Source organism: Daucus carota, chromosome 5 (assembly GCF_001625215.2).
Source record: "Daucus carota subsp. sativus chromosome 5, DH1 v3.0, whole genome shotgun sequence".
NCBI lineage: Eukaryota > Viridiplantae > Streptophyta > Magnoliopsida > Apiales > Apiaceae > Daucus > Daucus carota.
In genome coordinates, this window is record NC_030385.2 from 6,715,623 (window position 1) to 6,787,545 (window position 71,923).

General features: G+C 33.2%; 7 protein-coding genes, 2 long non-coding RNA genes and 1 other non-coding gene across 13 annotated transcripts in view; 3 read left to right on the forward strand and 7 right to left on the reverse strand.

Annotated features, from left to right (window-relative positions):
• Positions 1 to 726: 726 nt before the first annotated feature.
• Positions 727 to 1,382, reverse strand: LOC108222256 (protein translation factor SUI1 homolog). The gene is made up of 2 exons (XM_017396183.2): positions 1,261 to 1,382; positions 727 to 1,157 (listed from the first exon to the last, which is right to left on the reverse strand). Exon 2 carries the CDS (start codon positions 1,129 to 1,131, stop codon positions 799 to 801), a length of 333 nt encoding a protein of 110 aa, XP_017251672.1. The 5' UTR covers positions 1,132 to 1,157; positions 1,261 to 1,382; the 3' UTR covers positions 727 to 798.
• A 4,853-nt stretch (positions 1,383 to 6,235) lies between these two features.
• LOC108220157 (AUGMIN subunit 4) lies at positions 6,236 to 12,020 on the reverse strand. Of its 2 annotated transcripts, XM_017393839.2 has the most exons (13): positions 11,780 to 12,020; positions 11,534 to 11,581; positions 11,334 to 11,459; positions 10,650 to 11,003; positions 10,351 to 10,447; positions 9,949 to 9,988; positions 9,475 to 9,568; positions 9,307 to 9,378; positions 9,084 to 9,142; positions 7,180 to 7,248; positions 7,052 to 7,103; positions 6,698 to 6,775; positions 6,236 to 6,609 (listed from the first exon to the last, which is right to left on the reverse strand). In XM_017393839.2, exons 1-13 carry the CDS (start codon positions 11,897 to 11,899, stop codon positions 6,541 to 6,543), a joined length of 1,278 nt encoding a protein of 425 aa, XP_017249328.2. In that variant the 5' UTR covers positions 11,900 to 12,020; the 3' UTR covers positions 6,236 to 6,540. The 2 variants fall into 2 exon arrangements, 1 of the variants encoding a protein (XP_017249328.2); XR_001806692.2 differs by lacking the exon at positions 6,236 to 6,609 and having other exon boundaries at positions 7,180 to 7,252; positions 11,780 to 12,006.
• Positions 12,021 to 16,602: 4,582 nt separating this feature from the next.
• On the reverse strand, positions 16,603 to 19,526 carry LOC108222520 (uncharacterized). 2 transcript variants are annotated; one of them, XR_010292484.1, is made up of 4 exons: positions 19,203 to 19,526; positions 17,744 to 18,072; positions 17,262 to 17,499; positions 16,603 to 16,889 (listed from the first exon to the last, which is right to left on the reverse strand). It is a non-coding gene; the product is annotated as an uncharacterized LOC108222520 (long non-coding RNA). The 2 variants fall into 2 exon arrangements; XR_001806984.2 differs by lacking the exon at positions 17,744 to 18,072.
• Positions 19,527 to 20,498: 972 nt separating this feature from the next.
• On the forward strand, positions 20,499 to 21,671 carry LOC108220564 (heterodimeric geranylgeranyl pyrophosphate synthase small subunit, chloroplastic). Its single transcript, XM_017394366.2, has one exon. It carries the CDS (start codon positions 20,600 to 20,602, stop codon positions 21,500 to 21,502), a length of 903 nt encoding a protein of 300 aa, XP_017249855.1. The 5' UTR covers positions 20,499 to 20,599; the 3' UTR covers positions 21,503 to 21,671.
• A 3,170-nt stretch (positions 21,672 to 24,841) lies between these two features.
• On the forward strand, positions 24,842 to 24,920 carry LOC135146886 (small nucleolar RNA snoR117). The gene has a single exon (XR_010283980.1). It is a non-coding gene; the product is annotated as a small nucleolar RNA snoR117 (small nucleolar RNA).
• Positions 24,921 to 25,955: 1,035 nt separating this feature from the next.
• LOC135152984 (uncharacterized) lies at positions 25,956 to 28,008 on the reverse strand. The gene is made up of 6 exons (XM_064094482.1): positions 27,841 to 28,008; positions 27,444 to 27,700; positions 27,125 to 27,328; positions 26,974 to 27,066; positions 26,732 to 26,869; positions 25,956 to 26,577 (listed from the first exon to the last, which is right to left on the reverse strand). The coding sequence occupies exons 1-6, from the start codon at positions 27,962 to 27,964 to the stop codon at positions 26,212 to 26,214; spliced, it is 1,182 nt and encodes a 393-aa protein (XP_063950552.1). The 5' UTR covers positions 27,965 to 28,008; the 3' UTR covers positions 25,956 to 26,211.
• Positions 28,009 to 28,089: 81 nt separating this feature from the next.
• Positions 28,090 to 30,331, reverse strand: LOC135152714 (uncharacterized). The gene is made up of 2 exons (XM_064093789.1): positions 30,106 to 30,331; positions 28,090 to 29,058 (listed from the first exon to the last, which is right to left on the reverse strand). Exon 2 carries the CDS (start codon positions 29,047 to 29,049, stop codon positions 28,090 to 28,092), a length of 960 nt encoding a protein of 319 aa, XP_063949859.1. The 5' UTR covers positions 29,050 to 29,058; positions 30,106 to 30,331.
• Positions 30,332 to 30,802: 471 nt separating this feature from the next.
• LOC135153032 (uncharacterized) lies at positions 30,803 to 33,429 on the forward strand. Its single transcript, XR_010292526.1, has 2 exons — positions 30,803 to 31,159; positions 32,800 to 33,429. It is a non-coding gene; the product is annotated as an uncharacterized LOC135153032 (long non-coding RNA).
• A 3,487-nt stretch (positions 33,430 to 36,916) lies between these two features.
• On the reverse strand, positions 36,917 to 43,600 carry LOC108223217 (uncharacterized). 2 transcript variants are annotated; one of them, XM_017397353.2, is made up of 9 exons: positions 42,990 to 43,600; positions 42,501 to 42,549; positions 42,340 to 42,418; positions 42,213 to 42,258; positions 42,015 to 42,113; positions 39,445 to 39,513; positions 39,023 to 39,356; positions 38,656 to 38,801; positions 36,917 to 38,577 (listed from the first exon to the last, which is right to left on the reverse strand). In XM_017397353.2, the coding sequence occupies exons 1-9, from the start codon at positions 43,392 to 43,394 to the stop codon at positions 37,132 to 37,134; spliced, it is 2,673 nt and encodes an 890-aa protein (XP_017252842.1). In that variant the 5' UTR covers positions 43,395 to 43,600; the 3' UTR covers positions 36,917 to 37,131. The 2 variants fall into 2 exon arrangements, with proteins under 2 accessions (XP_017252842.1, XP_063949136.1); XM_064093066.1 differs by having other exon boundaries at positions 38,656 to 38,804; positions 42,990 to 43,514.
• A 27,786-nt stretch (positions 43,601 to 71,386) lies between these two features.
• LOC108220793 (GDSL esterase/lipase At5g55050) overlaps positions 71,387 to 71,923 on the reverse strand; it is a 3,086-nt gene continuing 2,549 nt past the window's right edge. Inside the window, exon 5 of the mRNA XM_017394654.2 lies at positions 71,387 to 71,735. Coding sequence (XP_017250143.1) covers positions 71,518 to 71,735 — 218 coding nt within the window. The 3' untranslated portion in view covers positions 71,387 to 71,517. The remainder of the gene's footprint in view (positions 71,736 to 71,923) is intronic.

A 71,923-nucleotide genomic window follows, 5' to 3' on the forward strand; every position in this document is an offset into this window, starting at 1 on the left:
ATTTTTGGTTTGACATGACTTTTGGCTTTTTGGTTATCCATTCATAATGGATGTGACCTTTGACTTTTCAGTTGTCTTGTAACTTATTCTATGATGGGCTATATAAAGCCACTTGTACAATCTTACAAATGGCTTACATGAAAAATAGAATGGTCTCTCCTTCTTCCTCTCTTGTTTAGCTCTCTCAACTATCTTTCAATATATATTATTATATAACACAATTCAAGTTTTGAATATAAAATTATGAAATTTTAAAAATCATTTGAGTCAGATTCCTCTTAATATGTTCTTGATCCCGGTATTACCACCCTTGTCTAATGATTAATGGGAATTTACAAAGAATAGTACATTTTTTAAGCTTTCTTTGTGATTTTATTATCTTTTGAACAAAATTATAAAAATTTTAACTTTTTCGAAAAAATTTGCAAAATACGATCGGCAACTAGATGCAATTTCAGTTAATTGGCCCCGCAGGAGTTGCAAATATAATTGCATCTGGTTGCAAGTATGGTTGCTTGTAATAGGTCGCATACAATATTTTTATAAATATTTTCAAAAATTTGATATTTTTATAAAATATTTAAAAAATGACGAAGTATTTTTACAAACACAATTTTGGACTTAAGAGAAAAACCCGTTATTGTTCAGTCGAGTTGTGGAGGCGAGCGTGATTACTCAGATGGTTTAGGATAGTGAAGGTAAAGGTAAGGAATGAAAAGAAAGAAATAAAAGAGAAAGAAAGTAGTTTATTATAATTATAAAGAGTAATAAAAGGCAACATGAGGAAAGTAATGGTCCTCAAAAACCATGAACCTTGATCCGATCTTTCTTGACAATCCCGGCCTGGACAAGAAACGTAGAGACGTTCTTGCGCTGATCGCCTTGGAGCTGAATGACCTTTCCAAGCTCTTTGTCATTCACAACAGTACCATTACAACAAAAAGCCTTCTTGAAATCCTTGAGAATCTTGTCGTAGCTAAGTTCTTTCTTCAGCCCTTGAACGGTCGTCAAGCTCTTCCTTCCATTCCTCTGCTGGATGCGAATATGAACATATTCTTCTGTTGCATCTGTTAATTCCGCCTCAGCAAATGGATCGAAAGATGCTGGGATCTGGACTTGTATATCAACCATGTACCCTTCTTCTTTCCCCGATCAACCTGTCAATCATTTGCGAAAGTCAAAAGGTCATTCATTTTGGGACGGAAGGAGTATACATATATCAAACACACAAACATCATATTTACTCGTAACATCATTTACCTCACCCAGGCAACAGATTCAGAATTTTCTTTTTATGATTTTTTTTCTTTGCGGACTGGGGCTAATTTATATACGAGGATTGGAGGTTCCTCATCCACTACTAAATTTATTCAATTTGTTTTATTCCAATGGCTTGTATTCATTTCTCAATATGCACCTTGTCTATTTATATTAAATCTTTCTTATTCGCCTGCATTTTATAATGGACGGCCGAGATGAGGCCACCTTATGTTTTTAAAAATGGATTTTCTTGATTTGTTTTTACTACTTATTATAATGTAGGGTGAATTCATAAATAGATAATGCATAGATAGAACGCACTGGTTTAGTCCGGATTGTTCCGGCGACATGTACTATAATAGTATAATCGGCCCATAGTAGTATACTATAGTACTGCAAGTACCATCTTATCTTAGAATAATATCTGATAAATTATCTATAATACTTTTCCTTTTGAATATAATGAAGTAATATAATTTTCAAAAAAAATTTATACATGTAATAGTTCAAGAAGTCACATGTTATTATTAATAAAAATATTCTTTGACCTTCTATTTCATTAATATATGTAATTAATTGTTCATAATTAATATACATAATAATATCTAAACTAGTAATTACTTCATAACAAATTTGTAATTATTATGTTGACCTCCTTTTGTTAATACATGTAATTAACTATTTGTAATTAATATGTTTGATTAATGTAAAATATTAATTATTTCATAATTGAATTTTAATTAATATTTTATTATTAATGGCATTTAATTAATAATATCATCAATGTATTTATAATAAAATAATTTATTTACGGCCGATATACTTATATGTGAGCATATGTGTGTGGGCGGGGGAGATTAAAATTAAGGCTCAGAATATCCATTATACAATAATATTTAACAAAATTACGTTAATTAAATCTACCCATTAAATTATCTAATTTCAAACAACATTTGACCAATATTGAATAAGAAAGTACCTAAATACTTAGAAGATACTCCACTGTTGAATGAGTATCGGGATGTTGAATATCAAGTTCATACTCTCTAACAGACAAATATCAGTTTTATATTTTTCTCATACTACTTTAAGGACAACTATTTTTAATTCACATTAACGGTTAGTGTAAAATTAACAGTTAATGTAACGCTCAAACATAAAAGACAGGTATATATCGCACTACAATAACAAGGACCCAAATTTAACACAATAATAAACTCTCAATCATATAAATTGTCGAAAAATGATAGAGATAGAAGCATCCACCCGTATGAAAATATGTATGTGCATCAACAACATTTAACTAAAATACGAATATTCAATAAAGAGAGTCTTAAATACTCATAAAAATTTGATTGTAAGCGGATTGTCATGTTAATATGTTACAACCAATTGAGTATCAAGGTTTATACTTCACTGGTTGAAGAGTATTTGTGTGTTATTTCACTGGGATATACTGAAACAACACACATACACACACACAAACAAACACACACACATATAAAAAAGTTTACTAAAATTCTTAAGTGAATAACCGGTCACAATATCTAATTTTATAAAAATATTTGATCAAAATATAAATATTTAGTAAGAAAAGACTCTAAATACCCAACATGCCCGTGTCTAAAAAAAAACTATTTAACCAAAATACAAATATTCAGTTAGGAGGACCTTAAATACCCACAAAAATTGATTGTACTATGTCACAACCGGTTCAGGGTGAATATCTAGTCGAAATATCATATTTTTAACAACATTTATCCCAAAATTTGAATATTAAATAAGAAGGGGTCGTAAATATCCAGAAGTTACTCCACTGTCAGAGGAGTATCAGGATGATACGTTACAGCCAGTTGAAGATAAAGGGGATACTCTACTGATAGAGTAAAATCACTGTAATACTTTGATTACATTATTTTAATGATCCAGGAGATATTCTACCATCAGAGTAGTATTAGGATGATACGCCGCAATGAGTTGAAGATAAAGCTGATACTCCACTTGTAGAAAAAATATCATAATGATACTTTATTTGTATTTTTTAATGACAATGATTTCCAACTCACATTAATGACTTGTGCAACGCTCAAACAAATAAAGATATATTTGGATCACACTACAACAAGGATCCAAATCTAGCACAACAATAAATTTTTATCATTTGCACTGCAAAACTTGCAATATTCGTACAAGTACATGCTTGTGCTTCACATGCACTATAGTGCTAATTACATATAATAGGAAAAACTTGACACGCATACAAAGAAGTTTACAAATGTTTTTACTTATTATAGTGATCAAAATAATTATATATGGTGTAGATTTTTGGGACTAGCGTGGGCAGGTCATTTTTTTATCATCTCCCCGAAAACTGACATGTCATACCTAAAAGGAACTCTTCTTTGGCATCACATTGGCATGGATAAAAAATAACTATCACTCGCAAAAATTAAATTTTATACTACAATAAAAAATCATGTTAATATAAAAATATTTTTAATTTCTACGTCGAACACCTTTTTCCACCGAAATTATTTCTCATAATCAAGGTATAAATGACCTCTCAACCTAGTTATTTTTGAATAGATCTACTTTCAAAAGAACAAACCACCAACCATCTATTAAGATTTAAAGTAAAGTACATTTGTCATACTTTATTTAAGACACCATTTGTCATATTATAGTTCAAAATCGAGCACTTGCAATATCAATCTTTGTATTTCATAACACTTTGTTGTATTCCGTTAATTCGAGTTAACTCCATTAATAATTTAAGGAGTAAAGTGCATTTTGTGTACTCGCACTTTACTCAAAAACATCACTTGCAATGCTTTAATTGAAATTTTACAATAAAGGGTGAAGTACGCATAATGAACTTTAAGTAAAGTGCGAGCACACAAAGTGGACTTTACTGTCTAAATTATTAACGAAGTTAACCCAAATTAACGGAATGCAATAAAATATAATGAAATACAAAAATTGATATTACAAGTGCTCGATTTTAAATTACAATATTGCAAGTGATGTCTTAAGTAAAATGCGAGTACAGAAAGTGTACTTTACTATATACTCCTCTGTCCCATTTAATTCTATACGTTTCTTTTTCACTGCTCGACACGCATTTCAATGCTCTTATAAAATATAGTTCCGGAACTTATTTTTGAGATTTTCTTTTTCTGTATAAAAATATAACATCCAAACTTTAATTCAGAAAAGAAAAATTTTAAAAATAGATTGCACAACTACATTTTATAAGAGTATTAAAGTCCGTGCCGCGTCCCCGTCCCCCAATGTATACTACTCAGGGGGTCGGAGGGAGTAACTTATTAAGGGACAACCACCTGCAACTCCGCCTTTCTCTAATCTGCAAGTTCTGCACCTACATGTTTGGACTATCAGTCCTGCAATAATAAGACACTCAATGATAGAAACTGTTGAAACTGCAGTACATTAATCTTTCTAGTATTGGTCCTTTAAATATAAGAATGTAATCATAGAAGACAAGCTTGACATTATCTATTGGAGTAAAAATGTTACTCCCTCCGTCCCCTGAATTGTATACATTGGGGGACGGGGACGCGGCACGGACTTTAATGCTCCTGTAAAGTGTAGTTGTGTAATTTATTTTTAAAATTTTTTTTTTCTGAATTAAAGTTTGGATGTTATATTTTTATTTAGAAAAAGAAAATCTCAAAAATAAGTTACGAAACTATATTTTATAAGAGCATTGAAATGCGTGTCGAACAGTTGAAAAGAAACGTATACAATTAAATGGGACAGAGGGAGTATATCATATTGTATCTTTCTTAGTATTCTAAATATATTTGTTCTCAAAATTACAAGTGTAGTGCACATGTAACCTAAACTATTTTATTTTCAAGATTATTAAAATGAACATTTTAAGATAGAGGTACTGGAAAAACATAAAACCACAAACTCAATACAAAATGAATAAAATATATGTTTACCATCTTTTCATGATATAATTTAATTGATAAAAAATAATCACAGATTATAATTTTAAATAGATAATTTACAAAATTTTCTTTTTAATTTAAACTTGTTTACTACAGAAAGAAGGTCCCATACATCTCACAAAATACACATATAATGTCCAAAATAACGTAGTGGGAAATCATGGCCCAAATACCTAATAATACCGGTAATCTAGCTTTTTTAATTTTGGAGTGAAATGTATAGCGTTTTGTTTGTTTAACTCCTTTATTATAAATATTAGTTTTAAACCCTTGCGAAACATGGGCTACTATATGATTCGAAAAATTTATTATATGTAACTGAAATTTTAAAATCATTTGGTCAGTTAGTACTAATGAATCAAAATATGACTAAAATATATTAATCGACTGATATTTTTTTTAAAATTTAATTTTTAAATTATTTTATATTGTAGATCGGTAGTATAATCAATAAACATTTTTATTACAACTTGTAAATATTAATATGTGATGATGTGTTTTTCGATTAATTTGAAACCATATTTTTTATAAGTAAAAGAATATTATTGTCTGTATTAAAGTAAACAATGTTAAAGTTAAAAAATGTGACATGATAATTAGTATTTTCCGGAAGTAGAACAAGTTAGAGTTAAAAAAAATTATATAATGATTCGTATTTTTTTCGAGTAGAACACATTACAATTCTATTTTTAGCTTCATTATATTCTTTTTTATATGAAAAATTATAAAATATTATATTGCAATTCATTAAAATATTATTGATTTTTTTAAAGATTTAATTTTTATAATATTATTTATATATTATAAATGTTCGATAAAAAGATATTCATCCAATTATAGATTATTTTTAAAAGAATAATGATGAAGTTTTTATTTTACAATATATCACAAGTATTCTTAGTCTTTAAAATTATTTAATGATATAAAAATAAGAGACTTCTACTTCTTGTTTTACTATTAATTTTTTTTCATTTTGTTAAGTAATAATAATTCAGAGATGACCAAAGAATCATGGGAAAAAATAAGCATAACCAAATAATACTCATGCGTATTATCACAGTATACAAGTATAGATTATTTTAAACTTGCCCAGTGAGGCCCTTCATCTCATAAGCAGCTTTTACTTTTAACTCGTATTATCACAGTATACAAGTATTATCACTCGTACATACCAAAAATTTCTCAAACCGTCATGCACAACACAAAACACAATTGCCCCCAGCCCCCCATTGCCTATTACTATAAAATAATTCAGTTATGGTACAATAAAAATGAAGGGTCCATTGAACTACTGCTCTTCTTCTCAGTTGCTTGGTAAGCGCTTCAGATCCATTTCAACTTGGTGAATCGTCCATTGCATATTTTCCAGTTTCTGTGGCAACAAACAAAATTGTCAGTTCACACTTCACTGAAAAATAAAATTGGAACAAATTTGACTAATCTCAAACATCAATACTCACCTGCACTATGTCATGGTACTGCCTTGCAATGGTGTCAAAGTGAGGGTCCACACCTAAATATTCCCGAAGTCGTGTAACCTAAGAATAGAACATGGGACACCAAAGGTTTGGTAAAACCGTTTCAAACTATTCAATTTACTTATCTCATTAAACAACAGCATAAATAATTAAATAATTAAGTTGGTTCCAGATATTTTGCCTATTACCAGGATTACAATTGTAAGTTTGCCAGAAGTAGTACCTAATTGCAAAAAGTGTTTTGCTTTGGGATTCATATATTATATAATTAATTTTTAAAGTCCACATGAGATCTGTATCAAGGAGAGAGTATTCTAAAAAGTGATGAAAAAGTACCGCTTTGTTATAGGAGAGAGAAGCCTCTTCTGTAGCTTCAACTAGATACTTCCTGAAACAAAAGATAAAACTAAGATTCTTCCATATGAACCAGGGACCGAAAGATTTTAAACATAAACATTGTTTACCTAATTTTGTGCAGAGCTGGAATTGATTCATTGGTGTAAGTATCCAGCAGGAGAATATGCTCCAAAACTCTGTCTTACAAACAGAAAGTTTATATAAATTAGTAATCTACAAACTGATTGTGTTAGGAAGATTTCTTTCTTTTAAAATAAGATGGATAAATGATTTTCCAGATTAAAATATTAACATACAAGTCACAGTGAGGTGTTTTTCATAGATATAAACTTAATAGTCTCAGGAAATAAAAAGAATGGACCCGATATCGTATATACTTTCACTGAGGAAGTACATACTAATTCTTTACATTTTAAAAGAATTATCAAGCTAACATTAATATGTGACAGTACTGGGTTTAAACAGCTTCTATTAATAGTCTGCTTCGTTCACAAATGTATAGCTAAATCTTACGAGCATTAAAGAATTCTTTCCTATAAGCAGAAAGAAATTTTTGTTGGAAGCACGTGATTTAAAAAAAACTGTAATGTAATCTACAAACTGATTGAGATTAAAAATACTTTTCTCTTGACAAGAAAATAATATCTTCTTTTAATAGATGGACAGATAATTTGTCAGATCAAAGAAGTAACACAAGTCAAAGTTGAGCTGTTTTTTCATGAAGGTATATACAGCGGGGTGCTTGAGCATGTTCGGAGTGTGCAACCATATAGGGCCCTTTGTTCAAGGAGGACTTAATTTTCATATATGATATTTATATACATATGATAAATTAATAACAAAATATATTAACATAAATTAGTTAAAAATGTATGCATGTGAAATTGTTATTGGCGTCTTTAGATCCATTATGATGATTTAAATCACGAGGAAAAGTATGAGATTGAATTAATAAAAGTTGACGTTGTATGGTTGCACATATATTACATAATGAAATTAATATGAAACGATTTTAGAGTAGATATATTTTAGTTAAAGACCTTAACTATAAATTACACAGGTATCATCGAAGGTAATAATTATTGTTGTAATCATCATACATATATATTATATATAAAATTCTATTTTTTATTAGTTAAAAGTTCCGCATAGAGATAGATTGATAAATAAAGTATTTAGAATTTGAGTATATACTCATGTCACTCTATTATTGCCAACATTAATATTAAGATATTAAGTCGTGTGATAAACTGATTGTGTTTTGAATATTTCAGATGTTATTGACCTTGTCAATTACCCCATATTTTTTTTTTTTGCAATTTATATTACTTAAAACATATTTGATTTGCTGCTAACTAGTCCAATCATAATTAAGGTAAACAATGTTATCAAAGCGAGTGAAAGATGAAATAAAATAAAAAAATTATATTTAGACAAATAATAATTAGAAGTATATTATAATGATTTTACTTATTCTTTTTAAAAAAATTATGATTATCTAGGACACTTTTAGTTGATTTTGCACGGGCATCCAAATTCTCAAGAACGACTCTGAGTAAAAACATAATAGTACTAGCAAAACAAAATCAGCAATGAGCCCAATACTGTATATACTTTATTCATGAAGTACGTACTACTTACTCTTCACATTTTAGAACAATTATCAAGCTACACATGAGCATAGCATGAGCAAGTGACAAATAAAATAAGACTGTACACTACAACGTCAAAGCGAACAATAGTAAACCAACACACACAATCGCAAATATGAAGATGAGAACAATAATATGGAAAAGAATGAAATGGAAAGAAACTCCCAACTACATAATGCATGTTGTACAATATACATACAAATATCAGGTATGAAGTATAAAGCTAAAAGGAACAAGGACTTCTGATATATCGATTTAGAAAATTCAGGTACTTGTAACTTTCCTTTCCAGCCATTTTTTCAAGTACAAACATACATAATGTCCAACAAAATGATGATAAAAAGGCTAGAGAGACAAACCTCAACTTTGCGCTCATCGTTTCACATCTTTTGCATAGCCAAGTTTTTTGCAGTTTATCCTGTTTAATATGACTAAATTCAGTGGATCCATTGATGATAAAGGGAGAAAAATCTAATGAAAACCTGGATCTATGTTCTACATTTGACACACACGTGTAACATAGACATAATCAAGTCTCATGTATAGCCTTAACCACAATGGACTTTGAAGAAGCAAGCTTACATATTTATGTTGATGTTGCAACTTCAAATCTTTGACAAGCTTGATAAGCACACCAAGAATCTGCTCCAAGACCTTTTCAAGAGAAAAAAACAAATAGGGTAAAGTAGCAATAATAACAAACAAGGATAAACCTACATATATTATGCGCATGTAAACTTCTTCACATACATTATAATACTCAGCAAACTTCCTATCTGCAGAATATAGATCCTCACGCAAAGCTGCTTCCTCCCTTTCAATCTCCTCAATAATTAACTTTACTCTTTTCGTATCACAAAAAGATAAGAAATTGTTGATCAGGACATAATATAAGGACGGATAATGCTCAATAGATCATGACCCACAAGAGGCACAAAGTATTCAATTAATTATGACTATTCTAGAAATGGACAAACTAATAGTAGATTTGAATAAGATTTTGCAGGGATTAAAATCATTGAAGATAAAAATAAGTAAAACACAAAGATAAACTGTAATTGGAGAAATAAGACTGGTCGGGAATTCAAAGGAACTCTGTATATTAGCTAATCATTTCCACTGATGAGCCATGAAAAGAGCCCAGAAGTTAATCAAGAGTCAATTTATTGGCTAGGACTTGATGAGAAAGAATATAAGCACTGTGGATATGGGAAAACCACAAACCTTTCTGGAAGCCTGACACTTGAATTCCCAGATGAAGAATCTGAACAAATAAGTAAAGTTTCAAATAAATTTATTACGTGTAACCCAGTCTTGCACTAACATATACATAAGGGATTACATAAACAGCTAGGTAAGAATCATATCTCAAGCCCATACAAGTGACACAGGTTAGCCAGCTCATTCTTGAGACTCATGCAATGAAACAAAAATATAAAGAAAAGCGAAAATCGCCAGAGGGCCTATTTGGCAACAACCATCCACTTCTCAGTCTAATTGCAAACAAAAATCCATTTCTCATCTTGAATAAATTTGGCATGTATGTCGTGCACATGGATGACTGGTATAACTGAGTAGGAATACAAGTGGCTATGTACAAGGGTAAATTCAGTTATCAAGTCTCACCAATGTCATCAATGAAGGCATCGGCTAACTTATCACATTTAGCTTTTAAACGACTCTCAATCTCGCGGAGCAATGGCATCTGATATTCTGTCATATCCTATAAATTCAACGATATTGTCAATAATATTGTTGAGTTGAACTACAACAAATTCACGATTTCACATAGAAAGGGGTAAAACCCATCAAAAAAAGCTCAAAAAGGCAAAAGAAATGTACATTTTTTACTCGTAAATGCAGGTCAAATAGTGTAAACAATGCCAAAAAAAAGAAGTATTTAAAGAAACTGTTTATCATCTCACATTTGACAGAGGTTCCTGTTGAAGTTGAGTTCTCCACAAATAACTAGGAGTTATTCCAAGAAATCGATCAGGTACACCCCCAACTTCAGGTTGTCCTGTGTCTGTAGCATTGCTAGAGAAGACACTACCTGAAGGGCCGCCAGGGCCAATTGCAGACAGATTTGTGTAATTCGTGGAGTTTGAGCTTGAGGTTATAGTAACACTGGTATTTGAACTGTCAAGTGAGCTTCTTGACATCGCGCTCCATTTTTCAATTTCTTCTTCATTAACCTCCCCATCTTTTGATATCATTGGCAATCTCAATCTTTGTGCTGCTTCAGCAACCGTCAAACGATGCTCAAGGGTCTCATAAACCTGAACTATACATGTTTACTTTGTTACTTCATAATCAAAACAAACTACACCCTGAGGATAATAAGTACTACGCAAATCTCTCATAACATGTCGAGCATCTTTCTAGACTTCTACTGAAAAAAATATAACTTTCGTCTAATGAGGTACTTGGCTATTGACTGTATTCAAAGAGTGGTCTAGCAACCTAAGATAACACAAAATGCCTTCAACTCACTAAAGTAGATAAACTAGAAACACAAATAATAGATCATCAAAGGAAACAAAACCACCAAAAATAAAAAGGAATTAAGAAAAGAATTGAGCTCAGACAGACAGTCAAGAGGCAGAAACCTGAGGAGAGCTTTTCAAGCCAAGCTGAGGATATAGAGACTGAACATCACGAGTGCTGCCAAGACTAGCGACGGAAAGTGCCTGCTGGTAATCCTCTACCATTGCATTTGTTTCACAATATACAGCCTACAAAAATATAATCATCTACAAAATATATCCAGCAAATTAAAATAAAACCCTAATTGATCACAAAAAGATACCATTGCTTCCAAATAGCGCAATCTCTCCCTGGCCATTTCTTCTCTTGCCTGCAGCGTCCACAATTAAAGTTAATTAACAGTTTAGCACACTAACACTTCAAATGTGCCTAAAATGAATGAATGGATGTAAGGAACAGCCTAGATATAGTTGATATACAGATACTCACTACAAACATACATATGAGAGAGAGAGAGAGAGAGAGAGAGAGAGAGAGAGACAGGGGGAGAGAGAGAGAGAGAGTTTACGAGTTGGAGATCATAATGAGCGGATTTGGAGACGAGAGATCCATCAGGAGCCAAGCAATGGCGTTCCAATTGATCGATAAGTTGAGTTACATCGGCCGGTAGGTTTTGCCCCTTCACCATTTTCGTTCACCCTGCTGATTTTGAATTCTAATTTGCGTCGCTGGCCCGCTACCTGCAGCTTTTAGATCCAGCCACCCAGCCCACTCCCTCCTCCGCGCGTGTGTATATACTCCCTCCGTCCCTCCCATTTCATAGGATTGGGCACGGAGGTTAATAAATATGAATAAAACAGGGGTAAAGAGAAAAAAAAAGTGGGTGAAGTGGTGTGACTCATTGATTTTTAATGTATAAAAAAAAGATAGTGGAGTAAAAGTAGTGTGAAAAGGAAAGAAAAGTGGAGAATTGGTGGGACTCATCGACTATTTTCAATAAGTTTTGAAATGTAAAGAATTGGACAGGACACCCAAAAAAGAAAGTGTAAAGTAATGTTAGGGACGGAGGGAGTATATTTTTTAATTTTAAAGCGGCGCTATGTATGCCAGGGCCGAGTCCGCATCCTCTGTCCCCTTTTCGTGTCTCCTTTTATACTCCTTCTTTTTTATTGGTCAGTTCTATATTTCCATTCTTTCGATTGGTCGATTTTTTTATCTGCACGTGATCTATAGTTTCTTTTTATTCTTTCTCAGATAGTTTTTCACGGTCACACTTTTTCAAATTTTTGTATAAGGTTCCTCTTTATTATTGAAATATTATTTTATATGGTACATAATCAACTAAATTTTTGTATGCGATATAAATATAATACTAGCGTAAAAGCCCGTGCGAGGCGCGGGCCCGTCATTTATAAATTATTTTTCATATAATATATTTTGATTAATAGTTCAAATTTTGAATTTTTTTATAAAATATTAATTTTATTGAATTTTTAGACATATATTTTACAATAAACTAATAATATCCATGATAACTGATTCAACATAACTGACAAATTTCCATATAGCTCGAATTGACACTGTAAAATTGCATATGAAAGAGGTTTATATTGCAATTTTTCAGCGTGTTTTCAATCAAACATAATAAAATGTGTTTATGAACGATAAAAATTACAAGCGCGTTTGAGTGAATCATATAGGCAAACCCATGAAATAGTAGGATAATTATAATTTATTTAATATGTTCATGTGCAACGATTATTAAAAAGAGATAAGTTCGAACACTGATGGACATACTATATAAAACATGCTTATAAGAGGATTATATATTTAAAAAAAACAGGTTAAAAAAAAAGAGAAAAGATCCCAGATAACCTGTAAAGTTTTTTAATGAAATTTATCATATAATACACATCTTTTTTAATAGTTTAATCTCTAAAATTAGTTTATAAATGCATGCAAACTGTTTAAGTAAGTACTTGTCGATTATTTTGAGTATTTATTATTGATAAGATTATCGAGTCAAATTAAAATTCACTTTTTAGAACATTAGTTAGCATTTAATGACTTGTCACTCGAGCGTCAGAGTTTCATTTGAACACCATCACTCTGATGATAATATTTGAATCACACGATATACGTAGTATTTTTTTTGTACTCCCACTTTTTCAATACACCATTTAACAAATCTATGATTTGTTGTAAAATTTCGTTATTACAAATTAAGATAAAATTTCAACTTAATAAATATGGTTGTACCGAGTCAAGTTTTATGGAGTACAAAAAATATTGAAGTATTGGAGTACAAGATTCATAAAATATAATCTAGTCATCTGAATCTTATTTTTTTGTTCTACAATACTTGTAAACATCCCGCAACCTGCATATTATGTTCTACAACATAAAAATTGTCATCAAAAGATAGATTAGTTACTTTTATAAATTGTAGGACATTATGTTCTGCAATATAACTTATAAGCAGAACAACAATCTTAATGCTTGTTAAAGTTGAAATATATTAATGATTGATTGACATTTATGTTTAATACTACATATAAATGATAAATTATATATAAATTTGGATAATCAGAGTTATTATTTATGATTAAACTAAAAAATTATGATTTGTACTCCAATACTCCAATGTTTTTATGTACTCCATAGAACTTACCATTACATATATGAAAACATATAAATACGTACATACATATTATACGTACATAAATACATACATACATACATATATGTATGTAACTAAAAATAAGATTCGTAAACAAAATCACTTTGCAAAAAGTATAAGAGCTAATTAATTACTATATTAGAACTAACATTAAGTTAAATCATAAATAATTTAAGATAATCGCACATGTAAAAAATTTATAATTTTTTTTAATAAAATGGGAATTAAGATATTTTAATTTATCAATTATGATTGTAGAGAGTTTACATGAGAGTTTAATCATATATCTAAACTCCAACTCACATAAATTTATTTTGTGTAAAGTAAATAGCTACATTAATATTTATTATTTCAATTCGTTTATAATGAGTGGTCATAAATAAAGGACAACTGTAATTAAAATGAATATTTATTATGTAAATGAGTTAATTACTGACACTTAATGTTTTAATACAATAAATGACCCACCACTTGGTAATCTTGTAATTACATGTAACACAAGGGTATAATGGAGATTTCACCATCATTTTATTGGCTCATTTTGCCCTTGGTTGTCATTTAATATATAGAAGTAGATTTTACAAGGTGTAGCCCTCATTTACCAAAATAATAAATAAATCAGGACAACTTGGATTATACATTAAATTGAAAAATAAAGAACAAGTAAAAAACGGAAAAAATCTCACATGATAACATAATTATCTAACATTTGTAAAATTTTGTATAATATTATAACATAAACTATAAATTATTATATAATTTATATATATATATATTAATGAATTAATATCTAAAATCAATTTATAAACATATCCATTTTTTTAAATAAGTAATCTTCAACTAATATGAGTACTCGTCACTCAATAGGCTTATCAAGTCAAATCGAAATTCAAATTTTTGAACATTAGCTAATTGTTAATTGACTTGCCACTTGAGTGTTAGAGTTTTATTGAACACCATCACCAATCATATTTTTTAGATCACAAGATATATGCCTAAAACAAAAAATTTTGTACTCCCCCTCTATAACACAAGACGTAACAAATCTACTATTTGCTATGAAATTTAGTGTCAATAATTAATGTAAAACTCTAAATTAATAAATATGATCTGTGTGTGAGATTAAAAATAAGATTAGTAAACAAAATCACTCCAGTAAAAATATAAAAACTAATTAATTATAATATTAGAACCAACACTAAGTTAAATCGAAATTAATTTAAGATATCTGCACATGTAAAAAAAATTATAATTTTTTTTGATAAAATGAGAATCAAGAGATCTTTTTTGATAAAATGAGAATCAAGAGATCTTAATTTAATAGTTATGATCGTAGATTTTACATGAGAGTTAGTTTAAATATCTCAAGTTCAATTCACATATTTCATTTTTTTAATGAGCGGTTATAAATAAGTGACTACTGTAATTAAATGGATATTTATTATGTGAATGTATTAATTACTAATACTTAATATTTCAAGTATAATAAATGGATCATCTATTGGTAATTTTATAATTACAATTAACATAGGGATATAATGGATATTTCACAGTCTTTTTATTTGCTCTTTTTGCCCTTGGTTGTCATTTAATATATAGAAGTAGATTATATAGTAATTTCTAATATTATATTTTCTATATTAATAATTAATCAAAATTTTGAAAACATATCTTTAATGTGATTAAATCAGAAAGCAAAAAAAATACTTTATTTATGACTAAAATTATATTAAAATATTGAAATGTTTTCTTATATAATATTTAATTAATCTACTAAAATTAAATTATATATAATGAATTTTTTTTGTAAAGCAAATATATTGGTATATGAAGAAATTCACCAGTACATTCTTTAGAGAAACAACTACGTAATACTAAATTTTTTGATAAAACAAAAACTATATATCGTGGAGTTAATATATTATGCAACAAAATAACGTGACCGAGAATATAAAAGTTGATGCATAAAAGATAATGCAAAAGAGATAAAGGATCACGCGTGATGTGAAAAACTGACCAATAAAAAAAAAGACATATAAGGAGACATAACAAGGAGACAGAGGATCCACACTCGCCAGGGCCCTTATAAAAGTTCATAATTTTTGTAGGGTATTGCTAAATGCAATAAAAATTTATTTTGTGCAGTGATCAGTAATTACATTTTTATCTCTTATTTTTTCTATGACATACTTAACGACCCAATAAATTACATTGACGGTCAATGGCTCATTAAATGAGATTAATTGTTGATGAATGGATTAAACGTACTCAGTAATCCTTCCGTTTTGAAATATAGGTCGCTTGACTTTTTGACACACACTTCTAAATCCTTTGACCAAATAGCTAAAATTATTATTTTTAAAATTTTCTTTTACTGAATTATAATATTAATCATATATTTTTATTCAAAGGAAGAAAATTCGGAAAATAATAATTTTAACTATAGGGTCAAAATATTTAGAAATATGTGTCAAAAAGTCAAAACGACTTATATTTCAAAACAAAGGGAGTATAATTTATTTTTATGATTACTAATCTCTGCCAACTTACAGATAGAACAAGATATAAAACTTTTAGAAAACCTGATATAAGGAGCTATAAGCGCTTATTTATATTATTTATTTTACTTTTCATCAATAATAAAAGTACTTTATTTTGATAAACAATAGTAAAAGCATATATTTATACAATCGAATTGACATACACAAGTTCAGGAGTAGTTCCATCTTGAGGAATCAATTTCTTTGGAACATGAGAACCGTCAGTAATCTTGTCGATGAAATCAGGATCTGTGGCTTCGAGATATAGCATCATCTTTACTTTCCAGATTAGATAATCGACCTTGTTAAAGACTGGAATTTTGAGTGATTCGTGTTTGGTTGTTGACAATTTTAAAAAACTACACTACAACTCTATAGCAATCTCACGTTATAATGTCAAGAACGTTTGCGCGCATATATGCTACAACTGGACATCGTGGTCATTCCTGACTCCTTACCTGGATGGAAAAAAATCAGCAGCAACATGAATTTATAAAATATAGGCATCAATGCACAACCATGAAATGTTAATATTGTGCAGAGTATTATCAATCATATATATATATATATATATATATATATAATCTGAAAATCAGTTTTCAACGCTTGAAATCTTCATTGTTTTTCTGAGCATGACAAAGTATACAAACCGATGCAAATATACACTGAAACAGAGAAAGATCGCATACAAAGCTACATTACATAAACACACACCAAAGTATATAAATTAGATTTTTGAATAACAATTCCTTCAGAAAGAAAACATGAATAAATTTCATTTTTGACACATGAAAAGAAATTTTATGAACAAACGTGAGGGAACTGAAAACCTGGTAGTGGACAACATCGATGCAAATGGAGAAATCATGATTTATAATAATCTTGAATTTGGAATCTGTTGATAGAGTTAGAACACATTAGTAAGAAAATGAATTTCTGCTGGTGAAATGTCCAGGAGAGTTTTCGTGAGCAACAGCATTGAACGTTTTGAACTGATTTTTCCTTTATCCAATCAACCCTGCACATTCATATATGATAATACAACCCCTTCCCGCGCCGAATCTTTAGCTGCAGATTACAATAACGGAAATTTAACAATTTTTTAAAATGACAGCATTTCTTAGGCAAGAATAGTAAATTTATCATTTCGAATAATAAAAACATTCCATCTGTTTTGAGAAATTATAAACACTTATCTAACGATGGACGATACCAATCTAAAAATTAAAAGAAGAAGTAAGTATCCATCATGATTTAACATATGTGAATATGAAAAAGAAGTATTGAAATGACACAAACTCAGTCTACTAACACGAATATTTTCAATCTCATTATAGGCTGCAAGCATCTTGTGCTCTTGTCAGCTCCTGCAATTTTTAAAATATTTAGTACTGATCCAGAAAAACATGCAATAAGCCACAAATTAATGGTATAGAAGACATATACGCTGATTAAGCTTCAAGTGGACTCCTCCTTGCGTTTGCAGAATAGTATTGTTTTATGTAAACATTTTTTTGGTTAGTAAGTGCCAGAAAGAAATAAATATATACAAATGTAATAAATTATAAATAAATGTATGAAATTTACTACCCAGGGGTTTAGATGTAGCTGGACCGTGATTTATGTTTTTAGTGGTAGAACCTACACAAAATAGATAGTAATGTAAGAATAAATTCTATTAAAATTATTAAAATAAATAGTAATGTAAGAATACTTTTAAAGCTTTGCTTAAAGTCAGCAGCACGGAAGTGTTCAATTATCAAAATAATTACATTAGTATTTTATTTCTAGAATGACGCGTCATAATAGGTTCGGGAAATATGAGATCAATTAAGATAAATAGAGTAATACTTATTATTTATTTTTATAGAATTTTAAGCAGAGTCATTAATAAATTCTATTAAAAATAAATAGTAATGTAAGAATATTTTTATAGCTTTGCCTAAAGTCAGCAGCACGCAAGTGTTCAATTATCAAAATAATTACATTAATATATTATTTTTAGACTAGTGGGGTCATAATAGGTTCGGAATATATAAGGCCAATCAAGATAAATAGAATAATATTTACTATATATTTTAATAGAATTATAAGCAAAGTCACAAATTTAAGTTAATGTATCAGCAATCAGTATGTGTTATATCAACTTTGTGACAAAAATGTTCACTTCTAATACAATTAGACAATAAGTTATTTGGTCTATGAGTTGTTTAATTCTGTGTTCACTACAATTGTCTTGGTGCTTACATTCTGTGGTGAACTTATGTCCCGGTCATTTTGGTAGGTATAGACAAAAAAAAAACAAAAATGTAAACATTAGAGTTTTAAAACACTAGTGTAGACAAATTTTGCAAGGCTTGCTATTACCTCCAGAGCCATGACCTTCCTATCATCCACAGGGATCTCAAATGTTATAATATATACATTTGATGATCTCAAATGTTATAATGTTTATTTCCTACTACGTTGATTTATGAAAGATTTGAACTTTATTTCCTATCAATATATATAGTTGTTGAAAAATTTAGGAACACAAATGTTTGAAGATTATATTACCATCATGTTTCTAAAAACTTGTTCGAGCATTTCATCAAACACTTGACATGCACATGGACAATTATCAAAATTATCAATAACACTTAAAATAATTAGCTGTAATGAAGGCAATCAATCACAATTAGATGAGAAAATCTGAACAGAAAATATACATCGAGAAATTATTACTGAAAGACGATTAAAAAGAACACTGGTTAATAATATTGAAAATATACCATATGATGCAAATTTAGGATAGCCCCATACTGCATCAGCCAGTCAGTCTGATGAAGAAAGTAACAATGAGATCAGTCATGAATCAACACTTAATATCTCAAATAAAAGTGATATTAATGTATAGTTTGACACAGTTCTTGACTCGTCAAAAGAAGGGGAAGACGAAATTTAAAATCTGGTGAACTCAATCCGGTGAACTGAAGAAGTCTATGAACCTTTGGTTCCAAAGGAGGAGGAATGTTTTAGGTTTGAAATTTCAATAGATACAAATGATCGATCGAGAGAATCCGTAAGGTTTGGTTTGTGTAAGGGTTCTGAATGGATTATCCATTTAATAAACAGGTTAAATATGTGAAAACGGGTTAAATATGTGAGAGAGTTGGGTAAAAAAATTTACTCATGGGCAAAATATTGGTTATTTTGAGGAGTATTCACTAGCAATCATTAAGCAGTCATTAAGATTATATTGATTGATATTGATATTGATTTAGTTGTTATTTTTGGTGCTCATATAAATTATAAATATAATACTCTTTCATGATATATATTTGGGATATAGGCCTGAACATTTATTGTGAGACTTTTATAATATATAATTTCATAAATGATTTTAGTTTCATTCTAAATAAATAGTTAATGATTAAATTATTACTTAAAATAAAATTTTATGATTAAATTTTCTTCAGAAGTAAAAAGTTTTTAAAATAAATTATAAAACTGTATTTTATAAAATTATTAAAATATGTGTCAAGTAATTAGAAAATATTGTATATAAATTAGTTGGATCCAAATGTTTATATACAGATAACTGTCATCACGAAAACATACGATTCATGGGGAGAGCATATCTCAGTTTGATTTGGTTTTTGGGTAAAACCGAAATTGAACTGAAACCGAAAGTCTTTCGTTTTAAAATTGAAAACTGGAATCGCAACCGAATCGAAATTAACTTAATGATACAGTTAACATGTTGTTTGGTAACTCATAATATACAATGAGATATTAACTTAGTTTATATTTTTCTTATAAAATTAAATTAATAAATAATATTTATTATTTTTAATAATCGGTTTGGTTCGGTTTTCACTTAAAACCGAAACCGCATTCATTGTTCGGTTTTAAAATTTTCGATTCGATTCGATTTTATTCGATTCGGTTTTTTATCAATTTTTAACAGTTTCATTTTCAACTTCAATTTGAATTCGGTTTTTTACTCAGCCCCAAGTTTTAAGAAATACAAAGTCCAAATGAGTGAGCTATACATGACATACCTACGTCTATTTAGAACACAAACCTGCTTTGTCAAAAAAAAAAAAAGAACACAAATCTACCCACCACGACTCAAAAACACATTAGCTACCTACCGTTTCTTCTCTCCCTTGACCAAGATCCTTTGATGGCAGCAACAGCTATTTCCCATCTTCATGGAAAGCTATCAAGCAAAGTTTGTTCACCTCCCATTTCAAATCCAAGCCGCTCATTCTATCGCCCCATAGTTTCTACTAGTATGGAGCAGCAAAACAAATCATATTGGGCTGCCGTTGAGACCCAAATCGATTCTCATCTCAAGAAGTCCATAACCATCCGGCCTCCAACCTCTGTTTTCGAGCCCATGCATCACCTCACATTTTCTGCTTCCAAGAGTACGGCCCCGCCGTTGTGCATCGCGGCGTGCGAGCTCGTCGGCGGCTCACCAGACGATGCTGTCACGGCGGCGTCGGCCATTCATCTCATGCATGCCGCCGCTTTCACCCACCAGCATCTCCCATTAACTGACGGGCCTATGCAGGTGGGATCCACCGTCGAACATGTAATGAAGCCCAACATAGAGCTTCTTACACCCGATGGCATGGTGCCTTTCGGGTTCGAGCTATTGGGCCTGTCTGAACAGGCACAGAACAATTCCGACAGGATCCTGCGCGTCATCATAGAGATTTCACGCGCTGTCGGATCCCAGGGGATCGTGGATGGGATGTATCAGGAGCTGGTGTACGCGAAAGGCGAGGGCGAGGATGAACAGATGGTGGAGTACGTGTGTGAGAAGAAGGAAGGTGAGTTACACGCGTGTGCGGGAGCGTGTGGAGCCATACTGGGCGGTGGGAGTGAAGAAGAGATAGAGAAATTGAGGAAATACGGACTTTATGTTGGGATGATACAAGGAATGGTTAATGGAGTTGGGAAAAAGCTTGGGAGCAGATTAGAAATTGCCAACAAATGGAGAGGCTTGGCTATCAAAGAATTGGAAGCATTTCATGGCAGAAATGTACACCAGATTTCATCACTTCTGGAGATGGACTAGGCGTCGTATTGTTTGGCTTCAACTTCAACCATGTAGAAGGTCAATAAGAGGACAATAAACAATGAATCACTACAAGTTTTTTTGGTTTCAAAAAAACTTGTCCTCCTACAATGAATTATTTCTAAATTTTCATCTCGGGATAAGAAATATTTTCAAATTTGTTTCTTAACGATTTTAAAATAACACTCTCTTGTCCTCGCACGTCAATCTTAGTATTTTGAATCTTCCATAAAGTATAATTTCGTAATATGTTTATAAATTTTTTCTAAATAAAATTTGGACATTTAAACTTATATTTAAATTAAAAATTTAAAAAATATTATAAAATTATATTTTATAAACAATTTGCCCTAAAAGACGGAGTATATACTCACTCCGTCCCACCAGATTCTTTACGTTACTATTCGAAACGCATTTTAAGACTCCTATAAAATATACTTACATTATATATTTTTTTTAGAAAAAAATCTTGAAAAAAAATGTCTAAATAAAATTTTGACATTTAAACTTATTTTTGAATTAAAAATTTTAAAAATATTATAAAATTATATTTTATAAACGATTTGCCCTAAAAGACGGAGTATATACTCACTCCGTCCCACTGGGTTCTTTACGTTACTATTTGAAACGTATTTTAAGACTCCTATAAAGTATACTTACATTATATATTTTTTTAGAAAAAAATCTTGAAAAATAATTTAAAATTTAAATTTTTATTAAAAAAAATTAAAAATATAATTATAAAACTGTACATAAACAATGATAAACATAAATATGAGCTGTCTTCGGCTTAACATTGGCACATCAATATTGGTCTTTCGTTTACTTTGTCAGAAACTCTTTTTTATCCTGCACATCGTTTTAAATGATGTTTTAATGAATTGTGCGGTCCTAACATGACTAAGAGTGAATCACATGATACATATGGCATATGGGGCATAAATATAATAACATTGAAGAAAATACATTTTTATGTAACAAATGTATTTTATGTATGTAATAATCAGTGATTATTTCATTATATTATCTACTGGTGTCAAGAAAATCTTGCGTGATAATTTATTGTACAAGAATCCATAACTGAATCTGGTTGACCAATAATCCATGTTGTGGCTAATATAAAAGAGATTGCATGTGATTATTTTGTCCAATACTGTGATCAGGACCGAGCATCTGATCGGTTCGATTCAAAACCAAACCGAACAATCGAATTATATATGTTTTTAAGATCGAATTCGGACTGAATTATTATTTTGAATCGAACCGAACCAACTGATAGGGGTCGAAATAATTAGGGTATTATTTATGATTCCAGAATCGACGGCCCAATTAATAAAAGCATGCATGACTAATTAAATTCGTAGGAATTCGGCACATGCTCGATAGGGGTCCATGCCAAACATTCAGGGATTGCATGAAGGGGACTTAATTGGTTCGGAGCCCAATTAAAAGTCCAACCACAAAAATAAGTCTTACAATATATCTATTTCGTCATGGATAATTATCCAGAATTTAAAATGAATATTAACAGTATAAGGACAAGAGTCTTATCTTATCTCTAGCAAAGAAAAACACTTCGATGAGAAGTCTGATATATGGAATCGTATTTCCATTCAACTTCTAACTCCGAAACATCTACATAAAGGGATCCAGCCCTCCAAACTAGAACTACGTTTTAGACTTGATTCTTCTCTGAGCTGAATATACGTAGGCATCTCGCACACCGAGAACAGTCTAAAGCACGAACGCTCCCACCCTCGTTTTTGTTTCCATAACATTTGGTGTCGTCTGCGGAAAAAATACGACAACCATGGCACCAAGAATATGCTCCAAAGTTGCAGTGATAACGTCAGCTAGAGTCATAATGAGATTATTCAGTACATTGTGGAACCATATATATAGTATTTGAGTATTTCCAAGTTTGTGTTACAAGCAAATAGGAACCAACATTGTTAGGTGGATATACCTGCTCATGGATGGTTTATATTCACTTGTGCATTTTCTGCAATAATGTTTCTTTTTTCCTACCTGCACTTTTCCTGAACAAGAAATGAACGATCCCAAAAATCAATTTGCATATGCCTTCACCACTTCTAATAACGGTCTTGCTGAGACATATCTACAAGTGCTTAGGGCAGGAAATTAATGTAACTGTTAGCCAACAGATTGACAAACAGAATTTATAATAATTGTATTGGCTTTCTATATTTTGAAATATAACTTTGGTTGGCTCAATTTTTGTGCAAACTAAGCAACCAATTAATTGTGAGCTTATAAGCTAATGAATAAATCAGAAGGTTTTTAAAAACTGGCACTTTACGAAAATTCCTCTTCTTTTGCTTAATACCCCCACACAGCTGATGCAAATCTATGTGGTGAAGTAGTTGTTGTACACATCGGCAATTTAAAACATTGTAGATAAACCAATTATGGACCAAATAATTATAACAATCATACTTAAGCAACAGCCATAAATCTGTAGCAAGCATGAATCTGAAACATTCTCATTACCACATTTAGGCTCTGCTCACTTCACTTGAATGGAATGATTTTGGGCTGAATGGAATGGCCATTCCGGGCTGAATGGAAAATTGTGTTGTTTGGTTGGGCCAGTTGAATGGAATGAGCTATCCTGAGTCCATTCCATTTGGGCCAAATAATAATCAACTCATTCCTTTTAAAACACCCGGTATAGATTCATTCCCTCTGTGAGATTTAAATGTCGGGCCATGGAAAAACAGACGAGCTCTCTTCTCTAACCTAGCGATTTTTCACTAGATGTTATCTCTCCCTCTCCGAACAGCTCTCTCTCTCTCTCTCTCCCAACTAGCGCTCCAGCACACACACACTCTCTCTCTCAATTAGCGCTCAAGCACACTCACTCTCTCAACTAGCTCTCTCGGTTTCGGTTAGCGCTCTCTCTCTCTCTCTATATCCTGTATCAGCTTGAATTGTTAATTTTGACTCTCTCTTCTGCATTAGCTTGAATTGTAATTTTGATTATGTATGCATTGTCGATATTATGAAATGTTTGATTTATATGTTTGAGAATTTTTTTCCCAAGTTGATTTTATAGGCCAGTTGTCTGTATTAAGGTGCTGTCCATTTATAATTTTGTCTATTGTTATGTTCTATGTAAGCCAAAATGAATTCTATGTTAGGAATGGTGCATCCTGTACAAGTGTGCACGTGTGTTAATTCAGTTTTGTTGGTTTGAAACTATGGATGGAACCATCTGGTAGCATATGAAAAACAACCATAAGCTTTTCTTCGCCGCTCTCTCTCCCAATCCATCTCTACGTGTGTTTTATTTGTTAATCTGATTGTTTGTTTATTAAGAGTCGATGATGTATGATTTGTCCGTACCATCCGAAGATTTCTTCTATTATGAGTAATCAAATCTCCTTATCTGAGGCTTCTCTCTCTCTCTCTCTCTCTTTTTCATTATTATTTGATGTTGATTTGTGGCAGTGATGATGAAAATTATACCATCAAACTATGAAGGCCTTAACTATATATAATTGAGTAAATTTGTTGTCGAGATAGTCCGTAAACCTGTCAACTTATCACTGAACAAACTAAGAGCATATTGATTGGATCATACATATCGTTTTTTGAATATCGAGGATTGATCATTGAAAAGTGGAAACCTATTCTTCGCGAGCAATGTTCAGACATGGTTACTAGATTACATTATTTCTTTGATTCCAGAGTTTCCAAATTATTATTGTTGCTAAATCTATATTGTCATCAGTCAGATCTTTAAATCTGTTGAAATAGGTTTTAAATGATTTGGTTTTAGTTTGTAGTTGGTATTATCAGTCGGATATTTAAATCTTATATATGTGGTGTCCTGGAGAAATTAGTTGGAACTGATCTTTCATGGTAACGCGCCCTCTGCTTATCATTCAGCACAAATCTCAAACCTTTTTCAGTACATAGTGAGGATCAGGAACAGTGCTTTATTTCAGTGTTGCATCCTATGATATCCTGTCTGTAGCATTTGATTTGCAGAATTAAGAATTATTTGAACTTAACACTACACCATATAAGGTCTATCCTAACACCGAATTTTCGTTGCTAAAACCATCATTTATGTTGCTATTGTGTTTAAGGCAACATTTTTTCCAATTTCGAAGATGTTGCGAAAATCCATGTGGCCATAGAGGTTTTGCTAACACTTTGTCCATTTTTTGGTAACATAGTAAATAACGTTGCCATAGAGTGTATGGCAACATCTATTTGGTTAACAGCAACATGTATTATACTGTTGCTTTAAAGGTTATAGCAACACCTCTTTTAGATAGCAACACCACTTTTTATGTTACCATAAAGTATAACTAAAATCAAATTATATGGTTATGCCAACACTTTTAATGTTATAGCAACACTGTAAATTAATTTTCTTAGCAACATTTTTCTAAGCTATGGCAACAGGTTCAAATAAAAAATTTGCAAGCTTTTGTTTGAAAATTAGATCATCCCTTTATAAATAACAATATCAAGTTTCCAAGCAAACAAACAACCAAATCCTCAAACGGTACTGACTAACTGACAATTCCCCAACTCCAAAATACATCACATCATTCAAAATAAAACGAGATCCTCCAACTTCTCCAAAATACAAATTCATCTTAATATAAAAGCTAAATAAAAGTTAAGCAAGGACATGTTTAGTTCAGAATACGGAAAATATCAATCAAGGGCTGTTAATCACTGCCATTGTTGGCCTGTGATGGCTCAACTGTTGGCTCAGTTGCACTGGTTAGCTCGATATCGAGATTAAGGCCTGGATTCTTTTCTGCCAGCTTGGACATCATGAGCTTGACATTATCTTCAACCTTCTTCTGCACTTGTTCTTCCATCTCCTTTGCAATTTGATCTCGAATATGTTCAGTTAAACTAGCCACATACTTCTCTGGCATGGTAGGCAAAGGGCGTGCAATTTTTTTCTTTGGTTCCCTTTTCTCAATAGGCCTCCCCACTAAAAATGTGCGACTGTGATCCTTCCCACCATAAACAACTTCATCAGCTTCGTCAATTGTTCCATCTTTCAGCAGCTTCTTTACATTTTCCTATAACAATAACATGCATACATTGAGCAAGAAAATGTCTTGATCATCTACAACTACCAAAAAGTATTTAAAATAGCAAAACTAAATATCAAGGATATAACAGTACAGATTATAATTTATATTTGTATTCTAATTATGAAGTCCGAGAACTTACCACTTTTTTCTCAACAACTTCAGTAGGTAGCTTGTATGTTCTTGTGCTTTCCCGTTTGCGTGTTTTAACATAAACATCAGCATCTGATATTGGCGCTGGTGGTTGTTCACGGGTAGCCTTCAATGCTCTTTCAAGTGCCTTGCAAAAAAAAAAGGTTTTCACCACATCAACCAGTTCATACTTATAGAAACAAACAAAAGGACAAGCATAATCCTAACAAATATTTAAATGAAAACACTTACCATATTGTGACTTATTTGTGCGAAACTCCTACTTCCAGCAGTATGTGTTTCAGTTATAAGCCTTCGAGATTCTGAATTTGTTCTTGCTTTTTTCTGAAAAAGAGAGAAAAAACAATTCGAACATCCCTAGGAACAATATCTTTCATGTTACCGCTATTTTCTCATCAGCCCAATATTCTAACAATATCTTGAAGTCTTTCAATGGAACCTCCCTAGGCCTATTTTCTAGCCTCTCCTCATCAGTTTGATATTTATAATAGTAATCCCTCTTGATCCGAGCTTTGTACCCCCTAAACAAGTCCCGCATCGTCGTCATAACCCAGTCATAACCTTCTTCAGGGATTACGTACTTGTCCTAAAAATGAAACATGTTTTACATATAATTTAGGAGCTAATTGAGGAGTTAATTCATAAATTTAACTAAACAATTCTCAGAAAATAGCCAAAAATTAAGAAAAAAATTATATTACCTTCACATATTCCCACAGGATATCTTTTTGTGGAACTTCAGTCCAACTACGACATGTAAGAGAGACAAACTCTCTTACTGTTGTTCCTAAAAAATTGCTGAACTCCCTAATCAGGTGTTCATCATCATCTACTGGTTGCCCGAGATCAGATAGCTTGATCTCTCTCTTTTCCCCTCTTGTATGGACATGAGTCAGTTTTGACTTCCCTCGTGGCTTTCTCTGTTTTTCTTCTTCTTCAGGTTGGCCTGGTGGCGTACCTATCAAGTGAAACAATTGAAGAAGTCAAAGCCATTTGCTACTTATCAAAATTCAACATTATAAGTTAGTAAGAAACTGATACAAAATTCAATTAGAATTTAATTAATGCAGCTTGGCTAATGTAAATTTATAAATGTACCTGGCTGTTGCAAATTCTCAGTTAGGGACTGTGATTGCTGCGTAGTCTCCAATGCAGCCTGCATCTTTTCTTGCTCGCGTAACTGTAAATAGGCAGCCATTGAACCAGGAGCATTTGTTCTCATCAACTTAAGTCTCTCTACAGTACTAACTTTTGGTGTATCATCATTTGCCTAGAAAAGAAATTATGTAATTTAAGATGAAATATTAAATCCCAAATTAGCATAGCAAGTGAAGTTTCAAGTTTACTTTAATTATAGTGAAGATGTGGTACAAACCTCAACCCGTCAGCAGCTATTCCCAATCGTATGTTCCGTTTTTCTGCTGAAAATGTTGGATATTTTGAATCCATCAGCTTCCAGGCCTTGCCATCTGCCGGATGTCGTAACTTTCCGTCTTTCTTTCGCTCCACTGCGTGCCAGGTCATTAATTTAGAGAAATCCTTTGACATATACAATCGCTGCAGCCTTGGTTTTAAAGGAAAATATCTCATGACCTTCGCTGGAATCTTGCTGTTGTCGTCTCCATTTTTCGCATCAGTCCACCTTGAGGCACCGCAGTTTCTACAAGAAATTTCATCCTTATTTTCATCCCAAAATAACATGCAGTCATTTGGACATGCATGTATTTTTTTGTAGTCAAGGCCTAAATCCTTGATTACCTTTTTAGCAGCATTGAAAGAGGATGGTACTTCAACATCGGGGAATGCCTCTTTTATTAGTAGTAATAGATCACCAAATGCCGACTCGGTTACTCCATGTAGACATTTCCAGTGGTAAAGCCTAACAAGGAAACTTAGCCGAGTAAATTTTTTGGAGCCCGGATACAATGGCTTTTTTCCGTCCTCAACAAGGCGAAAAAATTTCCTTGCATCTGCATTCGCTCCACCGTAGGCGCAAGTAACATTCAACATTTCTTCCAGATTATCTTCGAACCCGACATTTTCTTGACAATCCATCCATTCAGTACTACCATTTACCATGTTTGAGACGTCGTAAATCCAACTAACTTCTACCACAGATGGACCATTACAAATCAGGTGGTTATACACTTGTTCTGCACCCCACCATTGCTTACTTTTACATAAACTACAAGGACACTTCATTTCATTTTCTACAGCATAATGAACCATAGCATTTTCTACAAAATCTTTAACCCCCTTGCTGTATTCTTCACTGAACCTTGGAAGATTAATCCATATTTCACTCATCTTTACGTTCTGTTCAATAAAATACAACTCAATTATACAATATATAATAGTAGTACCATACCTAACAGTAGTACCTAACAAATATATTTACAAACATATATACAATATATAAGCCTAAATATCATGAATACTAAATATATATATATATATATATATATATATATATATATATATATATATATATATATATATAATATCATCACTACTAAGTTATCACTACACATATTACTTTCTAGAGTTGGCAGGCTGCTATAGCTTAGAGACCATACAAATAACATATAAAAGAACATGTCTCCTACAATAAGTAGTAATACAAACTAATTTATACATATTTACAAACTTATACATATATACTAACTTATTAATCCCCAACGCAAGTCACAATGCTATTAAAAGAAAAATTGCACTTGAAATCCCCTGTTAACCAGTCTGCAATTCATATGACATCTACTATTACCATATACAAACTTGCTTGGTTGCATAATAGTAATACTATAAAATCTGTGTTCATAGTATAAAATTTTAGGTAGATTTGGTCGTGGTTTAGGGACTCTAGCTGATCTTGTATCACCTAAACTAATATCACCTAAACACAAGAGTGTGCAAATACTAGTTTAAGAGAATGGAGAGCATTACCAAATATGCAAATACATATGTCCAGGGTCATTGTGATTCTCCACACATTACTACTAGAATAAAAACTATAACTCAAGAAAAAGTACAGATTACAGGAGCAAATACATTCTCCAGGAATACACAAAAACTAATTCACTTGAAAATACACTTGAAACTAATTCTCAACCAGTTTAACAAGTTTATATACATTAATCCTCCAGTACAAACAAAAAACAATAAACACATAGTAAGAATTCAGAAATGCACATACAAACTTGGAAAATGCAGATAAGCAAACACACTCCAAGAGTTTTTCAATTGACTTACAAATTTAACCCTAATCAACACCCAATTAAACCCCAACTGAAGAAACCCTAAATTAACAATTAAAAATTAGGGTTTTAAAACCCCCAAATCAACGAGATGAACTCAGAGAGATACCTTATAGTTAGAGTTCGACCAAATTAAAGCTACGAGAGAAAAACAACAGAGCTCCTTCTTTAAAGTCGTCGAACCAGCCCCCTTTCCCAAATTTTTGCAGATTCGAGCTTCGAGAGATGAGAGATATGAGAACGAGATGAGAGAAAGAGATGAAAGAGCGAGATGGAGAAGATTCAGAAGAGAGGTATACGGGAGAGATTGAGTAAGAGATGCGGGAGAGAGAGAGAGAGAGATGTGTTTGTCTGAGAGAGAGAGATGAGAGAATGTTTTTAATTTTTGTTTTAATTGTCTGAGATATGCAGGAGATATGTTTTCTCTAAGGCGGTTGCAGCTGAATTTTGTTTAAAAATTTGACTATCAAAACAAAGCGGGATGTTTCCCTCTTTTATTTTAACTCTTCTCTAAGGCAACATCGCACAAGATGTTGGCAAGATGTTGGCATTGCGATTTTTTTGTGGTTAAGGCAACAGTTTTCGGATCAATGGCAACACCGCTATATGATGTTGGTATACACCCAGTTCAATCAAATTTTAAGCATCTAAGGCAACGTTTTTGGTGGCAACATCATTATGCAATGTTAGGATAGACCATATATGGTGTAGTGTAAATGTCACACTGTCAAGAAGTTTATTAACAGGGACGCTTAATAGATAATAAAACTGATTCTCTATCTTCATTGTTTACAGACATGAAATCATATACTGATACTATCATGGGTGTGGAAAGAGGTTCAGGGAGAAACAAAAGGAAGTGGTCTGAAAAAGAAGATGAGAAATTGATCGAGTCTCTTATAGAACTTGCAAACACTTGATCATACAAAGCTGACAATGGTTTCAAGCTGGGATATCTTGGATTTTTGGAAAACTCATTGAGCGTCAAACTACCAACTTCAGGCCTCAAGGGGAAGCCACATATCGAGTCTCGAATAAAAACTCTCAAGAAGGATTTTAATATGGTTTATGACTTAAGATATGGAAGCACATCTGGTTTTGACTGGAATTCTGAAAATCAACTAGTCACGGCATCAAGAGATGTATGGGCTGAATATGTCAAGGTAAATCTCTGTTTTACTCTTAATTCCGTGCCTTGACCATGCATGAGCTTATGAAATTGCCATGTCTTGACTTGGAATAATAATAAAATATTATAAGACTTCTGAAAACCTGAATTAAGATGCATTTTCCACATGTTTTGCTTACTTAATTTTCTACAGAGTAGGTTGCATTTGCAAGGATTGATTATCATCATACTATCATTAGGTTTTAGACCGAGTCCTGATGCTTTCTAAACAGAATAAACATAAATTTCAGTCCTTTTAACAAATAATTATATATGCAATAGAATCTTCAGTTTTCTAAGAATAAACAGCATGTTCGTCTTGTCACTTGTGCTGCTTCAGATAAAATAATAGCTCATTCTGTACTTTCGGATAGAGATTCAGATAAAATAATAGCTCATTCTGTGCGGCTTCAGATAAAATAATACCAGAGAATAACTAGTAGGTAACAAAAGTCTGGATAGAGGAACCTTGTGAATTGGAATAGGCCAGAATGTTGAATTGAAGAATGAACAATAGGCTTGCAGAAACAGATACCAGAAAAAATCTAAATTAATTCAGTATATAATGAAAAAGCTTGAGGTGCATAAAATATTAGCAATGTGCAGCATTCTTTACAAGAATTTCGATGTATTGGACAGTTTGTAGGTTGCTATGAACTAGGTAGAGGTTTCTATATATGTGAGATTAGTCGACTAAATCACTAGAGAAGAGTTTAAACTTGTTGGCAACATGGATTTAACTTGTTGATCCAGAAAGTGTAGGATGATCTAGGGGGCTTGAAAGTCATATTGTAGAGAAGCATTGGCAGAAAAAATCTAGTGGGATGAAACCAATAGCTCCGACAACAGCACTAATGTCTTCAAAGAATGGTTACATTGCTGCAAAAAAAGCCATAGATTACCATGTAGAGTGATCTAAGAATTAGCCTTGGAATTAGGTTCCTTTTTGAGAACAGTCCTTGCTTCACATCAGCTGATTTCTTTTCCATAATCTCATATGCTACTTGAGAGTAAACCTGAGTATCATTTGAACATAGTTACTGCAGTGCAATCTATGTAGCTTTAATTTATCCTATCATGTAACTGTAAGTGGTCTACAATAAGTTTGTGTTATCCTTTTTGGACTGTTTAAGAACTTGAAAACTTTAATAAGCTTACCAGGCCAATGGCAAAGAGCTGAAGAAGAACAAAGATAACAGCAATGCCTAAAACCCATGTTGGAGCCAGTGCGGGTCCTTCATCTGGCATTAGGCTATTGAGAATGTTTGAACTAGCTTTGTCCTTCTTATCAGTTAATATGGGAAAATTTATCAACATAAATGCTGATTCTTTTTTAATTGGTTGATAGTGTGCACTAGGAATAGTTTCAGCCCAAAAATCTCAAGAGTAGGAACCAGAAGTACATAATAGTTTTTAAATTATACATAATATTGACTTACTTTCTCTCTGGCTATACAAGAATCCTCATATTTCTACTTACCGAACTTATTTACAACTCTTTCATACTTATTTACATGTCATCCACTTCTCTGTCTATGTGTTTTCTTAATGCATGTTGCCTGGCATGTGAAATTGGAATATTTGCATGTTCATCATTCTTTATATTAATATGGTATCTTCAACGAATGGTTGCAGTCTCATTCTGGGGTTTTGAAATGGAGAAGCACACCATTTCCATTTTTTGACGATCTTGCAATTATCTTTGGCAAAGACAGAGCAACTGGTCATAATGCTGAAAGTGCAATGGAGGCGGAAGAAAATATTAATCTAGAAGAAGCTGCTCAAGGAAGGAATGATGATTCGAGTATGCAAGCATCTGATGAGTTTACTTCTCAAAGGAGTTCAAAGAGGAAAAAAATTTGATGCTGAACAAATAGCTGAGGTGATGTATAATGCTTCTAAAATGATAGCGGCTGAGTTTGCAAATTCAACTAACGTGATGGCAGCTGAATTTGCGAGTTCCACCAAGTTGTTGATTGCTGCAGAAACTGATAGGTTGGAGAAAAAAGAAAAGCTTATGGACGAGTTGTCAAAGATCTCTGACATTGATGTTGTGCAAAGGTTCAAGGCTGCAAAGAAGATAGCTAATAGTGAAAATTTGATGGTGTTATTTTTTGGAGCATCGGATGCAGAGAAGAAACAACTTGTGGATGCTATACTTGCCGGTGAAATATAAGCATTACTGCACTTATTTATAAACTTATGAATGTTTCGAGACTTGTCGAGTTTTATTTTGTACTTATTTGATGAAGTTCAATTTAGAAATTTGTATCATTTTGCCTTTAGTTAATTGCATTTATTTTGTCGATTGATTTTTTTTCAAATTAAAACTAACAATCGGGTTTTGCAATGATTAAATTAAATATGACTTCCATTATAATTAAATTAAAAATTAGAGAGTACTTCAGAAAAGAGTTTAAAATAGATATTAATAAAATAATTTTTAAAAAAAATTTGGCTAATTTCATTCCATTCCATCCTAAATATTTGAACAAGTGAACAAGGGAATGGAATTCCCATTCCTTTCCCATTTCATTCCCATTCCTTTCTTTTACCCATTCCTTTCCGACACCATTCCATTCTTGCGAAGTGAACACAACCGTAGAGGCATTCAAGTATCACACCATCACTTAAGTTTAAATACTCAAATAAATTTTCTCCATATGTTTGTATTCTTGGTATCTAGTTTGGTTTAATTTTGCTAAACTTAAAAGAAAAGAGGAACATAGTCTATCTTTAACTAACTATATAAATCAAATTTTTTGTCAAAAATAAACTTTAATCCATGGATTACTACAAGCACAAATTACATAGGTTCTGAGTGAACTAAAGAACAAAGATCACAATCAATCATATGTAATGAAACACACAAATCACAATCTGCATAACAACAAATACAATAAAATTTTGATTAGAACTGAAATGCACAGACTATTACCATCTACACACATATTGGATAAGCAGTAATACCACCGACTATCTTACTTTTTTACTCCATCCGACTAAGCAAAACCCTTCATATCTTTGTTTGCATACACACTTACAAACTCTCTTTTCCTAAATACATACTCCCTCCGTCCCCTCAATTGTTTACATTGGAGGGGGACACGAAGATCAAGATAATGTATGAAAATTGAGTAAAGTTGGATGAAAAGTGGGTAAAGTGGTGGGACCTATCAATATTTAATAATAAATTTGAGATAGTGGAGGAAAGTAGTGGGTGTAATAGTAGTTTTTATTGTTAAATACTGTATGAGATTGTGGGGGAAGATAGTGGATGTAATGATGAGAAAAACTTAATATTTATAGTAACATAAAGAAATGAGAGGGGCATCTCAAAATAGTAACCGTAAAGAAATGAGAGGGACATAGGAAGTACATATCTTAGATTATATGTGGGCTTAATCATACACGCAGTCTTAATGTTCAGAGTAGGATAGTTGTATGAATATAACATGAGAGATATGATAGTGAGAGACCGATGACAGAGAATAGAAGTTTTGTGAGTGGTTTTGCCAATTGCGGACACATGTCCCTATGCTCCCTACAATTTTAGTACACACACAAGCTATGTTTTTTTTATGTCTTTCTTATATCAACACTAAATTAAGTACATGAACAACAATGTATCTCTTATATGAACATTAGATCAAGTACATAGGCTGACGCAATTTGTTTTATGAAACATGGGCTGTTTGGCCGCAGCTTAAAAGCTGTCTTCTTGGTTTATGAGTTAAAAATACTTATTTTGTATCGTTTGTGTAAAAAGTCAATAAGTACTTATAAAAAGCTAGGAATGCTAGCTTTTGTTTCAGAGTTTCTACTTATTTTCCAAACATTGTAATCACTTATAAGTCTTAACTTATTTCTAACTTCTACTCCACTTTTTTATTTTAAACAAATAATACTTATTTTAAGTTCACCTAAACGGCCCCATGATATCCGCGTTCTTGTAATGCGATTTTAAAGAGATAAGAAAATTGGGACCCTCCTTATTCACACATGTCTTATTTAACCGACTTATTGCTCAAATTTGAATTAAAGACTGGCCTTCTGGAATTATTGTTGCCAATAAATTAGAACTAGACTGCTATAATTTTTTTCTTCTCTTTTTGTGTTTGTAAATAAGAGCTTTGTCGAATAAATTTAATTCTCTGCCAATCATAAAATTAAAATGAAACTATTATTTTTACCAATCAAACAGAAATGCTCTATAAAAACCAGATAGATAAACCATCACCTAAATATTTCAGGAATTCTCTTTATGTAAAACAATAAAAATATATTACACAAATTAAAAGGCTTTAAAACTGAACATGAATTTTTTGTCCGGAGGAGATAATTGAATAGCCTCATGTATGAAGCTTCTAAGCAAAAACATAATGACGAAATGGAGAAAGATGTGAAGAGAATTAATAGAAAGATACTAGAGTCGTTGAACTTGGGAACATATGGTTATAAAATAATATGCGTGCGCGTTGTCCGTCAACACAAATGCGTAGTATATTGGCGATTCTAGAAAGACTTTAATTTATAAATAATCGGATTTTTTAGTGTGTGTCCATGGCACACATTAACAACCATTTTTCGAGAAGGTGGAAAATTTGTATTGGCTAAAACTCATTAGTAATTATGACGCCTTGCACAAATATCATTATCAGTAGAAACCTTCGACCTCAACAAAAAGCAGTTGTTAGTGTGTGCTCGTGTGCACACACCAGAAATAGGCATAAACCATTTGTGTCGACGCCTACTTTGACTTGAATTAGCATTACCAAATAACCCACATTCTAATTTCTTTTCAACGTCCACCTCCATTTCCTGGTTTATATGGAAACATACACGGAAACACAAACGCTTTTCATCTTCAACAATGGCATTGTTGAACAATTTCTTCAGCTGCTTTCATGAGAGCTCGCCCGACACCAGGCAGTACGTATGCAACGGAGATGTGTGTGTTATGCGTGATCCCAAACCATCCGAGGGGATTGAAATCAAGAAGAACAAACGGAAGATCATCCCGCCTTTCAACCGATTAAGAAAGAACAACTTCAAACATGATGATACTGCCGTATGATTTCCAAGTTAGAAAGCGATGTATTTCATCCTGCTCATTAGCAAAAACATTATTTCTTCTTGGAATTATTTACTTCATATTCATGTCACAGAGTTATTAGATATCGATTATATATATGTCATTTATATCATTTGCCTGCAAGTTTTCTATTTCTTTTCGCCTCATTACTCTTCTCCTGCCCTTTTTTTGATCGGGCTGAACTAACGGTGGTGATTCATTTACATCAAACACCAAGTTTGATCAAATACTAATACACCCATCCAAACCGACATATTGACAATCGACAACTAAGGATGAACAATTTATTATAAATGCTATTATTATAGTCTTATGAAACATCTTTTGTTTGGTAAAACCTGATAATACTTTTGATTTAGAAACGGAAAAGTACATATAGCAGAAGGGCCAACATACAGTAACACTTCCCAGGGCCCCAGGCATCAAATTACCCTTGCAATTATCATAAGCCTGCCAGCACTTCTTAATTAATTTAGCTTCCTCATGTCAATTCATAAAACCCTTTTATAAGCAGTAATCCATACTGAAACAGACAGTGTCAATAACTTTTTTTACATACAAGGAATATCATTATCACCGAGAGCTTCTCGAGAAGAGCTCATTTCTGACTTAACATTGAATCTTCATGGATGGCATCACATAAATTTTGACAACTCATTGTATAAAACCCAATTCACAAATACTTTTACTAAGTTTTTCTCAAAGGTACATCGGTGCTGATATCAATCCTAACACTGGATTAAGCATTAAATTCAATTGCCATTCAATCACCATCTCCAACTAAAGGTAATTAGCGGAAGATATAACCAACAGAAGATAGCCAATCAAATTGCTCCAAAATTCTCTCCCTACAACTGCAAAAACTGTGCCACCTATAGTTGCAAAGCTAAGTCTGGTTGTTGAGTATCCACCAACACTCCTGAAGATTGCCTCGCGGGAGACCCTGATGACTGATATCCTATATTTAAATCTGGAGGAAGTGATTCTTGCTTTTGTCTAGGCTGTGATTGTGGATTATGACCCCTCCAGGGACCCTGCATCTGGAATCTAGACAAATCAGGCGATACAAGTTGAGGGAAGACCATAGGCTGGTGTTGAAACTGAGCTTCATTAGATACTCTGACAGGTTGTTGCACAAACGCATGTATTGGAAAATTACTTTTATCAGCTTGAAACTGAATCGTAGTAGCTGGATATTCTCCCCGGAACCGTGAAAGTTGTGGCTGGTGATCACGACCATTATACAACATATCCGCAGACAACTGACCCTTGTGAGCATTGTTGTTTTCTGCTGCAGGCTTGCACACTCCAGCCCCTATGGACATCCATGCACGAGCAGCAGCTGCTGCAGCATTGCTTGAATCTTCTTTTTTAACACATGGATTTGAGGGATTAGCAGACCTTACATTGTTTGGAGAATGATTTAAACTATGCTGAAGTTGATCTTTTTCAGTTAACATTCTCATCAGCTGAACTGGGTCGCTTAATCCCTGTTCCTGACCATGCGGGAAATAAATTTCCGTACCGCCCTTTTGTTTTGGATTACAGGAGGTTGTGGTGGCCATTCTACCATCCATGACACTGGTCCTTGCTTGTCCATTAAAAACTCCCCCAGCAAACACTCCATTGACATTTCGTTGTTTAGAAGCTGCAGGTTGCAGAGAGCTCCTGTTCAATAAAACTGCCTCCGGTGACTTACCTGGGGTTTCTGGAGTTCTTAATATCTGCTTCCCTCCCACAACCTCAGCTAGCCTGTGATTGGCCAAGAGTGGAGAACTCTGTCCGACATGATTCAAATTTTGTTTTACAGGTACAGCAAAATTCCTAGACTGCATGTGTTGCTGCTGATATGTGGCTCTGTGATCAGTATCTGCGGTCCTCGGCGAAGAGACGAATGATGATTTTCCATCTGAACTAGTTACCCTGAGAGGCTCTTCCTTGACCGGAACTTGGACGCTGAAACTAGAATTAGTAGGTCTAGCTTCAGCAACATCAGACAAAGGCAGCTCTGCTGAGGTAGATCCTGCAATAAGGGTCTCCTGGCCTGATAATGGGGCTCTAATAGCCCTGCATTCTTTCGTCACATTAGAATTGCATTGAAACCTCTGGGGAACAGGATTATTCAGGGGGCGATTTTCAATCATCAGCACAGGTGTTGGGAGTGGCTCGTATTCGCCAACCCAACCCCGCCCATATTTAAACCCCTCGGGCAAAGCCTGCTCAATCCTTTGCGATGCAACTTTCCAAGCAACAGTACCAAGGGTTGCAGCAAAGCGAGCAAGGCTCCAAGCGTAAGAATGGTCTGCATTAACCCCAACCTGTTTTATAGAAATTATTACTTGAGCAATAAAAATTTACTAATTGCATGAACCCATATTACACTTGATGTTACTTACAGGAATCAGTTGCTTGCTTTCACCCTCAAAAGTTGTAAATATCGACTCCGATGCTGTTGTTAAAGGAATTGATATATTGTATGTAGCTCGACGGTTCTCTTCAAGTATAGATGTCTTCCTTACTGGTCTCGATAAGAGACCTTTCCCTGCTCATAGAATATGGGAAGAAAAATATTAAACCTACATACTGCTGAGTGCTAGCAAAAAAAAAAAAAAGTCATCCTATAAAGATTATACACCAAAGCAAACATTTTTCGAAGCTCTTATACGTGGAAACTGCCTTAGCATTTAGTATATTATTACAAGTTACAAGCCAGTTGGATGAAGAACAGTAAAATCACATGCATGTAACGATTCAAATAGTTACCAGATACTAATTCTTCTCCCCTGTCCATATTGTCGTCAACTGAAGGCATGTTTCCTTCCATGATCTTATCAACACTCTTAGGCTTCTCACAAACAATGGCTTGGGCTGGATTAGAACCATATGCAGAATCTCCTGCCATAGCACGAGTAGCTCCAGAGGAGAAGTCCGAGCCAATGGGTTCTTGTACTGTACGGTTTATTGGTTTCTTTATTGGCTTTTTAGGAAAAGAGTCCGACGTTGTCTTCTCTTCAATCTTGGGCTCTTTCTCAGGGTAACTAAGCTCGGTCCTTAACCTTTGAAATTTTCTTCTTGCCAATTCTTGAATAGAGAAAGCCTTCCAAACATATCATAAGATTATACAAATAACTTGATACCATAGCATGTTACATAAAAGGAACCATACGACAGCATTACACTCTTACCTGCTTAAAGTATATGGTATCTGAAGAATTGTATTGCATCGCATTTTCGCAAATTAGAAATACGTCATGCTGCATTGAGGAATTAAAAATAGAGGTGTTACAAGAATACAAAGATATCAGAAGTAAAGAATACAAAGATATCATAAGTAATTATCAAGATCACCGCAGTTAACAAAGGTTCTTGAAGTGACATGGATGTCGAATTCTAACTTATAAATATATCCCTCAATTCAACTTGTTATCTGCATTCAATTTTAAATATTTGAGAAAGCTATTTAGCAAAAAAATCAAAATAATAAAAATAAAATTGAGAAAGCTTGTGACGTTGTCTATAAAAATAGTGAACTAAAGGCCTAGCAAAATCATAAAGTAACAACTTTCTTTAGGTAATAGGAAACAAATATTTGCAGTTACAAACTTGTGGAAGTTGACATTCATAATCCATTTTTGCTGTAAAAGTAATACAAGGTTACTGTCTACCCAGGACCACCTTTCCCCGTCATATTTCCTGAATACAGAACTTGTTACAGTTGAGGTAATATATAACACCATAATGGTTTTCATTAGTAGAACATATATAGTTTTAGCTTGTTTGGTTAAATACTTAGCAAATTAGTAATATTCAATCAAAATATTTAAAATTTTAAATAAGATCAGGGATTTCCATAAGTTCTATCATCCTCCAAAAAAATATCAAAAACTAAAGATGCACAGAAACATCCACTTCTGCGTGTACTTGATACGTTACTAGAACAACTTTTCTGAAGGGATCTCATTAAATGCATTGCTGGCTCTACATCTTCAACAACCAACACTCGAATAGGCAGTTGCATATGCAAATTAACAGGCAAGATTTGTTGGGGCATGTTTAATTCTATAGACAATTAACCGCTTGTTATTTTTCCCTTTAGTAATTTTCCTGATACAACAATTGCTATATCTGAAGTAAGATATAATAACATAATGGTAATTGTTATATAATAACATAATGGTATTTATTAGTAAAAAATATTGGTTTCTCTTATATAGTTGATTATGTATAGAAATGGTACTCCATCCCAGCAGTTTGTTTACATGGCGCGAAGGACGAGAAACAAAGGGAAGGAACATTAACAAAAAAAATTCTTCCCCTCGAAAAAATGTAAAAATAAATTGGAGGGATACCAAAACAGGAAAATGTAAAGGAATGGATTAAACAAAGGAGTGATATTTTAGTCCAAAGATTCAAAAAAGATTTAGAATTTCTAAAATTATCAACATCCTCCCTAAAATTGAAATATCTGCAGGGTGATTTACACAAACATTCGCTTTTGTGTATGCTTGGTTTCATTTGCTTATAATTAGTACTTTCTAATATAACCATCTCAAAAGGATCGAATTTGACAGTTGGATTTGAATAGGTACGGGAATAATTTGTAACAAAATTAATTATCAGGCCACTAACTACTTCTATGACCAATAATGATATATATCGACTATAGACGGGGTCCGTCAGCGGCATTTAACATGTTATGCGGGTAGGCGGCGCACCATTTAAATTATACCTACTTATTAGGCAAGATATGCATGTATAATGTCATTTTCCTGGATCATACGTAATATATGTTCCTGAACAATTATGACACATATGATGTTTGTATGGAAAAAATATCAAGGAGCAGCAATAGTGCAGGTTCTATTGGAGGCTTGGTGACAGGTGGGAACTAGAAAGGCAACTCACAGTATAGAAGATGTAGATATCATTCGTACTGGAATATTCACAAACTAATCCAAAAAAGGCAAACCTCCATTTAAAATACATAGAAATATTAGCTCCGTCACATAGCCCTCTACAAATTTCAAAACTTTAACTATCAAGCTGGTACAACCTGTCTTATATGGAAGGAAGCATTCAATGAATGCTCAAAATCATATTTGCCAACTTCATTGAGCAGAGTAAGATGTGAACATGAACATCCAATTTAAGTAAGATGCATTGTGCAACAGAATGCACTTGCAAACTAAAATACTACAGAACCAAATTTAACTAATACACTTTTCAGAGGGTATAGCTGACTCCACTTGTCAGCGGATATCTATAGCCCATTTCAAACTCACAAGCTGCTATGGAAAAAAATTGATTCCATTTCTAGCAAATACCTATGAAGTATAATATCTGGTTGATCTAATTATTATTAGAAATGCACCGGGATTAACAAGAATTTAAAACAAGTTAAACATTTTTCAGAGACTTTTAATAACTTAGGCAAGAACAGGGTGCAAATTTTATAACAACATGAATATTTGCATTGAAAATACAATGACATACTATATCTTTACTTATTAAATTCAGAAAACAAGAGAAAATACAAAAAAAAAAAAAAAATCTAGCGAAAAAGAAACAGCTAGCATTTAATGGAAAAGGAAAGTTAATAAATTAACAAATTCAGAAAAGGAAGAAATGAAAGAAACAAAGATGCTGGTTACTAAGAATATGACATTGTTGCATCACTAAAATTGTGTTGGTGATAAATGGCTGTGATTAGAGATAATTACACAGATTCAATAGTCAAAGTACAAAGCAAACCCACCTCAAATTGTTCGAAGGTTGTATATTTTCCACTCCCTAGTTTCTTCCTCACGGTGGAGAAGTCCATTGGGTTCTTGATGACTTCATGATAATCAGGAAGCTGGCAGACAAGTAAAGCTACATATCAAGTTCATAATAAGAAAAAGGCTGCCAATAAAAAACAACATCTGGACAGTAAAAACATGAAGAGAAAGAACACCTCTTCAGGATCCACGGGCTCAGCATAAACACCATAAATATCTTTCCTGCCACAACCAATGCATTTTAACAACATTGGGGAAAGCGTATGAAAAGAAGCAAAAGCAATGATCAATAAAAAGGCCTACTTCTGAAGTTTGTCAAGAATCAACTCCAAAGTCTTCTTCTGAGGCAACGGAAGGCCAGATGAGTTATCAACCGGACTTGCTGATAACACAACAGAACGAGAATGAGGAAACTGAAATCACATTGCACTGCAGAAAACAAGAGAAAATTTTCTGATACCTACCTGGAAAAGAGTCTATCCCTTTTGCCTCATCCAGTTTGTGGCTTCTAAGCTGTCAAAATCAACCATTATATGAAACAGAGGGCAAAACAAGAAAAACAAACAATAAATGCTACAGAAGCAAAACAACAAGACAGAGAAGCTTGATTGTGTTGAGTGTGCGCGCGCCTAGAGAGAGAAAGACAGGGAGTAGAGAGAGAGAGAGAAATGTGGGGGAGTGTGATGAGATTCTGTGGGGATTAGTTATATGTTTGACACTTGACCTGACGTTTAAGTGCAATCCTTCCCGACATACCCTATATATGTGTATGTATCCACAATGGACTACTACTAGTATTATATATCTACACACATGCGCAGAGAACGCATTATATATTTACACACACAAACAAAGCTCAGAAGTAGCTTATGCTTAGGTGGACTCACAGATCCAAAAGCAAAACACACACACACACATATGAGTAGGAGTATATAATTGTGTTGTGTTAGTACCTCATCACCATCATTATTATTATTATTATCATCTTCACAACTATCAACAATATCTTCCTCTTCCTCCTCCACGTCATCATCACCGTCGTCAATTTTCCTCTTCTTCGCCGCCTTACCCTCCGAAGAAGACGCGCGCCGACTCCCACTCGGCGGCGACTCGCAACTCTGTAACTTAAGCAGCATCATCAATTTCTTATCTCTCCTGTCATTTTCATCATCGTCGTCGTAGTAATCCAAGTCCTCATCGATATAATCGTCGAAATCAAAAGTGTATCGCACATTTCGCCGCCGACCGCTCCGGCGAAGTTGCCGTTCAGTCTCTGCCGGCGGCGAATCGGAGCTCCGGCGAGCGAGATCTGCCTTGGACGGTCGCCCTTTCTTCTTTCTCTTCACGATCTGTACCATCTCCCCAAACTTCTCTCTCTAGGTTTAACTCTGTAACTAATAATTATGTCTTCTCTCTCTATAGTGTGTATCTAATCTATAGATACAAGATGTTTATCTCTATATATTTAACTCTCCATTATTACTACGAGTATTTGTTTACTTTTTCTAGAGACAAGTGGAGGACTTTTTGGAATTTTCGAGGTCATCTTTATTAGGAGTAGTGTCTGGTTGCGAAATTGTTTGAAAGTATAAATAAAAAACCTCACGACGTCGTTTGACGCCGTTAAAACTGCCCGTTTGCCCAGTCGTTTACTAAAACATTGTGCGGATTGACCAGGTATTCACTCCGGAGTATCATAGATTTTTCTCAGGAAAATTTCGAATTTGTACAAGGATATTAAAATCCCATTAATGTGGAGCCAAAGTATAGTTTACGCAGGGTGGATGAGTTTAAAATAAGTGTTTATTCGTTGAAATTGAAAAGTGAAATAAAAATTGGAAGGAAGTTAAGACTTATAAATAATTAAAGTATTTGGGAAAAAATTAGAAGTCGTGAAACAAAAAATAGTATTCTCAACTTCTTTTATGTACTTCCTGACCTTTTACACAGAACGATACATATAAGAGCAAGTCCAAGAGATGTCTTATATCATGTTCTAAGTTATAATTTAGGGCAATTGATGAAAAAACTTGATCCAACAATGTCCTAGTGATGCCTTAGAGCAAGTCCAAGAGATGCCCTATATCATGTCCTAAGTTATAATTTAGGGCAATTGATGAAAAAACTTGATCCAACAATGTCCTAGTGATGCCTTATATCACTAGGACAAACTCCTCAAGCCCTATTTTTAGGGCACATCTCTCCTTGCCCTATCTTATTTTTTATTATAAATTCTCATCAACACTCTCTTTCTCTCTCTACTTTTATGTTATGCTTTAATGATGAAAGAGAGTTTTTAATAATAAAATATTATACATATTGTGAGAATAAGGCACATTGTTGGAGTTCAGTTTGGTAAAACATGTCCTAAATCACTAGGACATAATATTTTATATTATATTTAGGGCTTTCACTAGGACACTCTTGGACTTGCTCTTATATCACTAGGACAACCTCCCCGAGCTCTATTTTTGGGGCACATCTCACCTTGCCCTATTCAACATTTTATTATAAATTCTCATCAACACTCCCTTTCTCTCTCTACTTTTATATTATGCTTTAATGATGAAAGAGAATCTTTAATAATAAAATATTAAACATAGTGTGAGAATAAGGCACAATGTTGAAGTTCAAGTTAGTAAAGTATGTCCTAAATCACTAGGACATAATATTTTATATTATATTTGGGGCTTGAACTAGGACACTCGTGGACTTGATCTAAGTGATTTTAACTTATAAACCCAGAAATCGTGCTTATAAACCCCGGCCAAACACCTCAGGATTAAGTATTGAACATGAGAAGCACTATGATATCCCGGGTTTTTAAGTTTATATTTGATTTAAAGTGTCTAGATGATTATTGTGTGGATATATGTGTTGTGTGATTAAGTGTTATGTGTATAAGGGTTTGTGTGATTAATTATGAATATATGTGAATAATATATGAATTTTTGTGAATTTTGTGTTATCTGATTTATTGAATTGACTGCTTATATGTGTTCGTATTTGAAAATTTTCAATTTTTATAAGCTCGGGACAAAATTTAGTTTATTTAGATATTTTCATATCGATTTATGGATTACTATGTGATCTTATAATCGATTTATGGATTTAATCGCGTAGAGGAAAGTTCTATGGAGAGCATATTTTTGGAGACCGTGGAGACCACTTATGTTCTGCAAGTAAAATATTGCATAAGAACATTGCAAAACTCATAATTTTGCAAATCAAAATACTATAGAATACATTATTTTGTGAAGTATGTTCTACAGATACCACTAATTCATTAGAATTATTGAAGAACATCTATGTTTAATAAGTAGAATATGTATGTTCTGCAAATTGAACAAATGTTCTGCAAACTAAACATATTCCGCAGGATAAAACATTTTCTAATATTCTACATGCAAAACATACATGATATTCAAAATTTTAAATGATATAATAATCTTTGTATAATATGATTTGAAAAATTATGAGTTTTGCAACGTTTTTATGCAAACTTTACTTGCAGAACATTAATGGTCTCCACGGTCTCCAAAAAAAATGGTCTCCATAGAACTTAACTCTAATTGCGTATATTTATATTTGATTATTAATTATTTTAAAATCATTTACATAGCATTTTAAACTGTAGTCGGGCTTTCGGGAAAATTTCGCCTTTAGGCTACTTGGGACATTTGGAGCACTTTTCGTATTTTAACTATTTCAATCCGGAGTACGGTTTCCCCCTTAATCGGTTCGGCGCTAATTTACGGGTATTTTTATTGTTGATAATTATCTGGTTGTCTCGATATACGTGCAAGTTAGATATTTTGATTATTATATTACTTTTTATTAAATTACGTGCAGCTGGGGCCCGCAGACCAATCATTAATATAAAATGCCTTATATTGATTATTATCTTGAAAACCGCTACCGATTAGATCTGTTTTATTAATACTTAGCCATTAAGTATCGTATTTTCATATCTTGTACGATCCAAAGAGGTACCAATTATTCGTAAATATAAATAGACCATTTTGTAGTTTATTTTCGCATGTATAATCATTTCACCAGTTTCTTTACACGAATATTGAGAGAAATCAAGTTGCGTTCTTCGTGTTCTTCGCACTCAAACGAGGATTTAATGACGTTATTGGAATCTTATGGAGGCGTATGAATAGTCAAATTGAAGATCTCGATGTGTGGAATATAGTTTAATGACCCATATCAGTGCAGGGATAACTGAATTAATTGTTATTGATTTTTGAAAATTCGAAATTATATGATTTAAATTGTGAATCTTTGCAAACGATTTATTTTTAAATCAGCAAACTTTGCAAACGATCTTGTTTATATTATTTGATGATTCCATGTTGTGGAGCATCTTCTGCCATTCATTTTGTAACATATAGAAATCGTGGGTTGATTATTGGATAAATTGAATTCAGGGTTCTTATTGTTCTTGAAGCTTTGTAATTGAAATTTGGGGTTTCTTGCTCGGTTGAAAATGGGTATCTTTTGAGGGTGCAAACTGATTGAACAAGTGGTGAGGAATTGGTTGGTGGGTTTTCTGAGTTTGGAGGAGCTCATAATCGAACTCACCGGCAACTGAAAGAGCTCGCTGCCAGCGAGCTTCGATCAAGCTTTTCCGGCCGCCTGCTGCAGTTGCTGCTGAAGCAGGGCACGAACACGGGTTTCCGGTAGTATATATTTCAGTTTTGGAGAGTTTGGAAGAAGGTGGGTTCTGTGTGGTGGTTTCCGGCGAGAAGGAGTGGGTGGCCGGTGCAAATTTGCAGTTTGGCCCCTATGATTTTGTAGATGGTGGCTGTAAGTCACCCATGTTTCGAATATTAATGCAATACAACCCCTGAGTTTTTTGGATTTGTACACCCTGCGACAATGGTTTCAAAACTTTACGACATAAACATTTCATTATAATTTATCTAAAAATGTTCTTAATTATACTTTTTAATTCCTGGGGGTGTTCACCGACCCGCACAGACCGCCCGCCCCGCGCGGTTTAAATTTTACGTGGTGCGGTCGTGGTTTGAATTTTACCAAACCGCGCGGTGCGGTGCGGTTTGCGGTTTTACATTTTATTCTCGCGGTTCAAACCGCACCGCACCGCATATTATTAAATACTATATATATTTATATGTGTGTGTATATATATATATAGGCTAGTGATCAAATACAAACCATTCTTAAAATACAAACTAAGAACCTCCTATTTTACACTATCTACGCACCCCATTTGCATGACCCATCATCCAACCACATATCTCGATCCCGACCACCACCCTGCCACCCCTCCACTCAGCCCCACTAGTCGGCAAATTTGCTAATAAATTCGCTGGCCGCTGCTATATATTTTAGTGATATTCGCTTCAGAAATTAGTGATTACTGCTTTAGAAATTAGTGATTACTACTTCAGAAATTAGTGAAATAAAGAGAACAGAGAACAGATGCTAGACAGAATCTGGTGATTCACTATTTTTGATGATCGAATATATTGATGTTATTTGATGGTTGTAGCGGCTTTGGTAGTATATATTGGATGATTGTGATGATATATATAGATTGTATGTGTATATATAAGGTATATATATGTAGATGAGTGAGTAGTTTTTAGTTTGTATTTTAGCTTGGTTTGTATTGGAGTAGGACTCTATATATTTATATATATAATTATCTTATTTATTTATAATCTTAATATCTAATAATATTAGTAAGTTTTGGGCCAGCCCACTCCTATTATGAACTGGGCAGTTGCTCGTTAACCTAATCTTAAGTGTAGTCAATGGTCAGTACTGTGCTTCTGGCTCTTTAGTTTACTGCCGCTCTCTCTAATTCACTAGAATAAACCAAACCCTACAGTGCCTACGCATATACAAAATCAAAAACCCTTTACTTCCTTAATCAATCTGAATCTCTGATTCTTTTTTCTACTTGTGCAATCAGTTGTTGTCCGATTGTATTCATCATTTGTGAAGCAGGTAATCAAATATTATGTGTACATTCTTATAACTCTTGTTAATCACTTTCTTATTTTATGTTTCTCATCTTATAATTTTATTTTCTCAGATGGAACATGATTCACACTCTCTGTCAGTTGGAAACGAGACAACTCCAATGAATAAAAGTCAGACCGAGTTGCCTAGCAAGGATTCAAATACATCAGCACAGCCTGCAGGCCCTTCACAAAGTAAAAAATAGGTAGAGCTATATCTGATGTGTGGGATCATTTTACGAGATATACGGATGATAAAAATAATTCAAGAGCTACTTGCCATTATTGTGACAAAGATTATGCGGGTGGTACTAGGAAACAAGGAACTAGTACTCTTAGAAATCACTTGATGACTCAATGTCCCAAATATCCATATAGGCTGGAGGATAAAAAAACAAAAATATTATGTTTTAAAAAGACAAGTACGGCTGGATCTGAAAGTGAGGGAAGTAGTAATTTGGTGGCTGTGGGATTTAATCAGAATGCTTGCAGGCTTGCGTGCACAAAAATGATTGTCATTGATGAATTGTCTTTTAGATTTGTAGAGCAAGAGGGTTTTAAATTATTTTGTAGTGTTGCATGTCCTAGGTTCGTTATTCCCTCCCTTATTACAATTGCAAGAGATATCATGAAATTGTATTATGACGAGAAGAAACAATTAAGAGAGTATCTTGTGAAAAGTTCCCAAAGAGTTTCATCAACTACTGATACTTGGACTTCTATTCAGAATATTTGCTATATGGTATTGACATCACATTTTATAGATTGTGAGTGGAAAATGCAGAAAAGAGTTTTGAATTTTGTCCAGATTGCTAATCACAAAGGAGAGACAATAGGGAAAGCAATCGAAGCATGTTTAAAGGATTGGGGTATTGATAAGGTGTTTACTGTTACAGTGGATAATGCAGCCTCTAATGCCCTGGCTATTTCTCATATTAAAAAAAGATTGCAGAGTTAGAAAACTGCTGTTTGTGATGGTGAATATTTGCATATGAGGTGCTCGGCTCACATTCTTAATTTATGATGGGCTGAAAGAAGTAGATGATTCCATTGCAGCTGTCCGAAATGCAATCAAATATGTAAGAGCCTCTCCTGCTCGTTTAGCAAGATTCTAAGGCTGTGTTTTGTTTGGATGTGGTGACAAGGTGGAACTCCACCTTTTTGATGTTGGAATCTGCACTAAAAATTTGTTGAGGGTTTCAAGCTGCTAGAGGATGAAGATGGTTTTTATATGCAATACTTTTTTGATGAAGATAGAAACGGAAAGAGCCTAGTGGGGCCACTGAATTCTACGAATTGGGACCTTTTGCAGGTTTTTAAAGGTATTCTATGAAGCAACTCTGAGATTCAGTGCATCTTTATTTGTAACATCAACTTCATACTCAACTCCAAATGTTTTTAAGGTCTCTAAATTACATAGGAGAATTTTATAAAGATTTGAGGAAACAGTGCAAACCCTTATTTGAAAGTTTACATAATAACCATTCCCCTTGGACTTCAATAGTCCAAGATATTAAAAAATATGTTAAGACTTTACCCTATCTTGGTATTTCAAATCCTCTAGCTTTCAAAATTGTTGAAACAGATACCTCTGAAATTGGATTTGGAGGAATCCTTAAACAGAAATTAACTCCTACTTCTTGTGAATAAATTGTTTGTTTTCACTCAGGTGCTTGGGATACTACTCAGAAGAATTATTCAACTATTAAAAAAGATTTAAAGTTTAGTTTTATGTATTAATTTTCCAAAATAATATTTTAAATCAGAAATTCCTAGTGAGAATAGATTGCAAATCAGCAAAATATATTTTAGAAAAAGTTGTTGAAAATATAGCTTCTAAACAAATATTTGCTCGATGGCAAGCTTTATTAAGTATTTTTGATTTTGACATTGAGTATATTAAAAGAAGTGAAAATTCTATCCCTAACTTCCTAACCAGAGAGTTTTTACAAACTGGAGAGTCAAAATGAGTGTTAGAGGTGGCAGTAATTCCAGAGGGAGAGGAAGATCTTCTTCGGTTAGTTATGCTAGTTCTGTCAGAGGAGCTATTGTTCCCCATCCAGTAAACTCAGTCCAAGCTATTGTCAGAGGAGCTATTGTTTATGAATAGTAGAATTGACTTTTCACAGTTTGGCTTCTTCTGCATTATCACATGGCAAAAGGATCCTGCGAATCTTGAAATAAATCATTATTGCTTATTGAATTTTGACTAGAGCCTATCCCTTCTTTGTCGGAGACATCTTTTTTAATATTGCTTACTCTCGCATTAATTGCTTGAATCAAGGATTTCAATTCATCATTAGATAATTTATCCAAAGATGTTGAAGGACCAGAAGGACTACTACAATGTTCCTTTTCTTTGGAAATAGCTTTACTGATTTTATTTGGAGGGAATTCCTTCTGAACTTGACCAACAATCCGATTTACGTCAAATTTATCCCACCATTTAATGAAAAATGTTCTAGAGACATGACTAATCTGACAATGTTGACTGATTATTGCTTCCGACTGCATTGTGGAAAAAACTGTTGACTGAATTAGAGTCTTCAGGTTATATTGCCATTTCAAATTCCAAGCGATTTTATATTTACTACAAAATTGAAGCAATATTGGGAAACCTTCGGATTTAGGGTTTACTTTTTGTTTACTAAAATGGGTTACCTGGGCTTTAAGCTGATCAGGAATAATGGCATTGGAAGTGCCAAATCTAAACCACCAAAGGGTAAACCATAAAGGAATCGGACTTTTGAATTTATGATCAAATTGAATAAACCAGGAATGACTAAAAGTCTGATTCTGCTTCAATGTAATCATAATAACAGAAATGGTTATTTTTTACTAAATGAAGATCAGAAGGACACAAAATTCTATTTGAGAAATAATCTGTTTAATATACCAAGAATGGTACAAAACTTTGGTATCATCTTTTCTGTCGAAAATGGGCTTAATTACTATGGAATCAGTTTGAATTAAAATATCCTTATAATAGGATAATGATTTGTAAAGAGCAAATGGAATAAAATGCCAACCCGTAGGAAAGAACTGGGCAACAAGTTTTATAGAATCATTTTTTGGGTTCATTAAATATTCCACAAAAAATAAGTTTACTTCGAAATAACCATGTACTCAGAGGTAGAACTGAATTGACTAGACATGGGCTTTTGGAATAATTTACTAGCAGCATTTGAAGGCCCAAAAGGGACAAAAGCAGGGGGCTTAGTAGCTAAAACTGAATTAAAAGGCCTAGGAACTTGGCCCAAAACCTAATATCTGTTTACTATGTCCATTGCTTGGACTGGGTTTATTGGATGGGGAACAATAGCTCCTCTGACAAAACTAGCATAACTAACCGAAGGAGATCTTCCTCTTCCTCTGGAATTACTGCCACCTCTAATACTCATTTTGACTCTCTTGTTTGTAAAAACTCTCTGGTTAGAAAGTCAGGGATAGAATTTTCACTTCCTTTAATATACTCAATATCAAAATCAAAAATACTTAATAAGCTTGCCATCGAGCAAATATTTGTTTAGAAGCTATATTTTCTACATCTTTTTCTAAATATGTAGCTGATTTGCAATCTATTCTCGCTAGGAATTTCTGATTTAAAATATCATTTTGGAATTTATTAATACATAAAACTAAACTTAAAATATCTTTTTTAATAGTTAGAATAATTCATATGAGTAGTATCCCAAGCACCTGAGTGAAAACAAACAATTTGTTCACAGGAAGTAGGATTTAATTTCTGTTTGAGGATTCCTCCAAATCCAATTTCAGAGGCATCTGTTTCAACAATTTTGAAAGCTAGAGGATTTGAAATACCAAGACAGGGTAAAGTCTTAACATTTTTTTTAATATCTTTGACTATTGAAGTGTGAATTGAAGTCCAAGGGGAAGGGTTATTTGTTGACGTTCAAATAAAGGTTTGCACCGTTTCCTCAAATCTTTATAAAATTCTCCTATGTAATTAAGACACCCTAAAAACATTTGGAGTTGAGTTCTATCTAAAATATCATCAGGGAATTTATCTGCAAACTCAATAGCTCTATCAATGGGTTTAATATGACCATATCGAATACTATGACCAAGAAATTTAACTTTTGTTTGAAATAGGGAGCATTTACTTGGAGAAAGAACTAACCCATTGGTTTTGACTGTCTTCAAGAAAGAATTCAAGTGTTTCCAATGTTCTTCAATTGAATTTGTATAAATAAGAACATCATCAATATAAACAATTGTAAAATGGATGAACTGATTTAGAATATCATTCATGATATCTTGGAATCCACTCGGGGCATTCTTAATTAAGACCAAATGGCATAAAACACCATTCAAAATGACCAAAAGGAGAAAAAAAAAGGGTGGTAAACGTTGTTTTATACCTATCCTCTTCAGCTATTTGAATTTGCCAAAATCCGCTTTTTAGATCAAATTTACTGAAGACTATTGTTTGACTTAACCCATTATTTAAATCTTTCTTTACAGGCAATCGGTATCTAATCCATTCAATGACTTTGTTTAACGACTGATAATTAGTCACTAATATAGGAACACCTCTTTCGTTTTTCAGCATTTTTGTTAACATAAAATGTTGCACAAGACCAAGGGGACTTACTTTTCCTGATTAATCCTTTTTTCAATAAATCATAAATTTCATGTTTACATAGTTTCATTTGTTCATGATTCATTTGAATAGGTCTAGCTTTAGTTGGTATTAAATGTTCTTTAAATTCTTTAGCATAAGGAATTTTAACAACATGCTTCTTTCTATGCCAAAAAGCATGGGGAACATCAGAACATACTTCTTTAACTAATATATCATTGAAGAATTTTATTTTCTTTTGTAAAAGATTATCTTTTAATTTTTCTTCAATTCTTTATATTTATTTCCAGCTTTCAAATATTTTAAATGGTTCTTTTTATTATGTAATATATTAAGGGTTTTAGAAATTGATTGCTCTTGAATAATTTTTAAATTTCTTTCTTTAGGTTCAGTAGTAAATTTAAACGTCACTTTCTGTCCTAAATGTCTACTTATTAGCCTTTTAGTAGTGGTTGTAAATGGGTATAATAAATATATAAACGATAATTCTAAAATTAACTTATCTGTCAAACTTTTTATTAAAACAAAGGATGTTTTGAAACATACATTGTCTTGAGAAATATGTACTTTATATAATTTATATTTTATATCCATTTCACTACCATTAGCAGAGTTTAACCTAATTTTATTAGTTTTTTCATAATAACTACTCGGGATTAATCCTTCTTGGATACAATTTAAATCAGCAGCAAAGTCAATTAAAGCTGGAAGCTCTATGGTGAATGATTTATTAATAATAAATTTAACATTGATATACCATTTTTGGATAGTGATGTCCTTTAATCTTTTTAAAGAATGTCTTAGTCTTACTAGATTGTTTTCTGTATCATTTTTAGAAGTTTCTTCTTGTTCTTCTTCAGAAGAAGAATCATGTATATTTAAATTTGGTTTAATATCTTCAATTTCTTGTCTAAATTTAGAAATTTCTTGTTTTAAATTAATTAATTATTTCTTTATATTATTAACTTCTTGATTTAAATTGGCTAAAGTAACTTCTTTAATAGGATTTTTAAATCTTTCAAGGGATTTATTAAGACTAACCATTGGTTTTTCTAATTTTTTATTATCTTTAATTTCTTGATTTTCTGTTAATAATATTTTGAGTTTATTTATGTATTGAGTCTTTAGTTCAGCATCTGTTATTTTACTAATTAATTCAATTAATAAACTTTGTTCTTCTTCTCCTTTAGTTAAAACATTTAATATTTTATTCTTTGTTAAAACATTCAATATTTTATTACAACAATCTATATTGCAATTATCTTTACATCCTATGGTTATATTAGGTTCCCTATAACTATTATCATTAGTGTCACTATAGTGTTGTGCGAAGGTATTTCAGAATAGTTATCAGAACTGTAATTATTTTCAATTCGCATTAAACTGAAAATTATTTCAATATTCTCATCTGATATATTTAATTGGATAAGTTTTTCTTTAACTCTACATTCATTTTTATAATGACCAAGTTTACCACAACCATGACATACAATTTTACTTTTGTTAAATTTTTTATTGGATTTAGGATGACTCTTAAAATTTCTTTTTCTAAAAGTTTTGGGTTTTTTATAATATTCTAGATTATTTCTTTTATGACTTATTGTTTTAATATGGTGCTTAGTTTTTATAGAAGGTGCTATAGGAGGTAAACCATATTGTTCACAAAAAGTTCCTAACTCATATTTAGCCTTATCCTTATCCTTGTTAATTTGTTTATTGATTTTGGAATCAATGCACATTTTTAATCCTGTTTTTTGAATTTAACTTATTATATCACCGTATGTTAAATTATCATAGTCAATGAATCATAAGTTTTTACTTAATTCTTCTTTAATCTTGAGCAAAAAGATTTGGTAATCCATTACCAAATTTTTCTTTCCAAAGAGAATTGTTACTGTCATCTCTAATCATTACTCTTGAGGTAAAAACATCTTTATACCTTCTAAAATCACTTAAAGTAGGACAAGTTAAATTGCTTAACTAATCATGAATTCTTTCGATGATATTACTAGGTGTTCCTGTAAAATGTTTTATTATAGTATATATTAATGTATTTATTTCATCAGGAGGTCCCATTCCTATATCTATATCAAATATAGGATTCCCTTCATCATCTCTTTGAATAGCATATAAAATACTATATCTCTAGTTTCTGTAGTAAAATGCTTATCCCACCATGCTCTAAGAGTTCAAGTAAATCCTCCTGCTAGGATTGCTATGATTTCTCGTTGTACTAGGTTATTAAAGGACGTTAAATAACTATTAGCTACCATGGACATATGATTTAGTTTTATTAATAATTCATGTACGCTAAGACTGTTTATATTCCATTCGTAAGTTTGACTAGAGGAAACGGAAAATTGATTATCTAAATTTCTTTCTTCAAATTGTAGATCTGGCGGAGTTGGTCTAGAATACCAGTTTTTTGTTATACTGGTTGGATTAAGGTTTTTAAAACTTAATTTTTTTAATTGATTTTCAATATTACTGATAATAGACTCATCACTATCACTACTTTCTTCTTTTCTTCCAAGAACAGCTACTGTTTTAGTAGTTTTTGGTTTATCTAATTTTTTAATTAATCTATCAATAGTTTTTACTAGTTCTTGGTCCTTGTTGGGTAATCCCTTACCATATATATTGTTTGGTAAATCTAATAGTGGTTTTTCTATTTTAATTTCTTTGTTTTGAATTAAAGATTTGTCTTCAAATTTTTCTTCAATTTTATCTAATTGTTTTCCTATGGTTACTAAGCATTGATTAGTGTAATTATTTTGTACAATAATTTTCTTTTCTTCACTACTATTCACATTAGATATTTTAAAGGGAGAAGCAGTAATGAAGTCAATTTTTACTGGAATAATTTTTTTTTTATAGGCGGATGGCTAGAAGTCACTTTTGATTTATCTTTTTTATTCCATTGAGCTTTAGTAATTACATTACACTTACCATAATATTTTTCCATACCATATATAAAATATAATATTTATTTTTTCTTTTTCTAAATTTTTTTTTCCATTTATTAACTAATTTTCTTTGTCTTTATGACTATGATTATTCCTAAATCGACGTCTTTTTTCTTTATTATTTTTTGAATTAAAATCTTCATTTATATTTTCCCAATTAACTGTAAATTCTTTATTAATAACAAGAAGTTGGTGATTTGTTGATTTTGGTTCAAAATTTGAATGTGTAGGAGATAAATTTTGTTCATCTTCTTCTATCACTTGACTATTAGTAATAAAAAGGACAACTTGTTTGACCTTCGTTTATTATACCTTTTTGTTCTTATTTCTTTAAGTTTATGTTTACTTAATAACTCTCGGTCTATCCTAGAAGTTGTTCATGGATCAACTAACTCTTCTTAGATTAGAGGTCTATTTGGATTATCAAAACTTATTCTAACCGTACCATCTAAATATTGTCTAACATTTTTTAAATTCATTATATTATTATTTATTGGTCTTTGGGGTGTTTCATTCTCTAAAATCCATTGACTAAAGAGATTAATATCTTTCCAAAGGATTATTTTTGGAACTTGAATATTAGCTTCACTGGTACTTTCTTGAATTAAAACAGTTTTATGTTTATGACTTTTGTTTAAAGAATAAATATTTAAATCTGTTTTCATAGTTTTATAATGGATTCTATATATTAAAGTTAAAGGTTGCGATCCTTCAATCATTTGGGTTATCTCTCCTGCAGTTTTAATATTTAGTGTTAAGCTTTTAATATATGAGGATCATTAAGACATAAAATAAAGTCAGGAAAGCAATTAAAATGGATTGGTCCATTATGAAGGCTAGATTCTATTATTCGTAATTTATATACTAGGAACATAGTTTAAAAATGTCGCATCTGTAAGGCATAATAGTATACTAGAATTAATTCCTTTAATAGTTAATGGTTTTACTGCAACTTGAATTAATCCTATGTGAATATAATTGTAACCCTTTTTACTATATTTTCTAATTATTTCATTATCTAAAAGAGGACAGTTTTCATGTTCTTTGTTAATAGCATAAATTCTTTTAACAGTTTTAACATTATAATTTGTTTTAAAGTTATCAGTAAACGTTGACTCATAACACTAGGAATATTCCAATTTCCTAATTCTTGACTAATGTTTTCATAATTGTGTTCTTCCTGATTAATAAAATCTGGGATAGGAGGGATCGAAGACATAGATGACCTTGAGCTTACTGAAGAGCTAGATCTAAAAAGTTTATGTATTAAAATCTAGACTAATCCTATTATCCTTTAATTCCAGTTTTTAAATGCATACCCTCTTACCTTAAGTAGGCTCATACCTATGTTTTAAACGCCCTTACCTAATCTGCTCACTCGATCTCTTGAGACTTACACAGGCTCCTGGCTATGACAAACAAGGTGGACTACAGCAAGATAGGTGACTAAAAACTGGACTATAAAGATAAGCAGATAGATCTGAGAAATTCAATAAAAAACTGAATAGATGACTATATATATATATATATATAAACACACACACACACACACACATATACATATACATATATATATGTGTATATATATATATATACACGAGAGATACTCCATATACGAGAGAAATGCTCTGCGACGGTTACAATTTCTTCATTTCCATTAATCATAATGGGAAGTTCTATATTGTTAGGTCCTGAAACGATTGTAGAAGGGGGGGTTGAATACAATCGTCACTAAAAATCGCGGCGGAATAATCTGATTTGAATTAAACTTGTTAATAAGATTTTAATTAATTAATATAACAATGTTTTAAGTCGTTATATAATTAATAAGGTTCGTTTTAATGTCCACTAAAGTTCGTAGAATAAATTCGACAGGATGTATTCTAGTTTAGTGATTAAAACAACCGAGTGATCAAAGCACAGAAAACTGTGGATATAACAATTGCAAGTTACAAACAACTTGAAAGCTTTTACAATGCTTGAACAACTTGAAATGAAGAAAGTGAAGCCATATATATAGGCAAAGCACTTGGAACTAGGTATGACATTGAAAGGAATGACTTAGTAGCTTAGGAATGACATTACAAAGCAAAGCCATGCCAAAAGGAAGGAAGGAATGACATTTAAAAGGAATGTCATACTGCCATACACGGTATGACATTAATTCCTTGGCCTTCAAGGGTCATTTGGCATGACATAACTAGCCAAAGTCATAAGGAATCAAGAGGTATGACTTAATAAGACATAGAGCATCAAAGGGTATGACATTCTAAGTCATACAACACAAGTCATACACATTTACTAAGAATGTCATACTGATTGACACGGTATGACTTTCTTAAGTCATACACCCGAATGTCAGAAGCAAGCAAACGGTATGACTTTCTATCAGAAAGTCATATCAACTGATTAAACCATGCTAAGCTCATCAGAATGACATTTTAAAGACATGGGAGGAAAGCCATGATGAGTGACACGGTATGACATTATTGAATAATGTCATACCGACTGCTATATGTATATAAACACTTGTTTTTTAATTAAATAAATATTCAATAATCACTTAATTAATTATATTAATCATATAAATTCATAAATTAAATTAATTCGAAGGTGAATCAATTTAATAAATAAATTATACAACTAATTTAATTATTTTGATAAGTGAAGTGATTAAAGAAATATTTATATAATTCTTTTCTTCAAGCAGCAGGGACTCCAGACATGTTTAAACGCTGTAGATCTTCGTCTTGATTGAACGACCACTTATAGTCGATGCAGAACATTTAATCTGAGTAGCTGACACACAAATGTACTGTCTGGTTCATCTGTATCTAGCTGAATTAAATATTCTTTATCAAATAAACATTTGAGACGTGGCTTGTTCGTCGATTCTTTGTCTTTGTAGTTCTTCTTCATTAGTAACAATAGTATGGAATCTTCTGAATAAATAAAGTATTAAAACTTTATACCTTCTGGACTTCTGGACGTGCTACAAAAGATTATTTGTACACTGAGGCTTGAACATATTAATGAACTTCTTCCAGTGGTGTGCAGCAGCATCCTGAAATTCTTCAGACATATAATTTCAATAAATCACTTGACGTTCTTCGTACGGATTCCTTCAACAGTACTTGCTATTTACCTTGCTTTCTTATCAGAGTTGAGTTGGTACCTCTTTAATTACAAATAGGCTAAACATATGCCTTTCAATCTCCCCCTATTTGTTTGTTAATATAACATGCAAATTATTGAGAGGATAACTCAACTAACTGATAAGACAAAGGATTAAACATGATTTGTAAATAGCAAAAAGTTTCTGGTATTTCATTAAACATTCACCAGAATTCAAAAGATTACATTAGATTACAAAAGGATGTTCTTATTGAACATATATTACAAATCCCTAATGAATCTAAAGATCAACTTCTCCTTCTTCGATATCAGAAGTGTGAAGGATAGGAGTTGATGGTTCTTCCCTGGTTGGCACTTCAGATGTAGTGGATTCACCACGCTTCTTTCGTTCCTTTGCCAGAGCCAGTTGATGAAGTACTTCCAAATCCACAGGGTCTTCGCGGAAGTCTGATGGCCGAGATTTTGTAACATTTTTCATCCTTCGAAAGTACTGAGCAACATTCTTTCGAGTGCAGTAAGCAAGAATCACATCATCAGCATCAGACTTAGCTTTAGAAGCAAAGCCCTTGGTTCTTAAAAGAGTGGAGGTAAGAGCAAGTTGCTTAGCGGGATACTTTGACAAGGCTTGATCATTGAGATAGAAAGTGCTGAAGATCTCCTTGTGAACGAACTTTACACAGTAAGGATTCCTGACAACCTGAGGACTGTTGAATACAGCTTGTTCCAGCAGTTTATCACGAAGGAGTTCATTCAGATTGGAGCTTCTCCTAACCTTGTTTCGAAGCACCCAGAGCTCAGATACAGAGAATGATTTCAGAGATTCGACAGATAGTCTGAAAGAACCATTCCTCTGTGTATAGACAATTAGCTCCCATTGCTCTAGCAAATTGTTGACCCCCACAGTCACATAATTTAATTCCAAAGCAAAGGCATGCATAAAGACATCCTCGTCAGGGTTTACCTCTCTAAGATCATAGATCAGAGATAAGAACTTTTTGTCGTCGAAAGGCTCCCTTTGAGGTCCATTAAAGATTCTTCTTGCAATGTCCCAGCTTTTTCCTTCTTTCCTCCTTATATCAAGATTCTTCTGCTTGATTGCAGCATCATATATTTTCTGTTTCTCGATCTTGATTTGTTCTTCTGTGATCAATTTGTCCTCTAGAAGTTTTTGGAAATCACGAAGCTTACGCTTCCTAGCTTCATTTTCAGCTTTGAACTTCCGGACATTCTCCTCATGTTCTAGGTCAACAGGTTCTTCATCCTGAAACAAATAACCCTCATCAAATTTACCTTCTTCTTCTTCTGCTTGACGATAGGTAGCATCGAAGATGTCATCATCATCCATATCCTGTGGATAGTCATCATAACTATCAGAATTGAAAACATTGTCGGACTGATGTAACGGTTCTTTGCCTTTAGACTTATGAGTTTCTTTGTCAGGGGCAGATCCAGAAGTGGTATTATCTTTGTTGCTTTGATTTGAGCTATTGCCTCTATCATCCCTGTCACCTTTGTCTCTATTCTCCCCCTTAGTTGAGGGATCCTCTCCAGAGGGTTGATCATCAGACTTGTTGGAGTTCCTGAGGAGTTGATCTAGTTTACTGTCAATGGTCTCAAATTTGGACATGTAAAGCTCATGATTAGATCTCATCTCAACAGCTAACTCATGGATTTCCTCTTTAAGCTCATCCCTGTAAGAACTGGATGGCCTCTCCTCAGCTTTCTCTGCTAGGGTCACCAACTGTGCACCTTTCAACTTCTCATTCTCAGCAATTATTCTTGCAAGTTCATCTTGTAACCTTGCAATCTGTTCCTCAAAAATAGCTAGGTCAGTGTGTGCACTCACCTTACGTACACTCAAAGCTATTTCACTAGCCTCACGTGCATGTGTATCGCTCGGTGTTTGCCTTTCATCACTCGATTCACTCATAGCTCCAGCTGTACCTGTGTATACTACCAATGTTCCCTGAAATGGGTTCAAAGGTAGTGGAGGAACAAATTGTCCTCCGGATGCCATTGACGGCAGATGTACTTGCATATTGCCAAGTAGCTCCTGATCATAAAAGAAAGTGTAATCAGAAAAGTTTTCATTTAACATGTTTTGAAAAACTGATTATAGTAAGCATCCACGTAGATAAAACATTTTTGATACCAATTTTGAACAATAAGGTTTAAATTTGGTAAACAGTGGGTGTCTCACTAAAACATTCTGCAGGTGTATCACTCGACACTCAAAATATCTCACAGTTTATGGGTAAAGGTGTCACTCACAACTTCTGTAAGTGTTTCACTCCACACAAATCCTGCGCTTCCATAGATGGTGTGATGTACCTGCAATTTTAAGATCACCTTTGCCTCCTCATGGAAGGTCATTGGTGGTGCAATAGGAGTTCGTAATTCCCAGTCCTCGTTAGACTCGTCGGATAAATCCAAGTCATAGTCCACAAGTTGCCAACTACTTTCAGAGAGTAGTAAATCCTTTAAAGGATCCAGAGTTTGATTCTGGGAGGGTAGACAATAGGCCTTTCAATAGCATGAAACCTATGTTTCCCTCAGATACCTGTTAAGGCACTTGATCCTTAGAAGAATCCTCTACCAGAGTAGATTGCCTTTCACCTACGAGGGTGAAAGATCCCGTTGGGGATCCAGAAATGTTCCTTCCGGGAGGGTAGACAAGGACGTTTTAGATGGCAACGTGTCCAAGTTTCCCTCAGATGCCTATGAAGGCACTTGGTTCAATAAAGAACCAGCAATTCCAATGTCTAGCCCTGATATGGACGACAAAGTTATTGCAACCGTCAATTACTTGAATATTTACAAATCACATAAATATTCACAACATAGATACCAATAAGAAATACTTTACAAGCATGCAACAAACTTAAAATGGAAATAAATATATAAATTTTATTTTTGATTTCTTTGAAGTGATAAAACATTTTGCAATGAAAATAAAAAATCTATTATAAAAACAATATAATATATTACACATATATTTTGTAAAATTCAACTTTAATTAAATATAAATCCTTATGAATTTAACTTTAATTCATTAAAATGAATTAACTTAAAATCAAATATTTATGCTTAATTAATTTTGACAAATACAAAATAAATACATATAATTATCTAAATGCATAGAGAATAATACAGGGGAGTATGCAGGCATTTAGAAAACTACAGATAAATATATAGACATGCATAATTACACAGATAATTATCAAATAATATGCAGACAATTATATAATATCTAATAAAAAAGGATATAATTACACAGAAAATTCACAAAAATATATAATAATATATAAAATACATATAAAATATATACAAAGAGAATCATGGCATATTTAACATCCCCAGCTCACAAACCAACTTAGAGAAAGTGGATTCATCAAGTGGTTTAGTGAAGATGTCTGCAATCTGATCAGCTGTGGGTACGAAATGTAATACCACAGTACCATTCATGACATGTTCTCGAATGAAATGATACCTGATATCTATGTGCTTGGTCCTCGAGTGTTGCACTGGATTGTTTGAAATGGCTATGGCACTGGTGTTGTCACAAAATATCGGAATTTTGTCGACAGAAATACCATAATCATTTAATTGATTCCTGATCCAGAGAATCTGAGCACAGCAACTTCCAGCAGCTATGTACTCAGCTTCAGCAGTAGAAGTGGACACTGAGTGTTGCTTCTTGCTGTACCAGGAAACCAACCGACGTCCTAGAAATTGACAACTTCCAGACGTACTCTTTCTGTCAATCCTGCAACCTGCATAATCAGAATCTGTATAGCCGGTTAAGTCAAAACCAGTATTCTTAGGGTACCAAATACCTAAACCAGGTGTACCCTTAAGATATCTAAAGATTCTTTTGACGGCTATAAGATGTGATTCCTTAGGATCAGCCTGAAACCTAGCACATAAACATGTTGCAAACATGATATCTGGTCTACTTGCAGTAAGATAAAGTAAAGAGCCAATCATACCTCGATAGCTTGTGATATCAACTTTCTTACCAGATTTATCCTGGTCAAGCTTTGTGGCAGTGGCCATGGGTGTCTTTGCCGGAGAAGAGTCTTCTAGATTGTACTTTCTTAGAAGATCTCTGACATACTTTGATTGGCAAATGAATATTCCATCTTCCTTTTGGCTTACTTGAAGACCAAGGAAGTAGGACAGTTCACCCATCATACTCATCTCATAATTACTCTGCATTAACTTAGCAAATCTCTTGCACAAGTTGTCGTTAGTAGAACCAAATATAATATCATCAACATATATTTGAACAAATATCATATCATTATCATGCAATTTGTAAAAGAGAGTTTTGTCTATGACACCTCTAGTAAATTTATTTTCAATTAAAAATTCAGAGAGGGTGTCATACCATGTCCTTGGTGATTGCTTAAGCCCATAGACAGCTTTGAATAGGAAGTACACAAAATCAGCAAATTCTGGATTTTCAAAGCCAGGGGGCTGTTCCAGATATACTTCTTCTTCCAGCTTTCCATTCAGAAATGCACTTTTCACATCCATCTGATAAACTCTGAAGTTGGAGTGTGCAGCAAATGCAAGAAATATTCTGATGGCTTCAAGACGAGCAACTGGAGCATAGGTTTCATCGTAGTCAATTCCTTCTTCTTGAGAATAACCTTTTGCAACCAGTCTGGCTTTGTTTCTCACAACAATGCCATCACCATCTAACTTGTTACGGAAGACCCATCTAGATCCAATTGTAGACTTTCCTTTTGGTCTTGGAACCAGGGCCCAGACTTCTTGTCTCTCAAATTGATTGAGTTCTTCTTGCATGGCAAGAACCCAATCAGGATCAGCAAGTGCTTCATCTATTTTCTTTGGTTCTAATTGTGAAAGAAAACCAGAGAATAGACATTCGTTTGTCGTAGCACTTCTAGTCCTTACACCAACATCAGGATCACCAATAATCAGATCAAAGGGATGATCTCTGCTCCAAATCCTTTCCCTTGGAAGTTGTGTCCTTGATGATTCAACTGTAATATCATTAGGCTGATGTGTATGACTAGTTGATCCATCAGCTCCCCCTGAGCTGTTGCCAGGTTGACTTGATGATCCACCACTAGCATCAGTGGAATCTCCAGCATTATTGCCATTTCCTCCACCATTGCCTGGATCATTATCATTGTTGTCATCACCTGTTGCAACCTCAGGTGGCACATCATCATCTGAATCAGAATCTGGATAGTTGTCAAACTTCAGAGATTCAGATGGATCAGCAGATTGTAAACTTGGTAGTTTAGTGTCATCAAATGTTACATTGACACTAACTTTCACTGACAGAGTATCAATTACAAAAACTCTATAAGCATTATTTGTATAACCAACAAAAATTGCTTCAGATGCCTTTGGCTCAAACTTGTTCAAGTTCTCTTCACCATCCTTGAGAACATAACACTTGGCTCCAAAGACATGAAGATGTTTGACATAAGGCTTCTTGTTGTTATACAGATGAAATGGAGTTTTCATATGATCCTTATTGATCAAAGTTCTATTCTGGGTATAGCAGGCAGTAGACACAGCTTCAGCCCAAAAGTACAGTGGAAGCTTTGATTCCGCAATCATAGTTCTTGCAGCTTCAATCAGTGTACGATTCTTTCTTTCGACGACTCCATTCTGCTGAGGAGTCCTTGGTGCTGAATACTGCCTTCTAATTCCCTTTTCAGAGTAGAAGTTGATTAGAGTTTGATTCTTGAATTCTGTGCCATTGTCTGACCTTACAGCTTTGACTAGCACACCTTTATCCAATTCAACTAACTTTATATGATCAATCACTGTTAACGGGGTTTCATCCTTAGAAGCCAGGAAGTAAACCCAAGTAAATTTTGAGAAGTCATCCACAATAACCAAGGCATATCTTCCTCCATCAATGGATGCAACATTCACAGGGCCAAACAAATCCATATGCAACAAATGAAGTGGATCTGTAATGGTATTGATGGTTTTGCCTTTGTGAGATGCTCTCTTCGCTTTTCCTTTCTGACAAGCTTCACAGAGGTCATCAGTTGAGAATTCCAGGGAAGGTAAACCTCTCACTAGATCTCTCTTGACTAGAGAGTTCATGGTTTTGAAGTTGAGGTGTGAGAGCTTCTTATGCCATAACCAACTATCTTCAGCAGACGCTTTGGCGTAGAAACAGTGAACTTCGTTTCCTGGTCCTGAAGACAAATCAGCTACGAATATATTGCCTTTCCTTATGCCACATAGTGAAGGACGCTTATCCTTGATATGTTTAATGATACATATCTCCTTTTCAAAATGAACATAATATCCTTTGTCACAGAATTGACTGACACTCAGGAGATTATGTTGTAGTCCTTCTACTATTGCAATATCTTCTATGATGATCCTTCCAATTTTGTACTTGCCATATCCTACAGTACGACCTTTGCTATTATCAGCAAAACTGACTGTAGGGCCAGCTCCTTCTCTTATGTCCTCCAGCAGGGATTTATTGCCAGTCATGTGCATTGACGCTCCACTGTCAAGCACCCAGGTAACACGAACAACTCCACTGGCACCCTGCAAAAGACAACTTGATTAGACAGTCTTTGGGACCCACACTTGATTGGGTCCTGCAGTCTTAAAGAACTGATTTCTATTAGGTAATACAACAGAGCCTCTTGGACTGATACTTGGTTCAGATTTGACTGAACTTACTTCCTTAACAACAGCCTTATAAACCTTGGTTTTAGGCTTTGGAACATAAGTCTCCTTCCTAACACGAGGAGGACTAGCAGTCTTTGATCTAGCATGCTTGTGGTTTGTGTGTTGTCTTGGTGTAGTGTTTTCATTTTTAGCATGCAAATTATTAAAATAAGCAGACATAGTATTGAAAGCACACAGCATACAGTTGTCAACACCACAGAATTTATGACATGAATCAAATGTAGGAGCAACAAGAATATCAGTCATCACAGTAGGAACGTCAACAGATTCTACTCTAACTTTGTTAACAGTTTTAAAGTTCTCAGTAGAATGGCATCTGTTATCTCTGTTCTTACTGTTCACAAAACTATTAGGCTTGTTGAATTTGGTTCTTTCAGAGTTGACACCTAAACCAGCTTTAGGCAACTTAACATTGCCTTTCACTTTGATTGGTTTCAGTGATGTCGGGATCTCATCTCTCTTCTCATTACTCTCTTTCAATTTAAGGTCTTCCTGTTTGAGTTCATATCTAATGACAACAGGAGTCTCTAAAAGAGGTTCAGCTTCTGAGGATTTAAAAAGGGGTTGAGGGGAATCTTTCAAAACAAAAGGAATTCCTCTCTCCTCAGCACTCTTCTTAAAAGGAGTAATGTTACTAGCCTTACCTACGGATTTGTTATAGTCAAAACCTATTCCAACAGTTCTCTTGATCTCTTGTTTATCATTAAGTTCTTTGACTATAGTGGAGGCATCCTTAAAGGCTTTACACTTAACTTTCTCTTCGTCTAGCTGAAGTCTTAAAGCAATCTCACCTTTCTCTAGAACTTTGACTTTAGCACATTGTAATCCTAAATCCATAGTCAATTGTTCTATTTTAGGTTTTAATACTTTCATCTCATTTATCTTATAAGCATGAATTTCTAAGACTAAAGTATCAATTTTAAGATTGGCAGCTTTCATCTTTTTAATAGCATCATCTCTTTCAAGTCCTAATTGCATAAACAGTTTAGGGCATGTAGGATCTACCTGAAAGCTTCCAGCAGGAGGAGGTGAAGATGATCCAGCATTAGCCATGAGAGCAACATTCCCAATCTGCTCTTCTTCATCACTATCTGTATCATCCCAGCTTTTCCCTTCTGCTAGATATGATTTGCTCTTGAAGCTTTGACTTCCAGAAGTACCATGATGCTTTCTAACCAGTGCATCATACTTCTGCTTCAGCTCATCATACGAATCTTTTCTTTTTCCTTGAACCTTGGGCTGTTTGCATTCAGTTGCAAAGTGTCCAGGTTCACCACAATTGAAGCATTTGAACTTGCTTCTGTCCACCATCCCAGTCTTGTATCCTCCTTTGCTTGTAGAAGATGAATAACCTCCCTTCTGAAACTTACTAACAGTAGGTTTGTATTTATAGGAAGGGTTCTTCCGGAATCTCATGTTTCCAAACTTCTTGGCAAACAGGGATAGAGATTGATCTTCTAACAGTTCCAGCTCTTCCATTGTATAGAACTCATCATCACCACTGGAAGAAGCAGTCTGACCCATCTCAGGTACAACAAACTCCTGAGTGGTTTTAGAAGGAACAACAACATCCTTCTTCTTTTCTTCCAGTACAGGTGACTCAACAACTAGAGCTCTCGAATGGTTCTGTGTTTTACCCCAGCCATATCTCTGTTTACTCTGAACTTGCTCCAGTTCATAAGTTTTCAAAACTCCGTAGAGTCTTTCCAGAGAAATCTCATTCAGATCTCTGCTTTCCCTGATGGCAGTGATTCTGTGTTCTAGATGTTCAGGAAGGGTTAAGAGAAACTTCATGTTGACCTCTTTCTTGTCGTAGAATTTCCCATTCAGATTTAAATTATTTATCAAATTATTAAGTCTGATAAATACTTCTGAAATCCCTTCACCGGGATGAGAACCAAACTGTTCATACTGAGCCATCAGTATCTCTTTCTTGTTTTCCCTAACTTCCTCTGAGCCTTCATTGATAATCTCTAACGTATCCCAGATTTGCTTGGCGTTCGTACAATTAACAACAGCATTGTACATTACTGGATCTAGAGATTCCACCAATATTAGTTGGAGAGCGTCATCTAAGTTCATCTGTTCACTCTCTTCATCTGTGTACTCAGAAAGTTCTTTCGGAATGATCTGATGAGGTATTAACACACCATCCTCTTCGTGTGCTAATATGACATTCATCGGAGTAGTAACACCTTTGTCCAAAATCCCGATGTATTTTCTGTTCGCGGTGCGGAGAAATAGGAACATGTGCCTCTTCCATAGGCCAAAGTGTTCCTTGCTGAACGGTGGGATTTTAATGCTACTGATCTTTTGTGTACTCATGTTAAAGGATTTGAAGTGAATAGTGTTTGGATGAGATTTGGATTTTTGAAAGAAAAATATTTTAAATCAAAATTAATTTTTGGAATAAAATTAATTCGAATAAAAAATATTTGGACGTTACAGAGTGTGTATAGGATCTGATACGGAAAAATGGTATCAACCGCTCTGATGCCAATTGTTAGGTCCTGAAACGATTGTAGAAGGGGGGGTTGAATACAATCGTCACTAAAAATCGCGGCGGAATAATCTGATTTGAATTAAACTTGTTAATCAGATTTTAATTAATTAATATAACAATGTTTTAAGTCGTTATATAATTAATAAGGTTCGTTTTAATGTCCACTAAAGTTCGTAGAATAAATTCGACAGGATGTATTCTAGTTTAGTGATTAAAACAACCGAGTGATCAAAGCACAGAAAACTGTGGATATAACAATTGCAAGTTACAAACAACTTGAAAGCTTTTACAATGCTTGAACAACTTGAAATGAAGAAAGTGAAGCCATATATATAGGCAAAGCACTTGGAACTAGGTATGACATTGAAAGGAATGACTTAGTAGCTTAGGAATGACATTACAAAGCAAAGCCATGCCAAAAGGAAGGAAGGAATGACATTTAAAAGGAATGTCATACTGCCATACACGGTATGACATTAATTCCTTGGCCTTCAAGGGTCATTTGGCATGACATAACTAGCCAAAGTCATAAGGAATCAAGAGGTATGACTTAATAAGACATAGAGCATCAAAGGGTATGACATTCTAAGTCATACAACACAAGTCATACACATTTACTAAGAATGTCATACTGATTGACACGGTATGACTTTCTTAAGTCATACAACCGAATGTCAGAAGCAAGCAAACGGTATGACTTTCTATCAGAAAGTCATATCAACTGATTAAACCATGCTAAGCTCATCAGAATGACATTTTAAAGACATGGGAGGAAAGCCATGATGAGTGACACGGTATGACATTATTGAATAATGTCATACCGACTGCTATATGTATATAAACACTTGTTTTTTAATTAAATAAATATTCAATAATCACTTAATTAATTATATTAATCATATAAATTCATAAATTAAATTAATTCGAAGGTGAATCAATTTAATAAATAAATTATACAACTAATTTAATTATTTTGATAAGTGAAGTGATTAAAGAAATATTTATATAATTCTTTTCTTCAAGCAGCAGGGACTCCAGACATGTTTAAACGCTGTAGATCTTCGTCTTGATTGAACGGCCACTTATAGTTGATGCAGAACATTTAATCTGAGTAGCTGACACACAAATGTACTGTCTGGTTCATCTGTATCTAGCTGAATTAAATATTCTTTATCAAATAAACATTTGAGACGTGGCTTGTTCGTCGATTCTTTGTCTTTGTAGTTCTTCTTCATTAGTAACAATAGTATGGAATCTTCTGAATAAATAAAGTATTAAAACTTTATACCTTCTGGACTTCTGGACGTGCTACAAAAGATTATTTGTACACTGAGGCTTGAACATATTAATGAACTTCTTCCAGTGGTGTGCAGCAGCATCCTGAAATTCTTCAGACATATAATTTCAATAAATCACTTGACGTTCTTCGTACGGATTCCTTCAACAGTACTTGCTATTTACCTTGCTTTCTTATCAGAGTTGAGTTTGTTGCAGTGATTTATGGAACCGCACTTTCTATCCAATATCTTTGATCGTCAATCGTACCCTCAACTACTCATACTAAACTTTCGAACCCCTCTTTTTCAATATTGATCCCCTGTATTGATGCTTGTTGCACAATAGTTTTTCTAGACGATTTCTGGCAGAATTTTTGGCACTTTGTAAAACAAGGCAAATCATAAACTTCTTGTGGCACATGGGTGTTGGTTTCATTTAAAATCATATTCGAGGCGGAGTCAATTTCAAGGTTATCACTTTTCAAAAAGCATTCAAATCATTCAATTGGCGGAGGACTTTGCAACACACGTAAGTCCCATATAACAAAATCATGGGCAAAGGTAAGTCCCATGAGAAGAAAGCCATGGGCTAAGGTATTACGTTTATATTGTATCTGTTAGGGTTATACTAAAATATTCGTTTGAAGTATATAACAATTATTTGAGAATCTTGAATGCATGTTTTCACATTGTCTGTATATTATATATTGTAGACAATCTAGTATCAAATGGGATAGCAGAAGATTAGATTGTCGAACTCCTTATATTATATAATAAAGGTTCACAGTCTAAATGGTGTTAGACAAACCATTGGAACGACTGAAGTATTATTTGGAAATAGTTTATCTTGACTATTGAATAATACTTATATACTTCGTGTATATTGAACGGGATCAAAATAGTGGAATAATTGTTTCTTTAATTCTGACAATAAAGAACTAAGATTCTATGATATTATTAATGCTTAAGTTCTTAATCCGGATATAGTGATTGACACTTGTATTTAATGCACATGCCTTGACTCATAAGTTAAGTAATTTATTTTAAATTACGAATTTATGTATTGGGCAATGACATTATATACAGAGTGGGATATTGACTATAGAAGGAAACCGTGTCCGAAAAATATATTCGGGTGATGATGTCCTCTTGAAAGCTCATAAAGATAATTATGCTTTAGTTAGGCAGATTTGTTCTTGCATAATTATAAGGTTGAGTGGATGATCAAGGATAAAAGATATTGATTAAATTAATTGTCAGAAATTAATTTAATTAATGGATATGCGATATCTTAAACATGGGGAATTTATAAGCAATTAATATGGGAACCGAATTAAATAATTAATTTACGGAATTAGGAAAGGTAGTGCAAATATTAATTCTTTAGTTGATTGAATTAATATTTAATGACATTGGGCCTGGCCCGGAATGTCATTAGAAGGCCTGACCTAATGGTCCATGATCCCTACTGTAGCCTATATATATTCTCGTTCTCCTAAAGCTGAAAGACACACCAAAACGAATTCATCCTGGAGTTTGAGAGAGACAGACGTTTTTCTCAAGGAGACAGCTAGGGTTTTGGGTTTTCGGAGCTTTACACACACACACCATATATATAGTATATTCATATTAAATTATTTATAATATATACTCCCTCCGTCCCTCCCATTTCTTATCAAATGGGTTGGGCACGGAGGTTAAGAAATATGTATGAAGTAGTGGAAAAGCGGAAGAAATATGGGTGAAGTGGTGGGACCCATGAACTATTTTTGATAAGTTTTGAAATGTAAAGAATTGGATGTGACATCCTAAACAGAAAAGTGGAAAGAAATGGTTGGGACGGAGGGAGTATATATATAATATATATTATTTATTATTTAATAGTTTTAATGAATGAATTAACCTCTAACAATTATGTTCACCAAGATTATTATGATCCGACCCGAAATACAACGGATTGGATATCAATTTCACGAAACCCGACCCAATTGCAATGCCTGTTATGTACCCCAGGTATTTTCCTATTATTTATAAAACGTCGGTTCTTTTATGTTTTTATTTAAGGAGAGTACACGAATGACAAAACTGATGGAGAGATATACTGCAGCATTTAAGACGGCAATTAGTAGACCAAAATTATCTTTCTAAGTACAGAAGAACCTTCGTAAGCCAACAACAAATCAAATTCATAATCCCCAACGGGTGCGTACAAAACCAATATCAAATCACATCCATTCCTACGATGCGAGTTTAGGGCAGTTTGTGGAGTATTTAACATGTATTTATTGAAGTGTTATTACACAGCAATAAGCTGATTTACATTCATTGGAGTTACATATTTGGAACCGTGAAAGATCATGTCAACAAACAAGCCAGCAGCCTTTTGTGTGGGATGGTAAAGATCCCAAAATAAATGGTCGTTTCTATTCGTGCAGTATGTTGAAATGGGTATGCATGCAACTTTTGCTTTTAGCTGCCCCAGCCCACAACATGCTGCTTTCACTTCTGTAAAACCTGCAAATCAAATCATATAATACCGCCTAGTGTCTGATCACGACATGTATATTTGCGAGCCGACTAGAGTTAATTTCTTGTTTTTATATGCAAGATAAAATTATATGATTGGATCTGCAATCAGTCCAAGCGTGACGGAATGTAGCTAGGATGAATATATATTAGGCTAAAATATAAATAAACAAATC

What these genes read in the sequence shown, in the direction of transcription:
- LOC108222256 (XM_017396183.2), bottom strand. Translation starts at nt 1,131, where the DNA reads ATGGTTGATATACAAGTCCAGATCCCAGCATCTTTCGATCCATTTGCT.
- LOC108220157 (XM_017393839.2), bottom strand. Translation starts at nt 11,899, where the DNA reads ATGGTGAAGGGGCAAAACCTACCGGCCGATGTAACTCAACTTATCGAT. An exon ending in TGCCTTCATTGATGACATTG is followed by an intron (nt 9,989 to 10,350) that starts GTGAGACTTGAT and finishes TTATTTGTTCAG; the next exon opens with ATTCTTCATCTGGGAATTCA. An exon ending in CTCTCTCCTATAACAAAGCG is followed by an intron (nt 6,776 to 7,051) that starts GTACTTTTTCAT and finishes TTCTATTCTTAG; the next exon opens with GTTACACGACTTCGGGAATA.
- LOC108220564 (XM_017394366.2), top strand. Translation starts at nt 20,600, where the DNA reads ATGGCAGCAACAGCTATTTCCCATCTTCATGGAAAGCTATCAAGCAAA.
- LOC135152984 (XM_064094482.1), bottom strand. Translation starts at nt 27,964, where the DNA reads ATGAGAACAAATGCTCCTGGTTCAATGGCTGCCTATTTACAGTTACGC. An exon ending in TCCTGTGGGAATATGTGAAG is followed by an intron (nt 27,329 to 27,443) that starts GTAATATAATTT and finishes TTTCATTTTTAG; the next exon opens with GACAAGTACGTAATCCCTGA. An exon ending in AAGTTGTTGAGAAAAAAGTG is followed by an intron (nt 26,578 to 26,731) that starts GTAAGTTCTCGG and finishes TTATTGTTATAG; the next exon opens with GAAAATGTAAAGAAGCTGCT.
- LOC135152714 (XM_064093789.1), bottom strand. Translation starts at nt 29,049, where the DNA reads ATGAGTGAAATATGGATTAATCTTCCAAGGTTCAGTGAAGAATACAGC.
- LOC108223217 (XM_064093066.1), bottom strand. Translation starts at nt 43,394, where the DNA reads ATGGTACAGATCGTGAAGAGAAAGAAGAAAGGGCGACCGTCCAAGGCA. An exon ending in ATAATAATGATGGTGATGAG is followed by an intron (nt 42,550 to 42,989) that starts GTACTAACACAA and finishes TGATTTTGACAG; the next exon opens with CTTAGAAGCCACAAACTGGA. An exon ending in AAAGCAAGCAACTGATTCCT is followed by an intron (nt 38,578 to 38,655) that starts GTAAGTAACATC and finishes TCTATAAAACAG; the next exon opens with GTTGGGGTTAATGCAGACCA.